Genomic DNA, 50,771 nt, shown 5'->3' with positions numbered 1-50,771 from the left:
ACTGAAAATTGCACAACAGTGTAAGATTGCTATCTCTCAGCATTATTTCAAAATCTCTAAGAAAAAGGTGTGTTTCTTTGTTGTCTAATTGTTCAGTACATAGCAAAAGTAGTCATCCAGTAACAAAACCAGTTTCTGATAAATTCAATATTAGTAATTCAGGCCCATGGTTGCAGAACAGGAAAAAGCCGTAAGTGTCACTGTATTTATACAGGTGTCCGGACCGAGTGTCTTCAGTCACTTGCAAAGACACTCTGGGCAGCGGACAACTTGCAATAACGCAGAACAACTTACGCAGCAATGGCTTTGGGTAAGTTAACCTAAGTGAAAATTTAATCAGTTCTTTTTATGATCAACAAGTACAAAAATGCCATATATGCCGTACACACCCACACGCATATATATAGACCAGCTGAACTGAAATGCCAAATGTGAAGCATCTAATTGAATTTGTATAAGAAAATGGTTCTCTATATTTACAAACATTTGGGCAGGTATTATAATTGCCTCTGATAACATCCCATCAAGGGTGTCAGAGGGGCAATGACACCCTTACAGAAAATAAATTCAGTGGGTTAGTCCGGGCCAAGGGGGGCATTTTGTCAGGGCCCCCTGATATTCCAGCCCTGCTCCCAGTCTGGCTGTGTATATTATCTACTCAATAATGGCCAGATGTGACTTGAGGTGAATTTGAGTTTTCCTATAAATCTTATCAGCTGAAGCCTTGTCGATATGCCTGATTATTTTAATTGCTGGCAGAGAGAACCAATAAAAAGTACCACGCAATTGTAAAAAATATATATATACATTTTGTGATTACTCTTGCCTTTTTTTTCTTCTTTTTTCTAGTTTTGCTCCACTGTAGGGAAAACAACAAAGCTCACAACACTGATGAGATCTCTGTGGACAGACTCATAGTGAGGAGGGGGAAGCCCTTTCTCCTGACTCTCCAAATGAAAACAGCTGACATGTCAGCTCTCGACAAGCTGGAGTTCACGGTACAAACAGGTAGGGAGTCTTTTGGCTGATTTGGGTGATATTGGTTACACCTTAAAATAACCTATAACAAAATGAAGCATTAAATATGTCTCCTGTCTCTGTCCTGCACCCCTGACAATAATGTTTCAATAACAGTCTCAATTAGCAGCCTGTAAATAGACGGAGGAGTGTCGAACACTATTTATTTACCTGCACATGAATAGTTTTACTACAGCTCAAAAGCTTTCACAGAGAAGGCTAATAAATGTATTTTCTAAACATTGACCTTCTGCTGCACATGGTTTTTAAGGGTATGATGGCGTACCTTTGATGATCAGCAGAGATTAACAGTTAGGAAATTGCATAATTCTTTCAGACAACCTTCCCTGATTTTAGGAATGTGAGTCGAATTAAAGTTCAGTAAATAAACATAACTGGATAATTTTATAAGACAATTTATGTCTTCATGACCACTGTTCATCCACATTTGCCTTATGTCTTATAAAAATATTCTAAATTATGTTGGCAAAAACCTGGTCAAATTTTGTGTATGTTAAGCCAACAACCTGCTGCAAATGCATTATTTACTTGCAGGGTCAAAAGTTTCTTGCAGTTAAAGCGTTTTATCTAAGTTGTATTTTTAGTGATAAACTTAAAGTTGTAGACCTCTTTTTATCTGTCTTTAGAGAATCCTGCATGAATGAACAGTGCACATTATGTTCTGTCTCCAAAATGAGCAAAATTTGTTCCAGGTACTGTAAATGCTCAGTAAAGAAAATCAAATAATCAAGCCACTACTTAAGCAAAATAGTATTTAAAAATGGGAACAGAAATGTCTGATGTTTGTGTCTATTTTATGTCAATTATAGTTTGTTAGATGTATTTTATTTTATTTCTGTTCCCGAAAAATACTCCTGCTTTAAGTTTTCGTTAAAGATAGTAAGCCTAAGCCTGCTTTGTTGATAACACCTTTAAATCTCTCTTGTTGTGCCCCCCAGGGGACCCCTGATAACTACAGCATATTATAGGCACACATAGGTGTGCAGTTATAACAGCCCAGAAAGTCGTCATGACTGCCATGGACAGTCTAAAGTACATTGTGCTTAAAAAAGGAAAAAGTCAGCCTAGTAGTAAGCATAACCCTGGATTGGCAATAATTACTTGTTGCCAACACGTTTAAAGTCTCCCTTGTAATGCCCCCCCCCCCCACGATTCACTTTTGATAACAGCAGCATATTATAGACCTATAACAACTAAGTTTTGTTCTCACCTCTGATTATGTGTTTTCATCATTAAAATGATAAAAAATATCACTGTATAAAAAATAAAAATATGTTTATATTTGTTTAGCAATGAACTGAAGACACCTGAGAGAGGTTAGGGGATAATAACTTCTTAGGCAACAGGAAGGACAAATATAACTGCTCAATACAACAGGAAAGAGCTGTGTGTAGTATTTGTGAATTCACTATTCACTATAGATGTACAAATATTTATTTTCAGATGTATAGTGACTACAGAATGCCAAGAATTATGATTTATGTCAACCAAAATGTGGATTTAATTTTTCTTGTATATTTTTCACAGAATTAGTTATAGAATTAAAGTTGTTTGGCCTGGCAAAGGTAAATATTTTTCTGTACCATCAATCAGGTCTTCAGGCTTCTGAGGCTTTGAGGACCAAGGCGATGTTCAGGATCTCTCCTGCGGGGCTGGCGAATAATTTGTGGAATGCCAGCATCCAGGAGAAGACTGTCTCCTCTGTGACGCTGTCTGTCAGCAGCCCAGCCGAAGCCTGTATCGGGGAGTATTCTCTGAGAATAAAGACTGCCTCTTCCTTCACTTGTGATAACAAGTTTATCCTGCTGTTTAATCCTTGGTGTTCAGGTGAGTCCCAGTGTGGGTAAGGGTGGAGGAGGGGGGAGTGACACAAGGACTATTTAACACTCAGTTTAGGAGTATCAAGTTAAACTTACCTGCCATTTAGCACACCAAATGTCAGGTACCCTCCTGTGGGTCTCTCACCTGCAGGGGGAGCTGTGTGGGTCAAGGGCAATGTAGATCGGGTGGTAGTCGAAGGCAGGGGCTTCAATGGACTGACTGCCGGCTACCAAAACTGGCTCTTGGCACATGAAAGGAATGTAACCTCTCTGGTGGGAAAGGAGCCTGAGCTGGTGTGGGAGGTAGAGAGATACCGACTAGATATAGTCAGGTTCACCTCAACGCGCAGCTCGGACTCTGGAACCAAACTCCTGGAGAGGGCCTGGACTCAATTTCACTCTGGATTTGCCTTGTTCTGGCTCTTCTTTTCATCTCTGGCAGATGATTCAGTATACATGCTCCAGGACAGTGACAGACAGGAATATGTGATGAGTGAACACGGCCTCCTGTACATGGGATCTAGCGATTACATCTTACCTAAGACATGGACCTTTGGACAGGTGCAAAGAGAATCCCGTCGAACTCACATACTTAGCAATGAGAAAAATTAAGCTGTGGAGCTCATGGTGGGAGGGGCTTCTGCATGCTGTCAATCATTGACCGTTTTAAGCCAATGGGAACCAATCAGTGAGAAGTGAGGTGGTTCTGTCAGTGACTGATAGTGCATGAGAATCCTATGCTGCCAGAGGTTCAAAAGCCTCATTCCCTCCACAGGAAACATTAATATTTAGCTATTTGTATACATGAGTATGTTGGACCTAAATGATCTCTGAAATCTGACCAAAATGTACCATTTGCTCTGCAGTTTGAACAGGACATTGTGGACATTTGCCTGAAACTCATGGACAGGAACCTCAAGTGCCTGAGAAACAAGGAGGAGGACTACTCTGCTCGAAGCAGCCCCATCTACGTCAGCAGAGTGCTCTGTGCAATGGTCAGTCTTGGCTTGTGTTATTCATGCATTTTGGACACAGTGACGTAGGATTTCAAATACATTGACACATTCAATGTTAAGCCTTCAATAAAAAGAAGATGGAGTAGATATGAAACCATAAGATATATATATATATGTTAAACGTACAAAAATAACTTTGTCTTAAAAATAAAAACAGTTTGCTTGCTACACTATTAGGGCAAATTCACAACAAAATCACACTGCTGTAGAAAGCTATAAAATTAATATAATATAGAAATATCTTGCTTTTGCACCCCTTTCAGATTAATGCCCAAGATGATGGAGGGGTTATAGTGGGCAATTGGGATGATGACTTCTCTGACGGCACAGTACCAACATCCTGGAACAACAGTGTGGAAATCCTAAGGAAGTGGGCCAGGAACTACAACTCTGTGAAGTATGGTCAGTGCTGGGTGTTTGCAGCGGTCCTGTGCACAGGTATGTTGAGAAGGTGGCAGCTGTCTTCTTTTTGGAGGAAGTATATACAGTGATCCCCCGCTATATCGCGGATTTTCCCCCGACGTGTCACGGTTCTCTGCGTATCGCGTACCTTGCTTGTGGTTCGATTGTTTTCGTTTTGTTTTAAGCCCTACGACGGCTCCCAAGTGTCCTGCATCTTCTAAGCATTCTGGTAGTAGTGAGCCTAAGCGCCAGAGGAGGACCTTGACCATTCAGGAGAAGGTAAAACTCCTGGATATGCTTTGGGAAGGAAAGCGTTACGCGGACGTCGCTCGCCAATATGTCTTGAATTATTCGACGGTACGCTACATCAAGAAGGATGAAAAGAATATGAGCCACCGCATCACTTTCCTTTAATCAAACAGGAAAGAGGGTGGCATGTTCTCGGAATAAAGCCATCGATAAAATGGAATCACATACGTATACATTACATAATATTATTATTATTATTACCATTATTATTATTATGTTACTCATATCCTTAGCCCAACATCCACATATCATATGTGTTGTTTTAATAAGTTTACATGTGTTCAAGGCATGTGGGAGGGGTATTTTAAAGCTTAAACTATAAAAATATATATATAAATTTAAAATTAAAATCTATATGGTCTTTCTATATCGCGGATTTTCACCTATCGCTGATTGGTCTGGAATGCATCTTCCGCGATAAGCGGGGGATCACTGTATTCTGTATTTATAACTGGGAAATTGTACCCTCAACTCAAGAAAGAATTCTGCATATATTTGATTCCTCTATATGCGTTAGCAACTGGTAACAGGATTTACACAATGCCCAATATGTATGTGTAATACTGTACATAATTTAATTCAACTTTAATTTACAAATTCCAAATGCAGTTCTGAGGTGCGTGGGAATCCCCACTCGAGTGGTCACCAATTTCCAGTCAGCCCACGACACGGACGGTAATCTTGTCATTGACCAATACCGCGCAGAGAGTGGACGTGTTCTTGAAAACGACAGTGTGTGGTGATTGTCCCACTGCAAAACTCAACACATCCTACCAATTCATGAAGTACCAAAAAGTTTGTCCCCTAACTTGACCCCTGAGTCTCTCCTAACTCTGTACTGATGTAGGAACTTCCACGTGTGGGTGGAGGCCTGGATGAGGCGCCCTGACCTTTCTGGAGATTTCTATGATGGTTGGCAGGTGGTGGACCCCACACCCCAAGAAACAAGCAATGGTACAAAGTCGTCCACATTCCATTTCACACCTATGTCTAAAACCCTAATAATAGCTATCAAAAAATTGTAGCCAAGAGTAAAAATTCAATCGTCTATTCAACTCTATATGGCAAACGACATGTATTGTTTAATGTAGGGGTTAGAAACACTTATCACTAGCTGCCCAAAAACCAATAAATAATTGTAGACCATATAGTGGAAATCAGATAAAAGATTTAACCAATATCAAGAGGACACAAGGTGAATGTGGCTTTGAGACACAAAAATCTGAACAAACAGTAATTTGACTGGAGCCCCTGCTTCTCCATGAGAACCTCTGAAAGTCTGCTTTCCCTTCCTGTAGGACTGTACTGCTGTGGACCAGCCCCAGTCAAAGCTGTGCTGGAAGGTCATGTAGACGTCAAATACGACGTTCCTTTTGTCTTTGCTGAAGTCAACGCTGATATTGTCAACTGGAAGATTTTATCCAATGGCTCTAAAATAATGCTTAATTCAGACACATGTGAAGTGGGGCAGAACATAAGCACTAAAATGGTTGGGATGGACAAGAGATCAGACATCACAGCCAGCTACAAATACACAGAGGGTAGGTCTAACTGTGGAGATGCTGAAAAGTTTCACCTCAATCATTGCCTACAATCTCAAAGCATTGTCATGTGAATAATTACTGTATAGGTTTGGTTTGATACTGATCATGAAAGCATATCATTGTTATGTTATGTGCAGGTACAGAGAAGGAGAGGCAGGTGTACAAAGAAGCTGTGAAGAGAGGGACCAAGCCTTTGAGTAATACGCCAAATTCACCTCCTGGGTCTCGTAACCTACAGCTGAAGTTAGTAGAGGTTAGCAAGTCAATCAACGGCAAGGACATCAACCTTAGTCTGGTTCTGAACAATAGCAACCAGGCATCCAAGAAGCTCCAAATCCACCTGCTTGCTCAGGTTATGCTCTACAATGGTGTGCCTGGGGCAATTATCTGGACCGAAGATCCGGAGACACTGCTGCTTTCAAGCAAAGGTACAGGATTTGGCTGCTTCTGTAAAAAGGGAAGAATCTTCTTTAACCCTGAATAAATTATGTCAGGATTTAAGAACTCAGCTAAGGCCAATACTAATGCCTGAAAACCAAACCAGTGTCCCGTTTTGTGTCCACAGAGATGAGCATTCCCATTCAGATCGCCTACCCACGCTACGCTACTCTCCTGGGGAGGAACATCATCAGAGTGAACGCTATCGTAACAGATTTGGATAACAATGGGATCAGCTACCACACAGAGAAAGACATTGTGCCAGAAAACCCCAAACTCACCATAACCGTGAGTGTGGTCTTCTCTCGTTCGACTTCTTGGAAACACAGGCCAAACAATTTCAGAGCTTGACAAGATTTAGCCTAGAAAGTATGTTTGCACTAGGTCTTCTAAAATTATGTTGTCATATTTGTTTCTTGATTAAAAGCAAAAATAGAAGGGAAACTGCAAAAATATATTGTAAACATTAGTAATGACAAAAATTTGGTGAAGAAATATTTTCAAGGTCTTTAAAACATTATAAAGGCAGTCATAATAACTATGGGATATTTCCCTACTTCATGAGGCAAATCTTAATAAACAGCAGTGGTTTTGATTCAACAAATGTGACTTTAACTGTACTTCTAGCTGCTATTGAGACACAACAAAACAGCAGCAGCTGAAATTTCAAAGCAGTTTGGCTTTTCTTCTTCCAGACGAAGGGGATGGCCTACCCGGGCTCCGAAATGACAGCAGAGGTGGTGTTTGAGAACCCCGTCTCTATGGTACTGACAGACTGTAAGGTCACCGTCAGCGGCTCTGGATTACTGGTGGACGTCCAGGAGACCAAGTCAGTGAGACTCATCTCCCAAGTGCAAAAAAACAAAAATTTATATCTTACTTTGCCGTCATAATCATTATCATAGAGGCAGGGCAGAGGGGGCGTATGATATCCAACCTGTAGATTATGGCAGAAGCAAGCTTGTAGCTAAGTAAAATAGGTCATAGAATGAATCACCTACAATGTTTCTGAAACTCCTTAGCTGATTATGAAAATCCTGGGTAGAGAAGTTTTAGTGAGCGTTTGTATATTCTGACAAACGGTTCTTCGCCATTAACCTACTCTGCATGCCTGTTTGTTGCTTTGTGTCTGCTGCTATGGTTGCATAGTACTATGCGGTCTTAGGCAGTCCAAGGAAACATTTAACATTTAGACATTAGGGTTTATTTTAAGATTAGAACATATGCAAGTTAATAGTAACACAATGAAAACTAACAATTTACTGAAATCTTGGTAGATGGTTAGAACACGACTGCTTTGGTTCCAAAGCCTCTTCCATGGGTCACCACAGTCATTCCATGGACTTGTTAATTAATTGAATTGGTAGTGAAATTTAACAAATCTAATTAGTTAAATTACTCAATTTAATTAGCTATTGATTAATAAAAAATAGTGCCCTAGAAGTCGTGTCAAAAATACATGGGTGTATTGGATGGTTGCTGCAAATATTGGGATGATTGAGGGGTTTTAAAATAGTTCACACACTTTGAGACATCAGTTTTACACCAACATGAAGATCACTGAAACGTTTTCTTTGATTGCCTAAGACCTTTGCACAGTATCACATATTACTGTATTAATGTCCTGTTCAGGTCAAGTTTTGATGGATGTGTTCTTTCTCTAGCCTGCCTTCCATCAAACCCAATACTCGGATTCGAGTGCTGGTGCCCTTCGTGCCATACAAAGCTGGTGCCAGGCAGTTGGTGGCCAACTTCAACTGCAACTTGTTCACGGACATCAACACGAGCATCACCGTCGACGTGAAACCCGCGCACATAGCTACTCGGGTTTAGCTCGTAGCTCGGGTTTAGCTCGTAGCGGACTCAAACAAAGAATTGGTTGGATTCTACAAAGCAGGTTGCCTACCAACTTGTGATGTGCATATCAGAGACAAATGTACTCTTTCTCTACAAAGAAACAAATAAATCTCACAAACTGGGTCAAATGACTGGGTCATTGTTTTTTTGAAATTCACAGATGTGTTTTCAGTTTACAAAAAGATTAAATACAAGATGTTTTGTGCAATGACAAAAGATGGCTGCTTTTTGTGTATACTGATACTACAAAATGAAAAGACAGGTTTCATATATGTTTTTTATATATATATTTATATTATTAGCTGAAGCTGTGAACACCACAGGCTGCTACCATAAACCCGAATACTCCCCCGATTTTGTGAATATTTATTACTGTCAGACTCTTGTCATATTCGCAAAAGCTCTCAGTCATCCCACATGCAGGCACAGTTCAAAAGAGGAGAAGCATTCAGGATTACATCACACAATCCCCGGAAATCGAGCGTCTTGGGCAGGCTGAGGCCGAGTCTGCGTCTGTGTCAGCCACAGCCCTGCGCCAAAGCGCCAACTTTCTGCAGGTTGTGGTCGACTGCTCCACTCAAAAACTCCACCCAGCTCTGGTCGGCTTCCAGGCAGACGTGACTTGCTCTGAGAAACAGGGACGGGGCAAAGGGGAAAAAAAAAAGAGGTGCATTTCAGGAGTGAAGGATGAAATCACCGCTTGGAGAGGTTCCCATGTTACCACAGGAGAGAAAACAAAAACACGGCGGGCATCGCTCTCCCGAACACCGGGCTGAGCGTCGGTGTCGCACGGCGGCCTGAATGGCCACTTGAATGTGAGATGAGGTGCAGCGCCGCCATGGCGCCGTAACACACCCACCTGGTGATCTCCAGCACCTTCACCAATACGCCCGCCACCTTGCATGCCTGGAAACATATTTATTATTGCTGCTGTTATTCCTTCTGAGAAAAACAAACTTTACACAAATCCTTAGTGTCTGAATCAATTACTAAATACTAACATTTTCTTTCCAAAACCAGACCACAAAAATTCAACTAATTCGACAAAGTGAAATAATAAATGGTACCAGTTCCAAAGTAAGGGGTGGAACCTAAACGTGAGACAGTATTCATCAGCAACTAGAGACGGGAAGTTTTGCAGTGTAGGTGGCACCATCACACCCCAAAGCGGTCTTTCATCTTGGCTAGCTGGCACAAACACGCTTCCTGCCCGGCTGCTGTGCCTATCTGTGCTTGTTACCTGCACAGTGCAGCACGTGTGGAACAGACAAGACGCCCGAATACTCCACGACACTTGCCAATCACAGGTGCATACCCTGCTTTCAAGGCAGCTATGGGAGCCTGACACACATCTGGAGATTACTAAGGACTCTGGATGAAAGGAAAGTTGCTACTTTTGAAAACATTTCTTTCCAGACTTACATTTTGCTGCACTCCAGAGTAGTCCATTGGTGGGTAAAGACTGAGGGCAAGATCATCAACACTAACAGGGAAACAGAATTAAAACGTCATTTACTAAATGCATCAAGTCTAATGGAATGTTTGTGTTTCTTGACAATGGTGTCTAACCTCTCACTCCTAAAAATACTGAACAGCTTTTGAGCACCATTATAATATTAAATGAGGTTTGTTTATATAAATGATAACAGGTTTACAAGTGTGGAACAAGTGGAAATTGCTTGGGTTACAAGTGTACAGCTTGGGTTTACAAGTGTGGAAGTCAATCAGAACACGACTGCACCATGATTATGAGAACTGGGCCCCTTCATTAATTTCAGATGTACCTTCAGTGATTTTGTTCTGGACCTGGCACTGAATTACAAACCATTATGTCCACACAATGTTCTACATATCTACTTATAAAAAAGGCTGTAGCTTTAAATTAATTTATAAGTCACTTTGGTGGCTGCATTGCACCTATACTAGATTTCCATTCAACACTTGCCATTTTTCATATTAAATCATTAGAGTTCAGACTAATGATGAGGGCATTCCTTTGAGGTGTGCTGTCCCACTGATTCAAACACATGATTTCCTTTTATTGAGTCATTCAGCTGTATCTATGGAAAATATGCCACACCTACAAATTGCAGGTATGAAATCAGGTGTTCGTATGGAAACAGAGATGTGTTATGGAGAACAGGCATAACAGCAGGGTGTGCTCATTCCCACTGCTCATCAGGGCCACACCTGGATTGTGCAACAACATGCACATATCGCAGGTGATTAAATAACAATGAAAGTTAATCTAAGTTAATTAAATCTGCATAGGCCCTTTTTTAAATGGAGTGGCTAATGGTTAAGAAGATAGGGAAATATATATTTGCATATTTAAACCTGGTATATTAATCTATGCATCTTCAAACAGATTTTTCTGAGGAAGGCCATACATATTTATACTGCACTAAACAGCTACAACTAGGGGTCCCCATAGACATTTTACACACATTGCAGCTGAGACAGGACTAACAATCGGCCTGACCTTGGGCTTATGTCTTTGGTGATGTCAGCAAGGTCATCCAGCTGCGCGATGGTCTCTGAACTGTTCACGTTGCCATTAGATTTCACGGCAGCAGTCAGCTTCCGCAGGCACGCCGCGGACGCCTTCATCAGGCCCCGACACGGGGCCATGAGCTGCCGGTCCGATTCTGACCAGTAGGTGTCTCGGTTCCCCCGGGAGTCCAGATCCTCATCATCCAAGACGTCACTAAAGGGGTCGAGGGCCTCTGTTTGTGCCTGGTAAACATGGCCAAGAAAGCCAGTCAAGATTACATGATCTTAAAAGTGAACGCCAGCAACTGCTGTGTTTACAGAAAATCACTAGCATTCCTATTGACTAGCACTGGTGAATATTGTATAAAGGGAATGAAGATGTGCAGAGATGGTGAATTTCCTTTCTGTCCAGCTAACGCCGGGAATGAACTATTCTAACACTCCCCGATGTGTCATATAACCCTCTGGGGTCTAGGGGTAGGGAACACACTTTCACTGACTGGGGCATGGTCACACATTTCATTCAATACCATAAACTTAAATCATGGTAAATATACCTCATTTTTAAAACTTTAATACTTCCGACAATGGACGTTTTGAAAAGATTACGGATTTAGTCCGCGTTTTTTCCATGTTTCTATAATAAGATTTCAGCAAACCGAAATACACGAGAAAGATACGCGGCGTCGCCGACGATGCCGTCAACCCCAGAGGGTTAATCCTAGCCAGCGGGGCAAGGCCTTATCAGCTAAATCAGCAAACATAGTCATGTTAACTTAAGGCTATCTGAAGGTTAATCAAACACCAATCACTGATTTAAGCTACTAAGAATGATGCTGTGCTTTATAGGTCATGCTTCCATCACCCATGGAGGGAAGCCACACTAACACCTTCTCAAAATAAAGTCTATAGACATCAAAATTTGCCATGAAAAAAAGGAGGAAATTGATGGACCTGCTCCATTTCCTCTATGGCGTCCTTCACCACAGCAATGTGAGAGGTCAACAAGCTGAGCACCGCAGCCTGGTTATCTGCATGGAGAGACTTGTAAACCCGGTCATGTGACATTTCAGGTCCCTCCAACTGTACATTTACTCAAGTACCAATTATTTAGTAGACAGAAGTTAAAAGTGAATGGTCAAAGTTTTCCCTTTGTGACCAATAACATAAATTTATACAAGCCGGACTTAGAATGGTTGCATCTTTATCATCATGTACTTGCATTAAACTGTATCAGGTGATTAGGTTCTGTGATGAACTATTCCGACAGCATCAAAACACTGCCCTCTAATGGCAGTTTTGTCTACCTACCTCCCAAGCTTTTTGCAAGTCAATAAATGTCATTGATCACAAACAAAACGCTGAAAAACGCAGTCACATGGAAAAGCGTCGAACTGCACTCACCTTTAGGAAGGTGAGCAAACTGGTCGCATGATGACCACACACTACCTGTAGAGGTGAGCTGTTCTTGCGATAGGCTGCAGGATGAAGCACGGCACAGGAGACTCAGACACATAGAGGACACATCAGCTCAACGGCAGCTTACATGCGGGCACCGTTACCTCTGCAGGGGTGTGCTGAGGATGACGTCTATCAGCTGTACGACCCCCTCCAGAACCTGCGCTGTGGCGTCTCGGATTATTCTGCGCAGTGTCATGCCTGCAGAGAAGAAACCTCACTATATCATCGATCTTATGAACCAAGACATAACACAAAACGTTCATCCAAAGAAATATTGGTACAGAGCATCATATTTTAAATTATAACTGAAATGTAATTAATGCCATAACACTCAAGAGTTTATTAATAGAACAATATGGTAAAGACAAAGGTTCCTCTTTGCCAATTCAGTATAAAAATACTCATTTACTTTACAATATTTCTGCTGATAGAGGTAAGTATGTGCCCCTGGGCTAGGCCTGCACGATTCTGAAAATAATGTGAATCTCGATTCTTTTGCTTAGAATTGAGATCACAATTCTCTGTAACAATTTTTCTTCTTAAATTTAAACATTTATTCCACTCATTAAACTGCAAAAGGAAACACAACAAAACATGACTGTGCCAAATGTATGATTGATCCAGGACCAGCATGTCAACTTCTGACAACAGAAAGGAAACGCTCATCTGGCCATTCAGTGAGGGTAATCAGAACAGCCATATCAAAAGTTCCGGTACCAAAAGTGCCAGTGGGCTACTTTTTGGTACTTGGGGTGGGACTTGAAATGCTTTCTTTGTCGATTGGTTATGCAAATCGCCTGCCTCTGAAATGCAATACAACTCAGAAAACAACGATAAATGAGGTAAACGAATAATAATAATAATGGATGCGTGGACAAATGAAGCGACCGAAGATTTAACTGCGATCTGGCCGGCAGAACCAGATCTCAGGATAGTATAACAAGAAATAAAGTATTTTGTATAATACACTAGGACAGCATGGTACTGGAAAAATTATAGTATTGCAATGTGATTTTGTTGTAATAAATATTGGGGTTATATATGTATAACAAGGAGTTCAACATAAATTTCTGAAAAACCCATCTAGGAGTGATTTAACAGCAAGAATGAAAATGATTACAATTGTCACAGAGAATGTATGCAGCATTAAAGTAAAAGCAGGGGAGGTAACCTTTAAACTGATTTTCAAACATATATCAGATAATCTTGAAAATTAATCATTTAAATTGTAAAACATGATCATTTTTTTCCTATGACAGAATAAAAATGTTTTAGTGATACAAACTCCCTCCGCTATAATGTCCCTATACAAAATTGAAAGCAAGAAAAAGCCTGATCTTAATCTAGACGAATGGAAGTATGAATTGCATGTGCACAACATTGCTATTAATATCACACATCATCCAGCCCTATAATACACTACAGCCATTTTTCTAATTCAGTACAAAATAACCCGCCTCGCATTGTGATGTCATTCAGTGCCGGTATGAGTTTTTAAGCCAATGGAAAACAATACCCTGAAGTACCCTACTTTTGGTACTTTGTTGAAGCTCCACCCGGAGACACCCAAACAGACCTTGGCTTTTAGGAAACCACATGTAGACTGTAGACAGGGCCAAAATACTCTTCTGGAAAGATTCTGCCATCTTCTCTGCATCCTAAAAAAAACCAAAAAGGCTTAAGGTAAAAGCACCATGTGCTGCTCTTCTGATGTGGTTGAACGCCGTGATCTTCACACTCGGGGTGTTACTGTACGTTCATGTGCGTTTATTCACACATGCCCCACCGCCATTATGAGCTGAACTAGATTATCATCACCACCCATATGAAGCTGCTACACAATCAGACAGGTATGTTGAAGAAGAGATTACATGTCAGATTAGAACTATTTTGCAGACAGGAAAAAAAACACAAAACCAAAATGCTTTCAGTGCAAATTATTTCAAAACTGACCAACATCCATTTTCTCCATAGTTGTCATCAACACCCAAAACATGATGTATTTTTCCCCCATTTAATCAGACTTTTTACATAATAAGCATAAATGAATTACAGTCCACCTGCTCTGACGGCAGCGGCGGCTTGGAGAATGCGAGGCTAAGTTTCGTGGCTTCCTGTGAAGTGGATTTGGCAGCTTGTGCTGGGAAGAGAGGGGGGGGGGGGACATGACGACACTCCTTATAGGCAAGCAACACATAGTTAATAAGGGACACCCAAAGCAATACCATCAGGTCTATCAATTACCATCTGCATCAATGCCCAGAAAAGCTCAAAAAGTCTGTCCACAATTGTATTTCAAGTTCTTTGATATTTCTGCATGTGCATCATAACACACTTCGTAAACTGACCTCTGGCACCTTTAAACGTGTTGATAAATTATAGCTGTCATTGTTGAGAGCAGAAACATGCTTAAACATGCACAAAACCATCAGTATTAAAATATTTAAAAACTACCGTGTATGGTACTGCCAGAAGTGACCGAAGACACAGTTCATCCAATCAAACATATGATAAAATAGCTGTTGCCACAGATGACAAATACATTTTAGGTTAGATTATGGTGGAAAAATATTTCCAGCACAAATTAAAACAGGTCATTTGATATTATGAAGTAAAAATTAATGATACTCAACCTAGCGTTTCCCAGAAGTTAGGCAGGTTAAAATCCCCATGTGATTCATTTGATTCTCCGTCTGTGGGGGGAATCATTCACTGGATCAATAAAGTAAATCTCCAGTATCGTTTGTCTTTATATTAGGTGGTTCAGTGTTTAGGATTCATGGTGCATAAATTCATAGTGCAATATGTACGACGTAAAAAAACAACAGAATCCACAACGTCAACTACTGATACCATCCAAAGCTCTAAGGAATGGACTGAACGTCATGCATCCTCTTTGCCGTCATTCTCACAACGCTTAATTAAATATCGGCACGGAGGAAACTCATAATTAGAGCATATAATAGTAATAAATAAAAATACTGATGGCAGGAATGTGTTTACACGAACTGGCGCGGCACATTTTCGACTGCAGGATGACGATACTTCAATATCAGTAAGGGACAACATGGGATCCCGCCCTCTTAGACACCTTATCTTCAATAACTGCAAAATTTACAAGCATTTCAAGTGACTAGTTTTAGTCAGTTACAGTTCCATAGGTATAATCCATAGGTAAAATTCGGTAGTTTTACATTCACCCTTTTTTTTTGTTATATGTGCATTTGCGAAGTTTAGCTTATACTCCCATTCCTGAGGTAACAACTACACTATAGCAATACACTAAAAAAGGACTCAAACGAACTCACATTACAAAGACCTTATTAAAAAAACCTTATTAGTCCGGATTAGTAATATGTGGTAAGGTGCAGTGATGCGAAGGGGGGGGTAGCTAACAAGCTAACGCTAACCGAACTGCATGTGACGGTGACGCTTACAAATTTAACCAGTCAGAATACAAAACAACCATAACACAACAATAGTTATGTTACCTTGTTAATTTCGTTTAATGACGACGCCACAGTAGGAAACGATTTTTAAATCGGACTGAGGTGCGGTCATAGGTATACAGTATAAACTTATCCGGCCCTCTGAACTACTCCAGGAATAAGGCTATGGACATGTCAACATCACCGCACAAATTAATGTTTCCGCGCAACTTGTACCTTTCACTCGGTCTCGGACGCACTGGACGAGGTTGACGAGATTCCTCAGGGGAATCCGACAGTCAGAACTGGAGTTATCGTCGCTCATGTTGCCGTTTTTCAGGAAACCATGCGACTTCGCGGTCGGAACTAAAAACACGGGCCTCTGATGTCGAGCCGGACTCTGCGACGGAGGATCTACGTCACCGGACAGCTTGGAAGGTTCAATTAGCGGTTTTGTCGTTTGTAACGCAGTTCGGTTGTATGTGTAAGATGTGGTCTTCTGCAAAATTAATCTGATATTTATAATTGTAGTTACAGACGTTTATATGGTAAGCTATGAATGTATAACAATTTATGTTATGAACACATTTATGTAAGGTACATGTTCATTTAGTTGTCACCAGGTGGCACTATAGGATTGGGTCTGTGAGCCACAAACCCTTGTTCTGGTGTAAGTTCTCTTTGTAAACAAAATGCCTAAAATCAAGTCCTGTATTTACCTCAAAAAGAGAATCTTGTTTAGGAACTTTATTTTTGTAAGATATATTGATAGACTACAATAATCTCTTAAATGGGAATTAAGTCGCACACAGTGGCAACCTTTGAGTAGTGCAATTGCAGCACTGTAGTGGAATGATCCAGGGGCTAAAGGTGTTCCAGGATGGAGTGTAATGGAGATGGTGTGCAGGGTTCTTAGTGATGGCTTCAGTGGAAGCAATACGGAACGCGTCATGAATTTGTGTCATTTAGTGATGGCACAGTGCAGTAAAAGTCCTTCAGTTAGGCAGTAAATAGGGAGATCTGCTGAAATGTGGGTGTCCCTTCACCACCAGAACCTTACACTCCTATTCCCGCCCAGTTACACATTCTTGACGTGTGCATCTCTGTTCAATAAATAATTGCTTTACCCTCTGTCAACTTGGACCGCTAGTTTGCTTTCTCTCGACACTTTTAGCAAATAGTAGGATGTACATGTTTCCCTGGGGAAGTGGTTTCCTAGTGGTTGGCTTCTGTTTCAAGGCCTGGCTACATCTGACTTATTTCATGTCAATATGTGCTCAGACTTCTTCATCTCATCCCGAGAGCTGCTGTTCTGTTCGGCCGGTTTTCACACTCTCCACTGAAGTGGCCGCAGTGCCTCTAAATGGCTAAAGTGGTTCAGTATCAACTTTAACTAGCGTTACTTTTTTAACTCAACTCAATCCCAAAAAATACACATGATATGACTGTATTATTATACTATGGGTTTAAATAACTATAGTTTGTAAATAGCTACAATATCATTTGGTTAAGTTACAATGTTTAAAAAATATTATTACATTGTATAAAACTATTATTCTTGTCCCAACTGTCGTATTTCAATTCAATATATTTTTATATAGTTCCTTTCGCAACACTTCCCCAAGGCACTCAACAAGTGCAGCAAGGGTCGTTATTTTCATTGTGCTAAATTATGCATAATACAGGAAAAAGGGAAAGGCCATAAGACAGTAAGAATAAAAAATCTTCTGAGGGGTCCAAAGTCGTCTGGCTGCCCACCCCCCTGACCCCAAGCATGCTGACTTTATACAATACAAAGAGTAACTATGCTTTTATATATGAAGGGTGCAAACTGTGGTCAAGTCCATCTGTGAACCACTTCCTTCTGATCATCTGCCACATGCACAATGTCATATTTGGGTCCAAAGGACTAATATACCCTCCATCTCAGACACTGCAAGATATGTGTGGAAGAAACATGCACGGTCTGAACAAACACACTGCTGACAAACACCGCAATGCAGGGTCTGTATGACCCTGCTGTCTGATCCTTACCTGTAGGCTAGAGAGATGCACATAACTGGTGTGCAAGTAAGCATTCGCCATGTATGCGTGGCAGTTTTTTACAAATACATACTTATTTTATGTGCATTTGTGCTATTATGACAAGAAACCGTGCATTTTAACCTTTATACAGCTAACGTGTACTTTATTTGCACCTCCACAACAAGAAATTGCCATGTGTATTGCTTACGCCTGCTTTACTTGCGCACCAGTTATATGCATCCCTGAACATGTCAGGCGATATATAATACAATTCTTACTAAACTTCTGTACATTTGCACTATATCTACTTAGACAATTGAGAAAGCAGGGTCAGCCAATCGCTGACTGGCTACCATTAAAAAATCTACACCTCCAGGTTAATTTTTGGCATTTTTGTACTTTTTTTTTTCACGCTGAGTGTTGTCAGGCCATTTTGTAGTTTGTTGTAGTATGCAGAAGCTCTGGGGCTCCAGCCACCAACACTAGATTCACAGTATTATTCAAACAGGACGCATGGGACATTTCTGAATGTTCCAAGCAGTAGCTGTCTTGCCAAAATTTCTCAAAGTGCAGAGTAAAAAAATGTTAAGCGAATGACCATGCCAAATGTCTAAAGATGGGCACACTTCTCTTACTTGGGAATTATAAACACTGTCCACAGGCAAACAGCAAGCTGGAATACATTTCTCACAAAGAGTATGAATGATTGTCCCATCTTCCCAAAAACAATCTCTTTTATTTTCGGTATTCTTTATACAAGGATTATAAATGACTTTTATTTAGCTGACATGGCAATTATTCTGTGTGGCTGAAGCCAAAGCCTGCATCCCATAGCATAAACGCCAGGAGCTGCATACCTTCATTGAAGTAGTGAGAGAATTCTGTAAGAGAATATAAATTAATCCCTTTGTAGGCTGAAGCTATAGGGCGATCTGGTCCTCGGAGACCCACAGACAGTCCATGACCATTTGACTCTGGGAGCTGGAAGGAAGCTTGGATGGAGCAAAAACATGGACGGACTATGGGTCTCCTAGGCCTGGATAGGGAAGCACTGCTGCACAGCCTTCATATCATGCAGCTGGAGTGTCATCTGAAAAACCCTGGGAGATTTTCAACAGAATCGGTGAAGACAGGGAGCTTTTTCTAATGGCTTATGAAAGTCCAGAAGTAAATCTTGAGGTTGTGGCAAGACGGGAAAATAGCAGTTTCAGCCCAAATATCACTGAGCTGAAGCAGGAGGGAGTCAAAACGTCCCCAGTGGTATGGTGAGATCTTAATCAGTAATGACAGGATCCAATTGGTTGAAGTCATTTTGTCATAAAGGTGGCATGAATTCAGGTGGTGCATCTCTTTTAGAAACATATGCTGTTTATCTGGGTTCCATTTTATTTAATGTTTTGTTGAAGATCTGCTATCATTCATGTCATAAATATGCAGACAAGCAGAAAATCAGATGCAAGGAAGAAAACCCTTTTCACAGTTGCAAAACAAGTTTAAAATGCAGTTTAAGGACTAACGCCTGAGCAGCCTTTGAGCACCTCTCCCTCACAATGTCTGCACAGTCAACACTGATCAGGTATAACATTAAAACCACCTGCCTAATATTGTGTAGGTCCCCCTCATGCAGCTAAAACAGCTCTGACCCTCTGAGGCATGGACTCCACATGACCTCTGAAGGTGTCCTGTGGTATCTGGCACCTAGATGTTAGCAGCAGATCCTTTAAGTTGTGAGGTGGGGCCTCCATGGATCAGACTTGTTTGTTCAACACGTCCCACAGATGCTTGATCACATTGAGATCTGAGGAATTTGGAGGCCAACTCAACACCCTGAACTCTTTTTCGTGTTCTTCAAACCATTCCTGAACAATTTTTACAGTGTGGCAGAGCCATTATCCTACTGAAAGAGGCTGCTGCCATCAGAGAATACCGTTGCCATGACGGTTGCTTGGTCTGCAACAGTGTTTAGGTAGGTGGTACATGTCAAGGTAACATCCATATGAAGGCCAGGACCCAAGGTTTCCCAGTATAACTTTGCCCAGAGCATCACACTGCCTCTGCTGGCTTGCCTTCTTCCTGTAGTGAATCCTGGTGACACCTCACCCCCAGGTGAATAATGCACATGCACATGGGTCAGCATGGGCACTCTGACCAATCTGTGGCTATGCAGCCCCATATGCAGAAAGTTGTGATCGTATCAGACTCCTAGAAGCAGGACTAAAGCCTCATATAGCAAGGGAGAAACCCTTCATTAATGAGAAACATGCAAGCAGGCTGCAGTGTGTATATATATATATATATATGCATACTGTATATATGTATGTGTGTGTGTGTGTGTGTGCATGTATGTATAATAATAATTGAACCTTTATTGTCCCTCATGGGGAAATTCTTTTTATACCTCCATCAACTTGTTCTTTGTTGAGCAAGTTGTCTGCAAAGCGCAGCCACCTGTAGTGGCGCCCAGGGAGCTGGGGGTTAAAGGCCTTGCTCAAGGACCTGCAGACATGCTGAGGCTGGGTTTGAACCAGCGACCTTGTGATTACAAGCACACAGGCTTAGCCCACTGAGCCACACACTGCCCCATATAATTTAGAGACACACACTCATAAATTGAGAAATGAGTGAAACAAAAAATTGTGGTCTCATTTTTTCCCAGAGCCATAATACAGATGCCATTGTAATGAGATAATCAATGTTATTCACTTCACCTGTCAGTAGTTTTGAGTTATGGCTGATCGGTGTATATGTAAATGTATGCTATATTTAATGGAACCAAGTTTGCTTCACAAAACCATGACCGGTTTCCTCTGTGGCTACCATTTAAAGCTGACTGCTAACGGCCACACTCTCCTGTTCTCACAGCATTTGAGAAATTAGAAACCTGGTCCACTGCGATCCCTACTGTCAGTTACACTTTGCCCCAGTGGTCCACGGACTTGTTTGCTCGTGTTGTGCTATCTACGTATTCTTACAGCTTCTTACAGCTGAATTGCACAAACACCCCGATGTTCCTGTCAGCTAGACTTAAACCTGAAAAACATCCCTACTACTTGAATCGGTGAAGTTCTGAGATAAATTGAGAAGGTTCATGACAACATGCAGTTAATTTTTAAAGAAGTCTCCCTCACTTCAGTGCAAATACATCTGCACCAATGATCCATCCAGGTGTTCGTCTTCCAACCTCTGATCCAGGTCAGGGTCACAGGCTGCGCCAGTGATGTTCTGTCTTTGCAGCACTGCAAGAAAAACAGTAAACACACACGTCAACTCACTGAAGCAAGATATTACTTACGGATGTTTTAGTTGTGTTTATGCATGTAATAATCTGCTTGTAATAAAGAAGAAAGTATTGTACACAATGAAAATGTGCCACATCTCAAAAGTATCCCACATTTAAGCTAATTTTTGTTGCACATCATGCTGTTAGGACATAACTCTACTGTCTCAAACTTCCACAGATCCAGTGTCCAGAAAACAGAACATTGTTCTGCCATTACTTTTCAGTCTGGTCAGTGGGCCTAAAAAATGATTCTATCTATTCATCATCTGGCCATTTACTGAGCACAGCGATATATATGAGCTATATATATATATATTGCTCATGAAATTATTATTTAATGCCACTGAAAATGGAAATGGAAAACCATAAGACCAGAATGTACATTAATTATACTGTGTGCCATAATGTTTGTGGCTTTTTTTAGCTATTTAATATTTCACTTGAATAGTTCAAGTATTTATTTTTAGTGTTTTGAAGATAAGTCGACTTTAGAATAAATGATGATCTGCCGAATAGTGATACTTTATTAATCCCTGTGGGGAATTGGGGGTCAGGGTCAGCCAGCATGCAGAGCCCCTGGAACTGGGGGTTAAGTGCCTTGCTCAAGTGCCCATTGACATGTAGGTATTCTGCCAAGGTCAGGCTGGTGACCTTCTGATCACAGGCTTAGAGGCTTAGCCCGCTGAGCCACAATCCGCCCCTAATTTGGTTGGCGTTCAGATCATTCAATTATGAAACTTCTACCTTCTGGATCCTGTTTCATTTTATGAAACAGTTTTGCATTGTGCACAATGAGACACAGAAACATAAAGACAAAATAGGAGCCCTCGCATCAGGGGTTATCGTGATACATACTGTACATGTTACAATTTGATGTTACAATTTGATTCGGGCACCTTAGAACAGTGTGTTCCCATCTGAGGCTGTTCAGTCAGTATGTCACGAAAGCCAGTTCATATCAGCCAAGTGTTATCAGTTGTTCATTTTCATGCTTTGAAAACTTGTTTGTAATATTTTTAGCAGCATACCTTTCATGAGGTCTTGTGGTTTATAACTCATCCATTAAACTCTTTATCTTTATTGTTTTTAGCAATACCTTAACTGGCGCACAATTCATAACTTCATAATAAAGCGTAAACTTTCATCAAAATAATTTATACTTCTGGTCTTGTGTTAGTGGATGGAGTGATCTCAGATCAACCCTGTATTAATCCTCAATGCTCCGATGAACGTCATAGCCTTAGCGAATGATATCCTGATGTAAATTTCTTTATTGATTGGATCAGTAAGCAGAAAACCTCTTCTAATGCTACCACAGGCAGCCAATGTGAGGGCCAGTCTGACAAGCCTCTGGCACCTCAGCCAATAGCTGTTGGCGTGCGGATTTCGGGACGTCGCCCATTGACACACCGAGCAGAGGCTTTGCGTCACGCATGAGGCTGGATTGAAGTTTCTTCCTGCACTTCAGCCTCTTGATGTTCTGTCAATTATTTTCTATTGTGAAAAGAACTAGACAGCTGGCTAAATAATTAACTGACCCATTACGTATATTCCGCAGCTTAATGATTCACTCGTCAATGAGTTTTTTCCAGTTCCAGAGGTGTACCGGCTTGTAGTACCATCACACACATATACACCCCCCCCCCCCCACCCCCCCGTCTGCTTTTCAAAACTATATAAAGGATACTTGGCTGCACAGGATGCAAGAAAAAGAAGCTGACCATCATCACTAATGAACTAGTCTGATCTGAAAAAGACCCACAGAGAACAAGGTAACATTTCAATCTGGTTTCTTTATAAATTGTCTGCGGCTTGTTTTCATCGATCTCCGATTTCCATATGAAGTTGTGGAAATAATATTTTCCTAAGTGTTATTCATATATTGAGCCATTCTTGCATTAACTGCGCTTTTTGAAACAAAAATGCACTGTATACATTTTCTCATTAATCATAAATGATCTTGATTATGGTCTTGTAATTGCTTTATGAGGTTTGGTAGTTTTTAAAGTCTTATTAAAAACAGCTTTGTCATATAATGGTATACCCATCAATCTGTGTACTTACATGTGCCTTTAATATATACACCTTTATCAGGTTTAAGGTGCGCTATGAAAAGGATATGAGTGAATGCGGTTTCTTTACCCAACAGGACCCCGTAAGGCTCGTCACAGCAATTCCACCTTAAGCAACAAAACACAGAACCCAACAGGACGATGCCGCCCCAACTCCAGTCCCAGAACCAGCCGGGCCGTCTCGTGTTGCAGGGGGACTTGGCATCCTTAAGCCCAGCACTACGGGAGTTTATTGAGAGCAGCGCCACCCTGTGCCAGCCCAGTGCCGTACACGTCTGTGACGGCTCAGAGGAGGAGAACCGGTGCCTGCTAGCGGAGCTGGAGGAGCAGAAGATGATCAAGAAGCTGCCGAAATATGAGAACTGGTATGCAGTACTTCTGGATTGGTGAGGGGGGGGGGTGCTGTCATTAATATAACAGTGTGCAAGGCTAGCTGGAGGTAGCAGATGTGATATAGCCCTGGATCAAGTCATATCAATGGTGATATGATACACTGACCCATCATGTTTTCACAGCTGGCTGGCACGCACGGATCCACGTGACGTCGCTCGAGTCGAGAGCAAGACAGTGATAGTGACACAAGAGCAGAGGGACACGGTGCCTTCTCCACATGGTGGTGTCAGCAGCCAGCTGGGGCGTTGGATGTCCCAGGAAGAGTTTGACAAGGCCATGAACCTCCGCTTTCCTGGCTGCATGAAAGGTGCATTTCGACTCAAAGTGGGCAATTTTCACAAAGTGGCCATAATGATGACGAAATGAGCTAGATGCTAATGAAATCAGCTCATGTAGAGTTACCTGTATATCTGAATAACACTAGACTGAGCACTATTGCGGATACAAGAAGAGCTCTTGATATGGCCAGTGACGTCTTCAACACCAGAAACCATGTGTGCGTCAATATACATTCTTTTTCTTTATCCAATTTCGTAGGACGGACCATGTATGTCATCCCCTACAGCATGGGTCCTGTGGGCTCTCCCTTATCCAAGATTGGTGTGGAGCTGACCGACTCTCCTTACGTGGTGGTCAGCATGCGCGTGATGACCCGCATGGGCAAGGCCGTCCTGGAGGCCCTGGGAGATGGAGACTTTGTGCGCTGTCTCCACTCTGTTGGTTGCGCCCTACCACTCAAAGGTAGGCTGTGAAACATGAACATGGGAAGTGAAAGGCTCTGCTCAGATGTGGAATTATCTGGTCCATGAGGGAACTGCAGAGTGCTATTGAGTATCACAAAACCTGTGTTCACCCTTTGATTCATACTCATACTACCTTTCAAACTAGACTAATCTTCACATGAATCATCATGCATCAAACTAACATGAGGCTAGTCTAGATATTTATTGGCGATATTCTGAGTGAATGAAAGGGCTTCTCCTTCCACAGAGCCATTGGTTAACAACTGGCCCTGTAACCCCGAGCTCACCCTCGTGGCCCATATCCCAGACCAGAGGCAGATTGTGTCCTTTGGTAGTGGCTACGGTGGAAATTCCCTCCTGGGGAAGAAGTGCTTTGCACTGCGGATCGCCTCCCGCATTGCAAAGGAGGAGGGCTGGCTGGCGGAGCACATGCTGGTGAGTGAGCCTCCAGCGTTTGTTAAAGGCTGGGATAGTTATAGCGACCCATGACCCTACAACATGCTGCAAATCTTTGTCAAAGGATCGCCATGACTTGATCATTTTCTACGTACTTCTCTGTTTCTCCATTCAGATCTTGGGCATCACTAACCCTGAGGGCAGGAAGAAATACATTGCTGCTGCTTTCCCCAGTGCCTGTGGAAAGACAAACTTGGCCATGTTATGTCCTTCTCTACCTGGCTGGAAGGTGGAGTGTGTTGGGGATGACATTGCTTGGATGAAATTTGATGAGGAAGGTGAGGTCACCATTAGTACCCCTCTTGAGATACGTCCATGCAAATGCTTCTCTGATCACCTGGTAGGGACGGCAGTGTCAGTCCAGGATCCCTGTTCGCTAAGCTTTCTGTCTCTGTCTACAGGTAATCTGAGAGCCATAAACCCTGAGAATGGCTTCTTTGGTGTGGCTCCGGGGACTTCGACAAAGACAAATCCCAATGCCATGGCCACCATTTGCAAGAACACTATCTTCACCAATGTAGGTGAGACCAGCGATGGTGGTGTGTACTGGGAGGGCATGGACCAGAAACCTTCTGAGGGAGTCACCTTGACCTCCTGGAAGAATAAACCCTGGACTCTTGAGGATGGTACATGACCCTTCTGCTTTCTAGTAATTGAGCTGCAAAGCCCTCAGCTATTAGGTATCTAATGATAATCTACTTCCGTTCCTCATTTCTCTCCCCTAGGTGAGCCCTGTGCACATCCCAATTCCCGCTTCTGCACTCCAGCAAGTCAGTGTCCCATCATTGACCCCCAATGGGAGTCCCAGGAGGGTGTCCCCATTGAGGGCATCATCTTTGGAGGACGCAGACCACAAGGTACAAAAACACCAGCATCTTAGGTTCCTTTACCCTCCAAAGGTAGAAGCTTGTATGGGTTTCCATTTGTCTATTGACTGATTGATTTTTCCCTCCCAGGTGTGCCACTGGTGTACGAAGCGTTCAACTGGCAGCATGGTGTGTTTGTTGGTGCTGCCATGCGGTCAGAAGCCACAGCTGCAGCAGAACATAAAGGTGAGTCACATGTGTTTGAATTTCTGGTAAATGAATGCAGTAAACATGAAGAGACACATTAGTGACGGATGGAACTCCTTACATTGAGAGAATATTCAAATATATTATAATGCAAATGTCTAAAACATGGTATAAAGCAAACCAAAAGCCTATGCAACAGGCAAAGATGTACTCCAAACATCTTCTAACTGCTTATCTTAGTCAAAGTTGCCATGGCCTGCAGCCTATACCAGGCAGTACTGGTCACAAGGCTGGGGTATACTCTGGATAGGATGCTGTTGCAAAAATGTAATGAAGTATATAATGTATATGTTTCAGTGGTAGCTAATAGCTTTTTTCTGGCTTTGTTCCCGTAGGAAAGGCGATCATGCACGACCCCTTTGCAATGAGGCCATTTTTTGGCTATAACTTTGGCCGTTACCTCTCCCACTGGTTAAGCATGGAGCAGAGACCCCGGGCAAAGCTGCCCAAGATCTTTCATGTCAACTGGTTCCGTAAGAGCCAGTCGGGGAGGTTCCTGTGGCCGGGCTATGGAGAAAACATCCGAGTCCTGCAGTGGATGTTCCAGAGGCTGGACGGGGAGGTCGGTGTGGTTAACTCTGCTGTGGGCTGCCTGCCTACCAAAGGAGCCATCAGCCTGAAGGGGCTTGACCAAGAAGTGAACCTGGACGAGCTCTTCGAACTGCCCAAGGAATTCTGGGAACAGGAGGTACAGGACATCCGGTTGTACTTCCAGACGCAGGTTAACAATGACCTGCCTTATGAGATAGAAAGGCAGTTGGAGTTACTGGAACAGCGAGTGCAGCAGCTGTGATAGATACAGATCATCACAACGGTAACGGTCAAAAAGAAATAAATACTGGATTTCTATTCATATATTAATTCCCACTCTCTGACTTGAAAGAATTAGAAGAGAAGTTAGTAGAAAAGAGTTAAGAAATTGGATGAAATACCTTGAGGATATGGGTAGCAACTATCACGGCTGATTAATTGTTTAACTATCTATTTAAAAGTGAATAGGAGGAAACCCTGAAAAGAGACTGTGCACTAAACAACATAACTTATTTCTGCTTTACAGTTCCATATATTTAACAATGTCGATTGCTGAAGAGCGTTATTATACTCAACCCAAGATGCTGTGCACTTATTGCACATCTGTCACTGGTCATTATATACTGACCTTTTCTTGTTGTTGATGTTTTAAAGTCTTAATTTATTTTTGTATACCATGAAGTATTATTGTGTGTTTTGGATTTCAATTTGCTCTCAATGTAAGAAGCATAAAGAGACATTAATAAATATTATTTTGAACAATCATTATTATTTTCCTTTTGTTCTTGTTTTGTCGCTGAATATAAATTAAATGACACTTGGCAACCAACAGGTTAAGAGCTGAGACGCAGAGGCCTATAGCCAGAAATTAATTTCATGGGGTGTCCAGCAGTCCTGTCCATAGGTCCCCCTCAGTAGATTTTGCCAGACGTGGTGGGGGAGGGGGGGCTTCAAACCCATACATTTACGGCATGCACAGTACGTTCAATTTAGTTCTACAGTGGAAAGACAAAGTATGTGAGCCCTTTGGAATTACCTGGTTTTCTGCATTAATTGGTTATAACATATGATCTGATCTTCATCTAAGTTGCAATAATGAAGAAACACAACTGATAACTGATAACACACAAATATTGTATTTTTATTCTATGTATTAAATACATCACTCAAACTGTCACAGTGTAGGTTGGAAAAGTAAATGAAACCATGGGCTAATAACTTTGACAAAGGCTAATCAGAGCCAGGAGTTGGCAAACCAAGAGTACAGTTAATGAAACAGGATTAAAGGGATATAGCTACTTTGACTTATAAAAAACACTCACACATTTTGAGTTGGCTTTTCACAAGAAGCATCTCCTGATGTGAGCCATGCCTTACAGAAAAAGAGATCTCAGAATACAAGGGGCTACAAAGTCAGCTCAAAGAATTTAGATATTTATCAAACTAATTATCTATAAATGGAAACAGTGAAGTACTGTGGCTACTCTTCCTAGCCAAGACGACTCCAAAGACATAATGACAAATGCTCAGTAAGGTAAAAAAGAACCCTAGAGTAACAACTAAAGGCTTGAAGGAATCCTTGAAACTAGGTAATATCCCTGTTCATTAGTCACCATACATAAAACATTGAATGGACATGATATTCATGGTAGCACACCAAAGTGGATGCTGCTGCTTTCCAAATAACAGAACATCACTGTGTGCCTTAAGTTGGCCAAAAAACACCTTGACACTTCAGAATACTACTGGAAAAGTGTTTCGGTGACTGATGAAACTAAGCTTGAATGGTTTGAGAAGACCATGGTGTGAAAAGGCCACTGCCACCCAACATGACAACATCATCCCAACGGGGAAGTAGATTGCTTTGAGCCTCAGGGCTTAGAACACTGGCTGTCAGCTGAAGCCCAGTAGAAGCTGGGTGATGCAGCAGGACAATGACCCTAAACACAGAAGTAGAGAGCCTTTCACACCAGACATCCTGAGAATATAACTGAACTGAAGCAGCTCTGTAAGGAAGAATGGTCCAGAATTCCTCCTGAATGTTCTGCAGGTCTGGTCCACGGTTACTCAAAGCACGTGTTCAAGGATATTGCTGGCAGGTATTAAATCAAGGAGTTCACTTACTATTTCCAACCTACAGTGTTTGAATGATGTATTCATTATGTACAAGAACAAAACAGTTTGTGTATTATTAAACAGGTTGCATTTGTTCATTATTGTAACTTAGATGAAGATCAGATCACATATTATAACAAATTAATGCAAAAAACCAGGTCATTCCAAATGGCTCACATACTTTACCTTGCCACTGTTACATTAAAATAAATGTCAATTTAATATAAAGCATTTATTCAACTTACTCAAGTGGAAGAATAACTAAACGTATCTACATTCTAGCCATCCTAGGTCACCAGCATGGGGCGTAGCAGCAGAAAGTTAATTCAAATAAACAAACCAAAAATCCCGAAATGTGTTTAACATGGAGATCTTGATAGAGGCCACAGGAAAGCAAGAGGTCAGTTTCTCTCCACTGAAAGCCTTCCTGATTGGAAACTGGTCATTGTCAAACCGAATGGATATCGGTGGAGTGGAATAGGTTCAAATATTTCATCATCAGTGTATGATACCCTGTGTATTTAACTGCTGCGTATAATGAGAGCAAATAAATGTACCAACCTAGAATTGTTTCTTAAAGGTACAAAATACTTACTGAATATAACATATATTTATTAATATAGATGTTTTTATTAAATGTAGAAAACATTTACTATATGTAGAAGTGATAATTAGATGTTCATACATTGAACATTAAAATAAGTATGAAGTATAAGTTGTTCATAAGTTGCTCATAAATAAATAAATATATATATAAATTTAAATTAAATGTTAGAAAACAATCTGCAAGTCAATTTTTGATAAAGGTACTGATGTACTAAGGATAAGGATCAGGCTCATGACATGAGAGGAGGTGGTGGATTAAGTGCAGTGTTAGTCTCATAAAACGTTTAGTTCAAAGCTTATCTATTATGTAAAAGGAAGTGTCATCTGTGGAAGTTCCACTTGAAACCACATTGCAAATGAACTTTGAATTAGTTCTTCTTGTACAGCCAAACTGGTTTGCGTTACTCAGCAGAATACATAATACTACAACTACACTCCAGCTTGCTAGAAAGTGTGATCATTAGGGCAGCCTTGCTGGCTCAATTTATGTACTAATATACATTTTTATAGTTTACTGTCAATGTTTAATGTTTAACATCCTCTTTCATCTTTTTTATATTTTTTCTTTCTTGCTAAATTACAGTCTTGGAGTTAGGCAAAGAAGTGCTTCATGGCACATTGTACTAAGTAGAACTGTGAAGACAATTTGAATTTGAATTTAGCTTTCACCAGCAAGTAATCACAGATTAGTAGGCAGGTCCAAAAGATGAATCACATGTTGGTCCTGTCCATTATACCCAGAGATAAAGTTTATTGTCTTGCCCAGGGCTAAAGTAGGATTAAAAATGACCCCTGATTAATCATGGCTCCTCACAATAAGTTTTTGCCAGGAAAATGCCCACCCAGTATGCCAGATGACCAATCCGGTCCTGCTTGATGACAGCATATAATAGAGAATTCTCCCAGGGGGGCATTGGGGATTTGGGCTGAAGACATCTCAGGAAAGTCAACAGTTAAGATAGTGATCTTCTAAAAATCTAAGTAAACGAAGATTGAATACATAGCAAATTTATTCAATCTGTTCAAATGGAAGTAAGACCAAGGCACATCTTCACCATCTTTGTTCAGCAGCAGGGGGTGTGGCAGTGGAAAGTTAAGCTGTATATATACAGTATACATACGCTGTTTGCAAATGCTCTTCATTCTATGATCGTTCGACTTTACAAATCAGTTCCTGGGCAAGCCATATGCCGTACGTTATTCTCTACTGATGCTGGGCAATGGTAGCAGCCACGCTTTCAGTCTCTGTAGCGATCGTGACTGTAAACATCTCATATACGGCAGTGTTTAACAACATATCGTATGTTTTTTCCTCTGTCTTTAACGAAATTGACTTGTATTCATTTATCTATGTTTTCAGTTACTGGTATTAAGACCAAAGGCCTACAACTGAGGCCAGACCTTCACTTCTCCAAGAAACAGCAATAAAGTCATTTGTCGATTCCAGTTATCTTTGGTGCACAGATGGGCACAGAGTTCAACCACGATGAAACAAGCTGCAGAATTAGGGCAGAGGGACAACCCTCCAAATAGCAGAGCATGGTAACATCTGAAGGGTACAAAGGACCCTTCCACAGAACACTGAAGCTGTGATGAAGATCAGTAGGGTCAACAACCAATGCTCTGCTGACATACTGCCAGGTTCCTGGGACTGCAGGAGGCGAATTTCAACACTTTTTCCTCTCCCAAGTACCCAGTGAGATAATGTAATAGTGGGCACAGTACCAAAGGATATTTGTTCAGAGAGCAACAGACTGGGGGCAGTTAGTCAATGGCAGAGGGGTGACGCATTAAGATAATGCAACAGATAAACAGGACTAGATCCATATGGTCAGTAACCCCAATCTAACGTCATTGTGCATTACCATTTATCAGGGTACTTCAGTGCAATGAGCTCTAGAATATTCCATATGCTGATGACAAATGACAGTTATCATTTTATGTGATTACTAAATCCACTCACAATGTTAGTAAGAAATACATATATTATTATCTTCCAGGCATAGGCAACAGGCTGGTTCACAGTGGATTGTTGTGGCCTCATACTTCTGGAGTTGAGAGCATGAAATGCAGTTAGGTCAATCGGTGTCTCTCAGTTATGTATAAAACAATAGACTGGTAGAAATAACTGTATGGCCGCATGGACAGAACATGCCTTTAAAAATGACCCATGCTGAAATGGGAATCTGCCTAAGCCAGCTGAGGCAGCCTCTGACTGGTCTTACCCTCTCATGCAGTGACGAAACCCCGGAGTGGACTATGAGCACATCGGTGAACTTGACGTAATTCCATTGTGTGCACTTTTCACAGAATGGGAACATAAACCTCGAGACTGGCTACATGAATAGCCAACACTGCAAAAAATTCAAAGATATGCATTAGTGCTGTTGGCTCTTGCAGAAGGAGTCAGGAAGCCATTTTACAGGTCAGGGTAATCATTCTTTATAATGTAACCTAAATGAAATACCCCAGGAAAAAATGATCTCTAAAGCACTGTAGCCTCTACTCCATGGTGGCCAGGCTTCTCGAATGAAGATGAAGGGTGCTGTTCACATCTGCTGCATGCTCGCTGATGACTGAAGAGGCCAACTCGAGGCCACAACAGCTAAAGGGAAATGTCTGTCCGGAGTTAGGCGCTGCAGTATCGCGGTTTTTCCTGCTACCCCTTTTCACCGCAAGGCTGGCCCTGTGAGCGATCCCAAAGGAGGACACAGCCGGGTGAACGGCATGTTGCCAGACCTCACGATTAGCGGCTAAGGTAAGTAAGGTATATATAATATAACAATATAATAACAAATATAAGGATGAATGAAGGGCATTGGAGGGTAGCAGCTAGAACTGCAGCCCAAATATCACAAAGGTCAGGAGTTCCAGGCTGGACGGTATGTTCACAGTATGCCCATACAGCACTTTTATAAAATGATATTTTAGCATAAAACAACATTTTTCAACATTATTTACGTTAAAAGGATGTGCAGGTAATGGTGTTATTGTCCTGACATTGACAGAACCTTTGTTAAATTGTGGAAATGACGTTCCATTAATGTTACAGTAAGAACGCTATCTGCCAATTTTGAGAAGACCTTTGCATCACATTGTTTCAAGTTCTGGGAACATTCCCTGTTAGCTGGGATGTAATCTGGACCACGGTTGGTGATATTTACAGGGATGGCGATCCACCAGTTGTCAAAATCTACTGAAGGAACACCCCCCCCCCCCCAATCAGCGAGATCAAAAGTACAGTACTTGACCTTGGTTTTGTGTGAATGCTGGATTTTTGATCTTGGATAAAATTAACCCTGAGTACCCCTGGTTTAGAGTTTACAGAGAATAGTGCAATAAATGAAAAACATCAAGTCAGAGGCAGTCCTGTGGGAAATAAATAAATAAATAAATTAATTAATAAGGTGTTTGTAAGAAAATAGCCAAACTCATTAAAGTTAACAGAAAAGACACAAGCCTGAAAAAAACAGGTCAGTCCGAAAGTGGTGTGCAGAAAGGCTTCTCTGAAGTCTACCCTCTAAGTGATTCTGAAGGCTAAAGTCGGTCATACCTGGCAATACCAAAGTGTACCTAATAAAGTGGCTGTCGAAGTACTGTGTTACTGTTTATTAACAATTTTTGGTGAGTCATATACCCAAAGCCTCCGCAAGCTGCATCATCTGTCAGGATCAGCCCCGCCTTGTCCTCTTCCTGTTGTTCATCTCCCCATTTAGCCAGCAGGTGTCACTGGCCATCCCACTCCTCCCCCTGCGTTTCATTAGGTTTAGCTTTCTGTTCTGTTCCTAATATGTTCCCCAGCTCTCTGTGTTGCTATGTGGCCGAATTGGATAAATGTGCCTGAGAACTGTACTCCTCTACCGCAGTGGGTTTGAGGCTGACCAAAAGCCAGCCTCAACTTGACTGGACATTTTGAGTTTTGTTTTTCCCCATGTCAGTTATTTCTGTATTGGTTCTGGTTTTTGTGCCTTTGTTAGTTTTCCCTGTATTTAGTTTTGTAGTCATGTCCTGTACCTCTTAGTGTTCATTCTTAAGTCCACAGTGATTTTTACCCTCACCTGTTCCTTGTTGCCCTTAGTCTCTAGTGCAGGGGTCTCCAACTCCGGTCCTGGAGAGCTACCGTCCAGTAGGTTTTCTATCCTACCTGGCTTCTGATGAGCCACACCTGTTCTCAGGTAAATACCAGGAGCAGGTGTGGTTCATCAGAAGCCAAGTGGGACAGAAAACCTACTGGATAGTAGCTCTCCAGGACCAGAGTTGGAGACCCCTGCTCTAGTATTTGCGAGAAATTAGTAATGACCCACACCTGTCCTTGACATGCCCTTGTTATCTGCATATTAAAGTGCCCTTACTCTTTCTCAGTTGGTCATTAGATCTGCCTGTGTTCTGAACCCTAGTTAGTATTCTGTGTTCTGCTTTCCTCTGTGTTTCCCTAAGTGTTAGGTTTACCCCCCCATTTACTCCTTATACTTTACATGCCTTTGTTTTGACCCCTTGTGGTCCTGGGTGATTTATATTTAATTTTTAATAGAAACCCCTTTGTCTGTATAAGCCACATTGTGAATTGTCCTTCCATCATGCCCCACTTCGGAATTTAACTGGTATGGAGAGAATGAGGTTATGGAGATGATGTTATGGTGCTTATTGTCTCTTGATGACTTGTTTGTTCTACCCCCAGCATTAGTGAGAGATCTATAAATTTGTATGCATTGTAAATCTATAAACACAGCCGTACGCTTCTATCACGCATGGCCACTAGGTAACTAATTAAATGTTTAAGTGATGTTTCTACCAAACCTGCGATGAAGGGAGCACAGTGCGGAATAACTAATAGAAAAACATCTCAGCTCCAAAAACAATAAACAAGGAAAGGCACATTGCAGAATAGCATTTGCAGTTAACACTTTTCGGTGTATTTTGCCCTCTAAGACTTATTACGATTGTTTCTCTACATTAGAATTAGTAAAATATTACTTTCCTCCAATAAATTCTAGCCACATTATTGTTACTTCACAGCGGGAATAAAAGCAAATAAAAGATATTGTACATTCCCTGTGGAATACCTTTAGGGTACAAAATGCTTGTTGCTCCATGCTTCCCACATCCTAAAGCATTGTACTTAACTTCAATTGTTTACATAGTAACCATTTAATGTCAGTATCCATCCATCTTCTATCCTCTTACACAGAACAGGGTTAAAAGCAATGTCAGTATATGGATAAAATGACTGAATTGTAATGTTTGGGCTGTCGAAGCATCTACTGATCAGATAAATAGTGCAAAAAGCAGAGGGCGTTTCACACATCGCAGAAGATCATGTCATGATGCCTGATACTCGTGTTTTTGGATTTGATGTTTGAGTTTCCGTTGGTCTCCATCCATCAGGGACAGTGGCTGCAGAGGAAGCAGCTTCAGAAGGCAGACATTTATTTCTCCAGTTCTGAGATGGAGAGACGAAAGGCTCATTTTGGGTAGATAACACTGCAGATGGGCGTCCCCTTGGCCTGGTGAGGTCTGAACATCAGGAGTGGTGAACATTAGCTAGTAAATCCTCCATCTGTCCTGGGGTTGTGGGGTTACAGCACTGACAGAGAGTCCCACTGCTTGCTGGTCTGAGCAGCAAACCAATATCAGCCCTTGATGGAACCTCCTCTCACAGATATACTGCTTGGCAGCCAGCCTTCTGTGGATAATACAGACCCAGGCAACGCTCAGTAGTACAAGTGACCTTCGAGTGGAGCTGCCATATTATTGATAGCATAATAACAGCATATAACAAACTCATAAATGCCAGAGGTCCATAGTAATTTTGTGGAGTCATTTTACTAGGGTCTGCCCTGCTGAAGAAAAAAAAACAGTATAGACCAGCATGATTTCCATGGTGGTTAATGCCGGTTTGGTGCAGGTTAATTACCCTCCCCCCAAATGTCCCCCCTGGACTTCAGTACCAGTCTAGGTGTTTAAGTATCAGGCCATTGGCTAACTAATGCTCAGCAGAGGTGACCTTTCCTGTAAATACACGCTTCCCTTGAGCTAGCGAGCCTGATAATAAATCGGATGTCTCCACAGGCCCGTAAGGGCTGGAACTGCTCTTGGACATACTCTGGATCATGACTGACCTCTGCCGACAATACAATGGTATTAATAAAATCTGCTAACTATACAAATGTGTAATCATGATTAACAGAGTACTAATATTATTACTGCTACATTACTCCCAGACTTTAGCTATTTATATTTTTCAGAAAGTATTACGGTAAAAGCATCATGTTGGGCGTGTATGAAGGACTGATCTGCTGCTTGTTGGTTACCTATCCAAGTCTTGGCATTTTTGGGACTTTCCTTATACAACCTGCTACTCAGCTACTGTTGTGCATTTTGCGCCAGATTGGTGCAGCACATTAAAAGGTTCAGATCCTACAGCTGACACAAGTGACGCACGGAGAAGCCCATGTTAGTCCCAGGCAGCATTAGTTTTTTTGTGAAACAAAGTTAATTTGGAAAATATAGAAAAAAACTAAACTATGCAGAGTGGTCTGGATTTGAAGCGCTAAGTAGCGTTTTAACAGAGTTCTACCTAGTGGCTTAATATAACATTGCTGCTAAAGGCATTAATTAAATATTTCTGCCAGAATGAGCAAAGATGAGGCAGGACCCAAACCAGATGCTCAGCTCTGATTGGTTGCCCCACACAACTCTGCTTATTATAGTTCAATGCAAATTATTCTCTTACCAGGGGTAACATTTTTAAACATTTATCTTCTCCGTGTTGTGGGGAAATTAACTGACTATGTAGATAATGAATTAGATAAGTAGTTAAGATTTTAATTTAACCCAGAGGGGAAATTAAAGATTAAAAAATTACATCTCAGAATAAAAATCAAAATTATCATTAACCATCAGGATTATGCGCAAATTTTAGTCATTCTAGGAAATATGTGAAAGTATTCCAACCATATCAAAACTTCAAACTACACTGTATAAGCATTCTTTTCCAGAAAAAAAATCCATGGAACAAACATATGAACTGTTTATAAAATATTTTATTTGTTTAAATGTAGGCTAATTGAAATGTATCAGATTTACAGCATCTGTAGTCTCCTGCTCTTATGAAATAGAGATACAAACCCAGTAACACTTTTAGGATCCAATATAAATTAAAATAAAAATTCTTACATGTGAGCAAATATTGTTGACAATAGTAGGCATCTATATATTTACTGCAATACATTACGGTATGGACATGCTATTGAATAACTGGTTTAATATGGACAGTATTACATGACCTCTTTGTCAATACACAAAGCATCATAACAAAATAAAGCACCAGGACAGTCTGTTTCTGTACAGTTTATGAACTGTTTTATAAATATGCTTATAGGTAATTGTCATGTTCTTTGCCATGAGTGATTTATTGACTATAAAAGAGGCAGGCGTTCCTGATTTAAAGGGCAAGCAAGCAAGGTGTCAGAAACTAGAACAGTCGAACCAAAGGAAAAGAAAACTATATTCAAGTCAAACTGACCCTTAAAAAAGGGAGGGATTTTAAGGGTCATTCCTTCTTTGGAAATGTGTGTTTTCACCCAGAAACCTACCTACAAGAGCTACATCAGCAAGGATAGGGCTGGGGAGTGGCGGGTGGTCTGAACGAGAATTATAAAAGCATTATCAAAGCAGCAGTGCTGAACAAACGTAACATCTATTCTTTCGCTTGCAGCAAAGGTTTAACCTTTTGATTCTCACTGTCAGAAACTTGTTTCTGTCCTTCACGTTCTGTCCACTTGGTTTCATTTGCTGCCCCGTGTCTGTTCATTCGTCTGTCTAAATGCTTATGCTTAAGCTGACATCGTTCTATAGTGAATATGTATGACCTCTGGTTTTTTTTTTGTTTTTTTTTTTTGGTATTGTATATATCAATGGGGTTTTCAAGTGAAAAAGGCAACAGAATCCAGAGCAATTGCACTAAAAAAAATGCTTTACAAAAATCTCAGCCACCGAATCCTTAAAAAGGCACACATCTTGACAAACTTTCGGGAACAAATTAATTGAATCAGAAACAGCCGGGCGGTGATTTACAGAGCCGACCTGTGCAGACACTCCTCTGTTTGACCCTGGTCAGATGCAATGCAGATGAAGATGAGCCTAATTGGACATTACTGCATGCACCTACAGCCCTCAGGGTTATGGTTTTGGCCTCCAGAACCTTGCATATATGCTCATCAGTCTCTGTAAATATAAGCTCAGCACTCTGTGGTCCTGTATGCAGTCACACAGACCGGTGTCACCCACCACCCACACAAACCCAACATGCACAATGAAAGACGAAACAGTGCTGGAGATCAACCAATAAGACCAATTAAATTTTACAAAAAAAAATTAAAAAAATAAATTAAAAAAAGGACAAATTATGCAACAAAATTCTCTCGCTCGGTACATATTAGAAAGTTTGAAAGTTATACAGCAAACAATATAAGCGCATCTAATTTTTCACAAATAACTTTTTTTTTTTTTTTTTTAAAAAAGAAAACCTTTACATAGTTAAGACAAACAATAAACTACATTATCAAAAAGGCAAATAGCAGGTATATTGCAACGCTCTCTGCGGGAAACCTCCATTCATCCATGTTAGGTGGGTCTCTCACCCTGGGTTGTCTGGCAGGGTGACGCCACAAGGGGGCTGGTCTGGGGGCACACGGACACAAACACGCACGGCTCCACATTTCCCAGTGTCCTAAGACACCTGCTGCGGACGCATGCATCTCTGGAACAGGGAGAGCAATTCTGAGGGTAGGAGGAGCATTGGTTGGCAGGAAGGCGGGGGCTTATATAACCATGTGAACCTTCAATCAAGTCTAATGCAAAAAAAAAAAAAAAAGTATTGGGAAAAAAAAAAACAAATTGGAAGGAAGAAAATTGTCTTCAAAACTGAATTATCTGCAAGCTTTAGAGAGAAGCCAACCATGTAAAAATGCTGTCTTCAGGTATGGGGCCCTGTGACGCCTCCCTGCCCCCATGCACCTCCCATTCTGTGCCTTTCAGTCAGCACTGGTTTCCCTGAAGCGGTACTGGTCCAGACCAGCTAACCTACCCAAGCATCCCTTCGGGGTCATGAACTGCTTTCACCCCCACATCCGCCTAAACACACGCCCAGATTAATTATTTGGCTGCTTGTGCACAAGCATTTTCAGAAGGATAACGACAACAAAACTGGATTCAAGTATTTTATCGTCAACAGAGTTAAGCTACTGTAAACAAATGAAAGGAGAGGAAAAATGCAAGGAGAGAGGAGAGACCCGACCACTCTTGATTAGTCCCCCCACACTTTTTTCCCCCTCCTCCATGACTACAGTTCACTAACTTTCAACGTTTAACCCCAGAGGGAGCAGTTGCATAATTATAAGGGAGACCAGGGCTGACTGACAGCGATTGTGACGCTCTCGTCCTTCATTAAAGTGCTAAGAGATGCCTGTTATTGCAGCCCAGAATCAAGAGGACAAGTGCAGCGTACAGCAACAACCCCCCCAATAGCCTAGCCTAGCCTGCCCCCCCCAGGACTGGACAAAGCCTGCATTTGCCTGGCAAAGTCCGGCACGGTTACAGGGTTTACGCATAACTAACACCTCCAGTTAAGGTCACGCCCAGCTCAATGCAAAACAATTAAGCAATTAACCTCTGGCAAAATTCTTAGGGGAGATAACAAAATGTAGCAGAGGGAATTTACGGGAATCTAGGGAAGTCTAGATTTAACCTGGACACATAGCAGTATTTCTTGATTGAGGTATTTTATATACGTGTATAAACTCAATAAAAACAAGTGACCAACTACAGGTCACCGGTGCTAATTCTACACTAGGCATCCTAAGAGGGCTCACCTGACCCCCACCGGCTGCTGTACGCTGCCCACCCCCCCTCCCCGCGGCATGCGCCTCAACCTCACGGCTGTCTGCAAAGACAAAGCTTCATCTGCAGTTTGTGGATTGGACGCTCCTCTCCACCTCCATCACACAAGCCCCACCCTTTACAGGGGGGGTCCCTCCCTCCACCTCTGCAAGCCGTAGCTTCTCAGTATTTTCATATCAAAAAATAGTGCAATTTTTCTTCAACATTTATATAAATAACTAAAATCGTGCTTTTAAGTCTTTTTCCGTTTCCATATCAATATATGTATGTGTATATGCATATACATACATACATACATACATACATACATATATATATATATATATACACATACACACACACACACACACGCATATACATACATATATACACACCCAAACACATACATACATACATATGTACATAGATAGTTATGTATAATAATGTTAAACAAGTTGGCACCCCACAAAATTTCACTTTCAGACAAAACAGGAACAAAATCATCATTATAATCTATTCTCTTACAAAAATACCCATGCCCTTTACAGTCATCTTTTTATGGTACATATTGCAGATTACTTTTGTGAAATAAACAGTCTTTCTGTGTTTTTTTTTTTTAGCTTTAACTTTTGTGCAAACATTTCATGAAAATGTGAAGGGAAATCGATCTTCCACCTCAAGAGCCCACAGAGCTGGAGAGAGCCAGACACTCATTTCGGGGCCCACGAGGAATTGGGGTGGGGGGGGGGGGGGTGAGGGGGGGTGCTTTCAAACAAAAACAAACAAACATATGAATGACACAGGTCAGAATGGGAGAGTGGCTGAGAGCTTATTGACCACCCTGTGAATTCCCCCAATCCTGGGGGGTTGGGAGAAACTGGCCAGCCCACAGACATCGCACCCCTGGGGGGGGAGGGGATGCATGCAAAGCGTTAAAAGAAAACGGAGGAAGACTTGTTTGCTTTAAAGACATCAGCATCTCAAATAAAGGGTAAAAGCAACTATATATACTGATAGCGTGTGGAAACCCTAATGAAAAGGTATAGATGAAAAAGAAAAAACAATGGCAACATGGGGGGGGGAAAGGCTGTGAGCACAAAGATACCAGGTAAGGGGTGTATATTTATATAAAGACCAGGCTGAGATTGGGGGGTGCAGTCATTGTGCAATGAAGCAGCCCGCCCGCCCTCAGACTATCTCATAGTGCTCAGGGTCCACGGTCGCAGTCACACTCACACCTGCCACGGGGTGTGTCCACGGTCACACTCACACCTGCCGCGGATGCGGTCACACCTGCTGCGGCCACGGTCGCGGTCACACTCACACCTGCTGCGGGGTGTGTCCACGGTGACGGTCACACTCACACCTGCCGCGGTCACGGTCACACCTGCTGCGGCTGCTTCTTTTCCTTGCTGCGGGAGTTACTACTCTCCAGGCCGCCCAGGTGCGAGTGCTGCAGGACCCCGTGCATGAGCGTGGGGGCGGGGGGGTGCGGCACCCCAGCCGGCCTCTGCCGGGACAGCGCGGGGTGGTAATAGTGCCCGACGACCTCGCTGTAGGTGGGGGGCGCGCCCCGCTCGCGCGCCTCCCCGGGACAGTCTCGGGCCGAGGCGGCGCTGACGCCGGCGTGGAGGCTGGGGGGGCAGAGCGGGGTGTCGGCCAGGTGGCTGTCGAATACGGTGCGGTTAGGGGGGGCCCGCACTGACTCTCTGTTCAGCTCCAGCTGCTGCTCGGGGTCCCGCAGCTGCAGGGTACAGGGCCCCTGGTAAGGGGGGGGCTCCTCCCCATCTGACAGAGAGATGGTGGGGGGCAAGTCGATGATGGAGTGCGGCAAGTAGGGGTAGGTGGGCTGGAACCGGGCCAGACGCTCTCTCTGCAGGTAGGAGGGAACTCGATCCGGGGGCCGGGGGCCGTAGACCTGCGGCTGAAAACAGAAGCAGGAGCGAATGCAAATTATTCATCATTATCGAGCAGCCAATGAGAGGCTGTGCACAGCAACAGAAGCACCAATAAGAGCAGAGACAGAATGCTGTCTCTTACTGAACAGTAATTACACTCAATACAAGATGGCTGAGGCAGCCACATTATTGTACGCGTTTCCATTTTTGTAAATGTTGGCAGCAGGTAAAAACAAAATTCACAAACCACCTCACCTCACTGACTCCACTAGAGGACCCGGGTCCATCTGACGGCCACAGACTCCCATCCTGTGGGAGGGGGGGGGGGGGGATATGGCAAAAACATAAGTAAGGAAGATGTAGTCAGGTAGATTAGCTAAAGCCTTGCAATAAAATGATAGACGGGGATGCAGTACATAATTACACCACTAGATGGTACAAGGTGAGAAAAAGCTGGAAGGAAAAATAAAACTCAATTCTCTTGCTTAAGGAATACTTAGTATTTAGGATTATGCTTCATGATTAAATATATGGGATATAAAGCACGATGAAATGTTTTCACAATTACATCAGTGTGTTCAGGTCTGTTTTATGTGGTGGTTTGTCAGAGTGAAATACTCCCGGATTCTGGACCTTTGGGTATTTCCTGTATTTTCCTAACAAATGAAACACTGCTACTGTACCCCGATAGTTAAAAATGCCTGGGTGAAGTAAGGAAACACCCCCCTTCCCTTGTAATATTGTCTAGCTTAGCTTCACCACATTACTCAGCAGATTCCTGCCAACCCATCTACCCCGCCGTCCCCCGTCCCTGGGGACTTACAGAGGCCAGTGGAAGGTGGCGTCGGCGAGCTTGACTGTGTCTGGAGATGAAGGAGCGGGCCGACAGCCGGTAGTGATTGAGCAGACAGGTGATCACCACCACCATCACCATCATCACCACCACGATGACTAAGATCTGCACAAATTCCAGCTGGGCTACAGGGAGAGAAAGTGGCACCAGTTAGCGGGGGGCACTTTCACAAGCCAGACTCGTCTCATCGCAATCCAAGAACAATACTGTTTAACGACTCGGCGACAAACGTACATTATCATCCGGCCGCCAATATCTCAGGTATAAAAGGACTTCGGACTGGATTGCAAACCAGACATAGCAAGAGAGTAGCAGGCCAAACGCGTCATGTTGGGAGACGGCACGTGCAATTTTAGGTGCAGAGGCTTACATATCCTAACTCAACTTGATGTTAACCCATGTGAAAAGAAGTTAGAAGGAAGGGGCGTCTTATAAGAGAAACAGCTACCCTGCCCCAAGAAACTAAACCAGAAGATTCAGGAGTATCTACATCAGAAGGGAAGTTTTGCATTTTTGTTTTCACCCAGACTGGTTGCAGAAATCAAGCCATGGAAACATACAGGGGTGCCAAAGGTGAACAGCCTTGTTGAATATCACAGTCTGAACCTCCCACCCGCCAGAGATCCCAACCCTTCAAATCAGGATAAACTCCACACTCACAGAGCCCATATTTCATGGGCCTCTTACATGCAGCCCTGACTACGCCTGACCCAGTGCATGAACTAAATAGTGTAGACTCATGGGTCTGAAGGCCAGCCCAGTCTCACTTTCCTGCACACAGCTGTACGTTCCCCACTGATGAAAACAGGCTACCACAAGGGGGGGGAGGCAACGGTTGAGAAGAGCTCTTAATTTAGAGAAAGACTGGAGAGAACACAACAACCCTGATGACAGATGGGTCGGCAGTGGGAGGAATGAGAGGGGATCTAGGAAGGCCCGTGAATCTGGATGGATCCGCGCGGCTAGACCGATGGTGTCTGACTCGAATAACAGGAAATTCCTGAGGTTCGAGCACGAGGCCTGCCTTCGGCACAAGGCAACGGTGCTCTGGGATAGGCTCATCCACGAGAGCCTCGGAGTGTGGGGACAGGGTACGGCAGCCTCTTTCACAGGCTGAGAGAAGAACATGCACTAGGGGACACACGCTTCATCGGCTCTCTCGGTCAAATCTACAAAGGTGTAACGCAGATGTGTTAGTTCGGCTTGTTTCTGAGACGTTTTTGTCCAAAGCGACATGCAAGTGAAGATCAGAGAGAAGTCAGTCAGCCAGTACTTGGAGCAATTGCCTTGCTCAAGGGCCCCAACAATGACATCACTCCGCCAGCCATGGGATTCAAACCAGCAACCTTCTGATGAGAGTCCTAACCCACAGAGCAATACACCGCCCCAAATATCAAAGCAAGTGTATGCAGCAGAAGTAGTAAAAGGATTCTGGTATTGCCTGTTTTGTCTACACATGCACACACACACAGAATGCTGCAGAGCTCAGCTGGCATTGCTGTTATTTTGTCCTGAAATTCACCCACCCACCCCCTAAAATGAGGCGTGATTGGCCGATCCCCACCCCCTAAAATGAGGCGTGATTGGCCGATCCCCATCCCCTAAAATGAGGCGTGATTGGCCAATCCACCCAGATGGCAGTCTGGCAGAGCTGACTGAGCAATGATGGCAAAACCACACGCATGCCAAGTTAGAGGGGCCCGGAGGGGGGGAATAGGGGGGGACCACCAAACTGGGCCGAGTGCCTGCTGGCTCTCCCTGACGGGGCTGCTCATCTCCAGCTGGGAGACAGATCCCTAACTGGGCCTTCACAGCAAACACCACCCCTCCCCCAAACACCATCTCAGAGAGGTACCTCTTCTTAAGTCAGGTGAGAAAATTTGCCACTCTGAGCCAACTGTGAGACACGGAGCCCGAGGAGCGGGACAGACGCTGCCGTTGCCCAGAACACCGTTGCCCGGCCCACTTTGTACACGTAAACTGGCAGTCGCTTCACGCACAATTCTGAGGGCTAAGCTAAGCGCATGTTAATGCAGAACCACAAACCATTTTGTTTTAAAAAAATTAATAAATTGAATAAAAGCATTTTTATCCAGCGGCACATGGAGAAGAGCAACCGGCATGCGGCCAATGGAAGCAGCGGTACTTCGCACGTCGACCATTTCTGAGACTTTTTTTAGGAACATTGGAGTGGAATGTTATTCAGCGAAGGAGTGAAAAGGCATCCGTTCATCCATAAGCTTCTACTAGATGTCCTCCTGAAATGGCTTATCGCAGATAATGCTGCAGAGTGAAATATATGCTTACAAAAGTAAAAAAACAAAAAAGAAAACCAGACACAGTGCGCAGCCTTTTTATTAGGACCCTAACCCTGACTGAACTCGAGGTAAAGCCCCTTGCTTTCCAAAGCAAATATCAAGAAACATTATCGCGGCGAAAACACAGCGTGACGTTCGAGTATATCGGAGTAGGTAATGAAACATAAGCTAAATTGCCTACAACACAGTGGAACCGAAATAAAAGAAGATCTTCCTAACAGCTGGGACGCCATTACTTTGGCCCGGGAGGGGGGGGGGGGGGTCGGGCGTAACATAACCTGCAGCGCCGCCCGTGACGGAGACTCATGGGGACTGCCACAAAGGGGATGGGGGGGGGGGGGGGGTTTGTGAATCCCCAGATGACACGGCCACTCGACAAATGCCAAATGGGAGATGGGGGGCAGGAGGTCAGTGTGGACTGCGGTCAAGGGGAAGGGGGAGGTCAGCCCTTGTCCCCGCTATCACCCCAACAACAGCCTGACGGTCACCTCAACTCAGGCAGACAGGCCGTAAGTGGGGGGTGGGTGGAGCTTGGGGATCCAGGCCTGGTGGGATGAGGAGAGGTGGGGGAGTGCGGCGAATACATCAGTCCATAAAAGGCGTCTGCTGCAGGGGGTTAGGGTGTCAGGTCAGAGGTTCGAACAATCTGCTCACCCATTTCCATGAGAATGGTGGCGGTGCAGAATGGGCTGGGGTATGGGCAGCAGCCATCGTGGGACGGGGGGGATGGGGGGGGGGTGAACTCGAGACAAACAACAAAGGACAAAGCTGCTCCTTTGAGGCTGGGAAACACGGTCAAAGCGCAGAGAGACGGACCCAGTGTGGGAACTGCAGGAACAGCGAGGCAGGGCTAAAAGGCCCTTTCAGGGTGGTGTTCATGGTGGTGGTGGGGGGGGGCATGCATCATATGATTCGATTTCCCACACAAAAATTCACACGGGGTGACACGATGGCCCCAGAGAGCAGACCCACAGATACGACCCTCCTCAAGGTCACATGACAATTCACCGTGACACCATCAAGACCAGACTTGATTTCCTGGATGGCTGCAGCAGAGTGAGTAATCTGTACCCATCCTGTCTTAAACAGCCAGATGTTTCACTCTTAAAAGCACAAAGGGATTTTTTTTTACCAAGCCCAATATCAATGCCACCAAACAGAAATACATATATACATGTAAACAGAAATAATTATGTAAGCAGCAAGTAGAGACTGGAGCGCCGTCGGGAACAGGGAGAGTGGGAATACAGCTGTGATGTCGTAAAGGGGACAATTTAGACAAACAAAACAACTCCGGGGGGGGAGGGGGGGCATTCATGGGTTTGCCCAACCTATCCTTTGGCAAGGCCAAGGACAACGCCAGTGTACCTGGGAGGGACACCTGATTATCCCGGCTGACACACTGTCAAGGGCAGGAAAAAAACAGCAGATGCCAATGGAGGGCTGGGCAAGGGATGCTGGGTAAATCTGAGCCATCCAGCCAATGAGAGAGGGATTAATAATAGAGCGAGGGGGTCACACACACACACACACACACACACACACACACACGTTTGTATACATATTTTTGTGGGGACTCTACATTCATTTCTATGGGGAAAAACCCTAATCTCAACAATGACACCCGTAACCCCTACACAGCCCTAAGCTTAATCATAACAAACCAAATAAAATACAAGACTTATGACATTTTGACTTCAGTTTTTTGATTGCAGTCACAGATTTTCATAAAATTGCATTTCCTTTTATGGGGACTGAAAAAATGGTCCCCAAAGCATAAAAAAAAACAACAGGTTTTTATCACACTGTGGGGATAGACAGAGACAGACACACATGGAAGCCAACAGGCATACAGTGTTCCACAGCGCTCTGCTCAAATCCAGTGGGCCGACAGGAATCAGTCCAGCTAAAACATTCGGACTGTCGATAACATTCAAACCTCCTCTGACCCATAAGATACGTCTCAAGACTCTGACATTCCCAGTCACTGCTCAGTTTGGGGGGTTAAAAAAAACAAAAAAAACACATTTGCGAGACATCCCAAAGGGGGGGGTGGGGGCGTGCCAGACACCCCCTCCCTCCTGATGCCTGACCAGACACAACTAACTGCTGAATGCGAGACACTGCCAGCAGTCACAAGAGGAAAACAGATTACAAGCAGGAACCGTATACAGACAGACACAGCAGTACTAAGGGGATATAGGACTATCTGACATGTAGGCATGCATGGGTGATCGACACTTATCCATTACTGAGCTGGAGATGTGGCCTCCGTTTGCCCGGCGTTTCATTTCTGTTCTTTGCTCTCGCCCCAGTTGACCGGACCATCATTACAAAAGCAGATCTCAGTCGAGATCCTGGGTACACCAGGCAGGTTAAACGAAGGTTACATTTTTTAAATAATTTTCTTTCATTTCTCCCATTTCCATTCATCAGGCTGCCGACAGACTGGCCTCCAGGCACGAGTCATCTGGTTTTGTCAGCCACTGCCCCCCCGCGTCCCCTACTCTCCTGCCCCCAGGCCGAATGTTCACTACATATTAAAACGGAGAATCACAGCTCCTGTCCTACTGGCGATTCGTTCTTGCTCCAATAATAAATGTAAAAAAATGGACATTTAATTCGACACACGTGATCCGTGTGATGTGCCGAACCATAGCCTTGCGGAGGAACAGACGACGAAGTCCCCGTGTCTGGCGTGTGTCCAAGATATCAGCGTGACGGCACCGCATGAGGAGACGGCCGTCGTGCCAAGAGATGCAGGGACACACGGATGCGTAGACACACACACACACACACACACACATAACAAAATCAGATTTTTCCCTTTCCCACTCTGATGGAAACTCCAAGCCATAAAAACACCCTCCACGTCCGACATTTGCAGTTTCTGGGAGATATTCAGTTGTGGTGGGGGGGCGGGGGGACATTACTGAGACAAGCGAGAAGCATTCCCCCAGAGCCTCCGTTTAGCATCGGTCGGAGTCTAAATTAAGTACCCCCCACCCCCACCTTCGTCATCCTCCATGGCTCAGCAGACAATTATCACGGCGGCGAGCGCTGCTGTTCGCGGCGGGGGGGGGGGGGACAGCCGGCGGGGGGGGGCCCAGGTAGCAGAGAAGCCGGCTGTCTAAAACGTATGAAAATCGAACCTTGTTATCAGACGGCTCGTCTGAGGGCAGCTCGGGCCCCGGCTCATTGTTATTCTAGTCAGTGGGGGGGGGGGGGGGGGGGGGGGGGCTGTCTCCCTTCTCACGCCAGCTCTCTGCCTCATTTATCCGCCATCACCAAGGGCAAAAACTGAGGCCCGTCATTTGAATAACAGACAAAAAAAGATGGGAAGAGCAAAGCAAGCAGCAGCGTCATCCGTTACTTCCCCCCCCCCCACGTGCCACCCCAAGCAGGAGAATCCTTATTAATAACCATAGGCTGGCAGTCCAGACTCCCCGCTTCTGTCCCATAAACTTCTCAAAGAGCTCATGCGTTTTTCATAAAGATTATTCCCCCACCATGTCTGCAAATTAGGAGCTTCAAGGACCTGAAATCACAGCTCATGGACTGGTTTCACTATCCCGCAAAAAACAGACTGAAACAAGCAGAACCAGCCATGTGAAAAAGGTTAGGTTACGTTCAGTCCTGACACCTGAACGTGAACAAACATTACTCAGAGGTGATTGGCAAAAAAAAAGAGTTTTGAGTCACAGCAAACAGGATTGTTAATCTTGATTCCTTTTTAAATGTCTCAGCTAAAGTTAAAACGGGTGATTGTTCTGGCGAAGGGCCAAGTGTAAACAATTTGGGCCCATGCTTTCCGCAGCTGAAAGCTGGCCAAACCAGTCACTTAAGAGTCTCAGACAGATTGAGCTTGCGGCCAGACACAACACCGTCTAGCACGGCCGCCGTCAAACTTGAGAAACTACAAGGGGAAACCGCCAGAGATTCAGCCAGGTTATGGGCTGTCGGGCGGGGCGAGGTGGAGCAGACAAAACAACTCTGAACAGTGACATCAGGAACGCATTCTTCCCTGCTTCTCAACTAATTTTAGTTTTTTCTTTTTAAAAAATAAATAAATAAATAAAAAAGCGGTGGGTAATTCTAAAGGAAAATGACAACACTGACAAAAATTGTCAATCAACTTGATATATGCAAATATAAATTTCTAGGTATAAGAAACTATTTTCCAAAAGTTCTCCCAAGCACTTTCAGATGCTTTCAAATGCATAAATCCAATAAAACCAAGTGCTTTAGCTAATGCTAACTGGGATAATGGGGGAATGCAGTTCAACCAGATAGAAAAAGGCAGGGGTCCAGTCACCAGCCACAGACAATAGAGAGAGCACACAAAAGTTACTTAAAGCAATTGCCTTTACAGCTCACACGGGATTTTTCACTGTACTTAACACCAGTCAGAACAATAATGACTATAGACGCCCCAATAAGCTCATTCAGGGCAACATCATCAATGCAACGTGAGTCACTGAGGAGACGACTGCCAGAATAAAGGATTAAAGAAAAAATAATGCCAGTAGCTGCATTTGTTTTAATTGTGGCTTTAAGGGTCAGGACAGAATATCCTGCTGCCGGAGTAGAGTGAACACAGGTGCATGGGAGACAGTGGCAAAGTGCACCAGAGGGTTGGAATGCCTTATGGGATCCCTGATTGGTCCATTCCCACTGGAGATTATATCCTGATCGGCCCAGCTAAACGCAGCAAAATGTTGGTCTGATTTTTAGGACTATTCAGGTACATATTGATTGGTAGCCTAGAGGTACTTAACTAAAACCAAATACTGGGTTATTGAAACAAAACTGTCAATATGCATGAGCGGGTTCAGTGCTGGGCCTTGAAGTCCCTGGATACTCTCCCCCGTTTGTGGCAGGATTCCTGCAGCAGCTCCGGCATCCAGCCACAGTGCAAAGATACGCAGGCAGGGGAAGCGGCCTTTCTGAATCAGAACTCTGTGTGTGCGTGTGTGTGCTGTGATAGACTGACATCCCATTCGCCGTGTCCCCCCAGCACGGACCCTCTGCTTCCTATGACAGGCTCCAGGCTCTGTGACCTTGTACTGGAGAACGGAACAGGAAAGTTGGAAGGTAATATACACAAAAAAAATTCCATATTACAGATTATATATATATATATATACATGTATGAAGAGTACACCACGTACAGGACATTAGTGGGTAGTTAAGATCCACAACAGCCATTGTGTGGCTGAGCTGAAACGCGAGGGCTGCTGCAGGAATGTGCACGTCTGCGGGGCCGGGGGGGGGGGGGGGGATGCTCAGCTGTTCCTCGGGAGCGCGGCCAAGGCTGCGTACTCTGGGACACGCGTATCCGGGCACCACGGAGACAAGGGGTCCCATCTCCGGGGTCCTGCGACACGCATCCATATTCAGGGTTGGGGGGGGGGGGGGGTGCATTGTTAGTGGCCCTTATCTGCAGACACCTCAGGCGGCAGGGAGTCTAGACAAGGCCGACAAAAAGCATCCCCCCCCCCACCCCCACGCACACACACGCCCACCCGCCGCTACCCCCCAGCCCAGTAGAGAACACTACAGGAGACCCACACTGTCACACTGGATCCTATTGTTTAATCGGAGCAAATCCACGACTGTCTGGCAAGTCAAGACCTCAAACTCAATCTATTAAATCAGCACATTAAATCAGTACTTGACTGTACGACCTTACATACGTATATACAGAAGCAGACGGAGGTCTTTGTCTGCAATGAAGTCAGCATAATATAATGTAAAATCTCATCCCTGCTTCTCTCCCACCGGACCTAGACAACCAGAGTACACATAACCACCACCACCCCCCCACCCCCCCAAGCTGGCAGCCCTCTAAAAACACTGACGTTAAGGCGCAACCAATATCTGGTTTATGGCCGCCAATGTTTATAATTGAAACTGGGTAGAGCCTTTTCGGCTCGATAATCAGATAATGAATTGGTAATTATTACAAAACTGGGGCAAGGAGACACAAGATAAACCAGACATCAATAACAAATCAATAAGGCTAGACTCAAGCAGGCAGTGGAGAGGGAAAGTTCTTAGGTCACCATAAGCCACGCCTGTCCCTTACTGCCAGCCCACCTTCCCCCACCCCATGTCCCCCTGCTGGATAGGACAGGAAGTGCACACCAGGCGGCCCCAACACACAACCCGACACCCAGACGGGAGACAGCCGGACAGCCATGAATCATCGCTTTCAGGAAGACTGTTCTAGAACTGGGCTGAAGTGGGGGGTGGGGGGTGGGACCTTCCTGGGCTTGAGCTGTCATAGCCCAGAAAATAAAGGAGGAGAAATGCTGTGGCTTTACTCTCAGCCGGAGCGCAGCTCCCAGAGGCCAGTCTGCACACGACACAATGCGAGGCCTCCGCACGGCGGCAGGAAAACACATGACATCAGCTGGAGAACGTCCCGTCTCGCGTGCCTGAGATTTGTGGGGAGACTGAATTTAAAAAGATACAAATTTGAATTATGAGGAAACAGGAACTTGGAGACAAGCTGCGGGAACAGCTGGATGAGTCCCTTGAAGCCGCAAGAAGGCGGCCAGATTCAAAAATGCTGAAAACTGGGAGACATATTAGGTTATGCGGCTGAAAGGAATATTTCAAAAGCCAGATCTTTTTTTCTAAGGGCAACAATAACTTGTCCACAGTGCAGGCTCCACAGTTTGAGAGAGAGCAGACACTTTACTTTGTGGGGAACCTCGC

General features: G+C 43.4%; 4 protein-coding genes across 4 annotated transcripts in view; 2 read left to right on the top strand and 2 right to left on the bottom strand.

The window, feature by feature from the left end:
- The first annotated feature begins 233 nt into the window (after positions 1–233).
- LOC111835291 (protein-glutamine gamma-glutamyltransferase 5-like) lies at positions 234–8,552 on the top strand. Its single transcript, XM_023795434.1, has 13 exons — positions 234–310; positions 850–1,008; positions 2,632–2,865; positions 3,301–3,419; positions 3,725–3,853; positions 4,138–4,312; positions 5,195–5,324; positions 5,433–5,539; positions 5,884–6,126; positions 6,267–6,557; positions 6,695–6,855; positions 7,263–7,396; positions 8,232–8,552. Exons 1-13 carry the CDS (start codon positions 301–303, stop codon positions 8,398–8,400), a joined length of 2,061 nt encoding a protein of 686 aa, XP_023651202.1. The 5' UTR covers positions 234–300; the 3' UTR covers positions 8,401–8,552.
- ccndbp1 (cyclin D-type binding-protein 1) lies at positions 8,543–16,228 on the bottom strand. Its single transcript, XM_023795435.2, has 11 exons — positions 16,044–16,228; positions 15,012–15,071; positions 14,439–14,518; positions 13,955–14,036; positions 12,480–12,576; positions 12,322–12,395; positions 11,872–11,948; positions 10,907–11,160; positions 9,847–9,907; positions 9,284–9,330; positions 8,543–9,051 (listed from the first exon to the last, which is right to left on the bottom strand). The coding sequence occupies exons 1-11, from the start codon at positions 16,129–16,131 to the stop codon at positions 8,943–8,945; spliced, it is 1,029 nt and encodes a 342-aa protein (XP_023651203.1). The 5' UTR covers positions 16,132–16,228; the 3' UTR covers positions 8,543–8,942.
- Positions 16,229–22,792: 6,564 nt separating this feature from the next.
- pck1 (phosphoenolpyruvate carboxykinase 1 (soluble)) lies at positions 22,793–27,144 on the top strand. The gene is made up of 10 exons (XM_023795280.1): positions 22,793–22,883; positions 23,261–23,548; positions 23,699–23,883; positions 24,114–24,317; positions 24,567–24,754; positions 24,891–25,053; positions 25,177–25,401; positions 25,501–25,632; positions 25,732–25,827; positions 26,184–27,144. Exons 2-10 carry the CDS (start codon positions 23,325–23,327, stop codon positions 26,639–26,641), a joined length of 1,875 nt encoding a protein of 624 aa, XP_023651048.1. The 5' UTR covers positions 22,793–22,883; positions 23,261–23,324; the 3' UTR covers positions 26,642–27,144.
- A 12,580-nt stretch (positions 27,145–39,724) lies between these two features.
- Positions 39,725–50,771, bottom strand: part of pmepa1 (prostate transmembrane protein, androgen induced 1) — a 21,203-nt gene continuing 10,156 nt past the window's right edge. Inside the window, exons 2-4 of the mRNA XM_023795445.2 lie at positions 41,701–41,855; positions 41,133–41,186; positions 39,725–40,903 (exon numbers count right to left, since the gene is read on the bottom strand). Coding sequence (XP_023651213.1) covers positions 40,361–40,903; positions 41,133–41,186; positions 41,701–41,855 — 752 coding nt within the window. The 3' untranslated portion in view covers positions 39,725–40,360. The remainder of the gene's footprint in view (positions 40,904–41,132; positions 41,187–41,700; positions 41,856–50,771) is intronic.

This window comes from Paramormyrops kingsleyae, chromosome 8 (assembly GCF_048594095.1).
Source record: "Paramormyrops kingsleyae isolate MSU_618 chromosome 8, PKINGS_0.4, whole genome shotgun sequence".
In the NCBI taxonomy this organism is placed as follows: Eukaryota; Metazoa; Chordata; class Actinopteri; order Osteoglossiformes; family Mormyridae; genus Paramormyrops; species Paramormyrops kingsleyae.
This window is presented reverse-complemented; position numbering and strand designations above follow the sequence as displayed.

What these genes read in the sequence shown, in the direction of transcription:
- LOC111835291 (XM_023795434.1), top strand. An exon ending in AGACATGGACCTTTGGACAG is followed by an intron (nt 3,420 to 3,724) that starts GTGCAAAGAGAA and finishes TTTGCTCTGCAG; the next exon opens with TTTGAACAGGACATTGTGGA. An exon ending in GCAGAGTGCTCTGTGCAATG is followed by an intron (nt 3,854 to 4,137) that starts GTCAGTCTTGGC and finishes CACCCCTTTCAG; the next exon opens with ATTAATGCCCAAGATGATGG.
- ccndbp1 (XM_023795435.2), bottom strand. Translation starts at nt 16,131, where the DNA reads ATGAGCGACGATAACTCCAGTTCTGACTGTCGGATTCCCCTGAGGAAT. An exon ending in CGTCCGAGACCGAGTGAAAG is followed by an intron (nt 15,072 to 16,043) that starts GTACAAGTTGCG and finishes TTCCCCCCACAG; the next exon opens with ACGGAGAATCAAATGAATCA. An exon ending in GTGGTTTCCTAAAAGCCAAG is followed by an intron (nt 12,577 to 13,954) that starts GTCTGTTTGGGT and finishes TCTTCTCTGCAG; the next exon opens with GCATGACACTGCGCAGAATA.
- pck1 (XM_023795280.1), top strand. Translation starts at nt 23,325, where the DNA reads ATGCCGCCCCAACTCCAGTCCCAGAACCAGCCGGGCCGTCTCGTGTTG. An exon ending in GATGAAATTTGATGAGGAAG is followed by an intron (nt 25,054 to 25,176) that starts GTGAGGTCACCA and finishes CTCTGTCTACAG; the next exon opens with GTAATCTGAGAGCCATAAAC. An exon ending in TGGAGGACGCAGACCACAAG is followed by an intron (nt 25,633 to 25,731) that starts GTACAAAAACAC and finishes TTTCCCTCCCAG; the next exon opens with GTGTGCCACTGGTGTACGAA.